General features: G+C 40.5%; 2 protein-coding genes across 2 annotated transcripts; both read right to left on the minus strand.

The window, feature by feature from the left end:
* Positions 1 to 28821: 28821 nt before the first annotated feature.
* On the minus strand, positions 28822 to 29860 carry LOC124541771. The gene is made up of 2 exons (XM_047119718.1): positions 29353 to 29860; positions 28822 to 29264 (listed from the first exon to the last, which is right to left on the minus strand). The coding sequence occupies exons 1-2, from the start codon at positions 29837 to 29839 to the stop codon at positions 28828 to 28830; spliced, it is 924 nt and encodes a 307-aa protein (XP_046975674.1). The 5' UTR covers positions 29840 to 29860; the 3' UTR covers positions 28822 to 28827.
* Positions 29861 to 59728: 29868 nt separating this feature from the next.
* Positions 59729 to 60767, minus strand: LOC124541770. Its single transcript, XM_047119717.1, has 2 exons — positions 60260 to 60767; positions 59729 to 60171 (listed from the first exon to the last, which is right to left on the minus strand). The coding sequence occupies exons 1-2, from the start codon at positions 60744 to 60746 to the stop codon at positions 59735 to 59737; spliced, it is 924 nt and encodes a 307-aa protein (XP_046975673.1). The 5' UTR covers positions 60747 to 60767; the 3' UTR covers positions 59729 to 59734.
* Between the last annotated feature and the right edge of the window lie 11322 nt (positions 60768 to 72089).

A 72089-nucleotide genomic window follows, 5' to 3' on the forward strand; every position in this document is an offset into this window, starting at 1 on the left:
TGATATTACAGGACTAAAAGACTCGGATCGGAGCTGAGTAGTGTAGTGCACTGCTCGGCTGCCAAACTGAGACTCCTAGAGTGTTTTTTTTTTATGTGTGTGTTGTATTGCTGTTGGCCCTACTGGCCTTCACAGCGTCACCGGATAGTGAGGCTATCGTCTGCGTCGTTCAGGACGTGCATAGGTCGCCTGAGTCTATTTGGAATATTACCTCTGCGAGAGGTGTATCGGCACGATTGAGCAATCAGCGGATTGCTGTGTTCTTTAGCTCTCTCAAAATACGCCGTCGATAGTATTTTGAGATGCTTCGCGATCGAATCGATGTCGAAGTCCTTATGGAGATCTACGTTTCGGATGTACCACGGCGAGTCCGTGGCAATGCGGAGAAATCTATTTTGGATGGTCTGCAATCTTTTGATTTGCGTCGCCTTGATATGTGCAAAGACGCCCTGTCTTGATAGGTCATGATATCCCTCGCGTAGGTCATGATAGGACGAATGCAGGCTTTGTATAGTGTCATCTTATTTCTAAGGGACATTTTATTCCGCCCGCATAACATCATATACAGTCTTCCTAGTACGAACGCTGCTTTGTTTCGGACTCTAGTTACGTGAGATTTGAAAGTTAGTCTACTGTCTAGGGTGACCCCCAGGTATTTCGCTTCCGGTTTCCACGGTATCGGTTTATTGAATAGTTTAATGTCTCCCGGTTGGCCCTGATTCCATTTTATGTAACTGGGGTTTCTACTAAAGTGTACTGCTAAACTTTTTTCCGGGTTAACTTCGATTCTCCATTTCTTAAACCAGTTGCCTAGTGCGTTGGCTGCGGATTGGAGTCTCTTTGTGATGACCTTAGTCGAGGTTGAGGTCGTATAAGAGTGCGGTGTCGTCCGCGAAGAGGGCTAGGTTGACCATTGGAGTGGCCTTCGGAATGTCGTTGGTGAATAGACAGTAAAGAATGGGAGATAGCGCGGAGCCCTGAGGGACTCCTGCCCTGATAGGGCGAGGTGAGGACAGGGTTCCTTCAACTCGGTAGCGGAAGGTGCGATTCGTCAAGTAGTCTCGTATGGTGAGCACGAGTCTGTCTGGCAGCCCTAGTAAGTGTAGTTTATATAATAAACCATTGTGCCAGACTTTGTCGAATGCTTTCGTTACGTCGAAGAATAGAGCCCCTGTGGATGTAGCTTTACTGTAGGCGAAGCCTTTTAATATGTCTTCCGTTAAGCGGTGGACCTGTTTGACGCACGAGTGTCCGGCTCTGAAGCCGAATTGCTCGTGTATCGTGATCTGTTTGGCCTGTACGATGGCCTTGATTCGTGCTAGTAGAATTCTCTCGTATATTTTTCCGAGAGTGCGCAATAGGCTGATGGGTCGGTAGCTCGTGGGCTGATTCCTAGGTTTCCCTGGTTTTGGGATCCCTATTTCTATGGCTTCTTTCCATTGGTCTGGAAAGGAGCAGCCTGCCAGAAGGGCATTGAATATTAGCACCAGGAGAGAAATGATTTGGTGCGGGAAGCTTTTAATCGCTTTATTGGTTATCCGGTCCGCACCGGGAGACTTTTTAACCTGAAGGGCTTTGACGATCGTTTCGATTTCGTCGACTGACGTCGGAGTCAGTGGCTCGTCCATCGGTGGCACGGAGCTTATGCGATTTACGGCCTCGTCCACCTTTAAGAGGTGGTCGAGGTCTACCGGGTGAATGCTCGGGGAGCATTGGCTTTCTAAGGCGTCGGCCAAGCACTCGGCCTTATCCAAGTCGTCTGTTGCGGGTGGAAGATTGGGTCGTTTAACGGAGGCATGGTCGTAGTGGCCATTGAGCCTTTAAGAGATCTCGGCATCGTACAAAACGCAGTGTGTGATGGCGTGATTTCTCCAAGGTACTCGCCGTCCGTGTAGTTACGGAATTCCTCGAAACGAGCTTTGACGTCCCTCTGAAGGGCCCAGAGTTTCCTCCGGTTTTCCTGCGATGGAAAAGCGTCGTGCGCTCGCGTGGCTGCGTTTTTCCGCGTGATTAGGTGTTTGAGGTCTACAGGGAGCTCATAACGCTCGTTAGGGCGTACTTGAACCTCCCTGGAGCATTCATCTATCATGTCGCGAACGTGAGTCGTGAGGTTCGTCGCGGCTGCTTACTCCGCCTCGGGCGGAGTCTCGGTCATTTCTTATGACGCGGTAGTTGGCCACGTTAGGGCTACGCGAGTTAGGTTTTAGGAACGTCTCCTGCACTAGCATGACGTTGACGGGATGGTTCCGTAGGAATTCTTGAACTAGATTGATCTGTTGGATAAGCCCGTTTGCGTTAAACGTGACTAACGCTAGCGAACACGGTTTAATCCTAGCGTTGGCCATTGAAAGGGTGTCGGAGTGCGCTGACCTGTGCGAACAGGTCCCAGTACTTAACGACTAAGTACGCGATGTCTCCTGGATTAGCTGCGTACTCTACCAGGAAACAGTCGATGCTGTCCATGTCTAGGCTGTTGCATATGGCGAAGAAGTCGCGGATGTTGTTCGCGTCCCTTTCCGCCGGGCGTGACTTAGTTGGCTGTCTAAGTGGGGCGTTTGCCGCGTTTGCCATTCGCGGTGTGACGTGTTGGTGGCGGGGCTGCCGCTACGGTCTTGCGGACCATGGGCAATGGTTTTTCCCACGCACCTTTACTAGTGGCCTGAGGGGCCCTGGGTTGGGTAGCCTGAAGGGCTGTCGCGTTTGCCTGAGGGGCCTGTGTCGGTGCCTGAGGGGCTTGCGTCGGCGCCTGCGGGGCTCGCGTCGGTGCCTTACGGGTTCGTGTCGGTCTAGGGGCGCGCCTACTGGTTCGCCGTTTTCCCTTTGGGTCACGTATTTGCGTAGCCCTGGGGCATCCGCGGTAAGTCCCTTGGTCCCGCAGTTGGCGCAACTTGGGGGGTCTTCGGGTCGGGCTGCTTGCGTTCGCAGTCCTCCGTGAGGTGCTCGCCTAGGCATTTTACGCAATTGGTGTAGCCGTAGCAGTGGCGTGCGGAGTGGCCGTAAGACTGGCATCGGTGGCATTGGCCAGGTATGCCTCGGCTGCGCGGAGGTTCCAACTTGAAGGCGGAGAGGTCGCAAATTGTTTGGGTGTTGAAAATCCTCTTTCCCTCGGGGGAGAGAGGCAGGATGGCTAGAACGAGATCGAATCGCTCTTTGGTCCTTGAGTTGTACATCCGGTGTACATTAATGATCGGGAGATTCGATTTCTCCAGACTGGCCTTGATGATTGCCTCAGGGATCTCCTTTGGCAGGCCTCTAATAACAACGCGCAAGTGACGTTCGAGCGCGTAGGTAAAGAAAGGAGTGTTTTCACTCCTTAGGAATTTGGTAACAGCGCGGTGTGTCGCTGAGTCCTTGACTTGGACTCTGATGCCCTGTTGCACGTTTTTTGCCTTCGTGTAATGAAGGCGACGTTCAACCAGGATTCCCGAGATCCTTGGCCATTGCGCCTTGTTCTGGATGACGATAGGCGGCGGTAGTTTTGTTTTGACTTCGGCCTCGTTGGCCTTCGGTGTCGCTGAAGGCGAGTTCGGGGGTGCGGGGCGCGCGGGTGATTTTTTATTTTTTAGCTCGGCCTCATTGGCCTTCGTTGTCGCTGAAGGCGATTTCGGGGCCGCGGGGCGTCTTGGGTTTCGTCGCGGGACGCTTAACAGGACGCCTGGGTGACGCCTCGGACGAGCTGTCCTTGGCCGGTCGTTTTTTCGGTGGAGGCGGGACTTGAGGAGCCCTAGCCTTCCGTTTAGCGGATTTGGAGAGGACAGGCTCGAACCCGTCGCTCTCCGCCTCCGAGGATACCACGTCGGAGTCGTCAGACTCCGAGGCGCGAGACCTGCCGCCATCGCTGTCGAGTTCGACCTCCATGGTCGAGCCGACAGGTGTCGTCAGGTAGGGCGACCGGCTTCTGCCGACTCCTGGCGTGGGCCCTACGTCGTTTTCGTCCTCTATGAGGGTAGCGATGTCGTTAAGACGTTCGATGGCGTCCGGGAGATGCATATGGAGCAGCTTTAGGAGCTGCTCCTTAGTTAATTTGTCGACAGGGTCCATCGTGGTGGCCCTGGTCGATACGCTTGCCTCCCTGCCGTGAAGGCAGGGAGGTGAGTGCCTACGGTGTGATCCCTATCGATATTTGCCCTTCGGTGGCAAATAATGTGTGCCTAGCCCAATGGGGTGTATACCTATTGCTTACAACAAGTGTACTTACAGGCGGATAGCGGCTTTGTAGAACTTAACACGGAACTTCGCGGTGCACTACACTTATTCCGGTCACGAACTGCACAAACACTGAGTCTAAGTCTTAACGCGAAATTAACCCTTACGCGCACAAGGGTCGGTCGGTCGGTGGCTCAGGTAGGCGAGCAGGTAAGGCGGCAGGTAGTCGGGTCAGACTACGGCTTCGTTGACGGGCGATAACTGAGTATCGGTCCTCCTGTGAGCAGACATCCGCGCGACACGGAGGTCAGAATTGTGTCAGTGATGAGTGTTGTGGTCAGTGATTTTTTTTTTTTTTTTTGTGTGTTGTGTATTGCTGTTGGCCCTACTGGCCTTCACAGCGTCACCTGACTTTCGGGCGAGAACTAATGTCCCCTGCCCTGAGGTTGAGCGCGGGGCTCTAAATTAAAACTAAATTAAAACTAAAGTTCGTCCTGAGGGTGTCTCCTATGAGATCGCACCTCGGCTCAGAACGAAATCGGTGGGGAGTGATTCTAGCACTGAGTGAATTTACTGACGTCTCGGCCGCCTCCGAGACGTCGCATAACTGGGTCCTCGTTTCCGCCGGCGGAAACGCTGTGGGTGTGTGGTGTGTAGTGTGTTATTCCCTACAAATGGTTTGTTTGCGATAGTGAGGCTATCGTCTGTGTCGTTCAGGACGTGCATAGGTCGCCTGAGTCTATTCGGAATATTACCTCTTCGAGAGGTGTATTGGCACGATTGAGCAATCAGCGGATTGCTGTGTTCTTTAGCTCTCTCAAAATACGCCGTCGATAGTATTTTGAGATGCTTCGCGATCGAATCGATGTCGAAGTCCTTATGGAGATCTACATTTCGGATGTACCACGGCGAGTCCGTGGCAATGCGGAGAAATCTATTTTGAACGGTCTGCAATCTTTTGATTTGCGTCGCCTTGATATGAGCAAAGACAGGGCTCGCGTAGGTCATGATAGGACGAATGCAGGCTTTGTATAGTGTCGTCTTATTTCTAAGGGACATTTTACTCCGCCCGCATAACATCATATACAGTCTTCCTAGTACGAACGCTGCTTTGTTTCGGACTCTAGTTACGTGAGATTTGAAAGTTAGTCTACTGTCTAGGGTGACCCCCAGGTATTTCGCTTCCGGTTTCCACGGTATCGGTTTATTGAATATTTTAATGTCTCCCGGTTGGCCCTGATTCCATTTTATGTAACTGGGGTTTCTACTAAAGTGTACTGCTACACTTTTTTCCGGATTAACTTCGATTCTCCATTTCCTAAACCAGTTGCCTAGTGCGTTGGCTGCGGATTGGAGTCTCTTTGTGATGACCTTAGTCGAGGTTGAGGTCGTATAGAGTGCGGTGTCGTCCGCGAAGAGGGCTAGGTTGACCATTGGAGTGGCCTTCGGAATGTCGTTGGTGAATAAACAGTAAAGAATGGGAGATAGCGCGGAGCCCTGAGGGACTCCTGCCCTGATAGGGCGAGGTGAGGACAGGGTTCTTTCAACTCGGTAGCGGAAGGTGCGATTCGTCAAGTAGTCTCGTATGGTGAGCACGAGTCTGTCTGGCAGCCCTAGTGAGTGTAGTTTATATAATAAACCATTGTGCCAGACTTTGTCGAATGCTTTCGCTACGTCGAAGAATAGAGCTCCTGTGGAGGTAGCTTTACTGTAGGCGAAGCCTTTTAATATGTCTTCCGTTAAGCGGTGGACCTGGTTGACGCACGAGTGTCCGGCTCTGAAGCCGAATTGCTCGTGTATCGTGATCTGTTTGGCCTGAACGATGGCCTTGATTCGCGCTAGTAGAATTCTCTCGTATATTTTTCCGAGAGTGCTCAATAGGCTGATGGGTCGGTAGCTCGTGGGCTGATTCCTAGGTTTCCCTGGTTTTGGGATCCCTATTACTATGGCTTCTTTCCATTGGTCTGGAAAGGAGCATCCTGCCAGAAGGGCATTAAATATTAGCACCAAGAGAGAAATGATTTGGTGCGGGAAGCTTTTAATCGCTTTATTAGTTATCCGGTCCGCACCGGGAGACTTTTTAACCTGAAGGGCTTTGACGATCGTTTCGATTTCGTCGACTGACGTCGGAGTCAGTGGCTCGTCCATCGGTGGCACGGAGCTTATGCGATTTACGGCCTCGTCCACCTTTAAGAGGTGGTCGGGGTCTACCGGGTGAATGCTCGGGGAGCATTGGCTTTCTAAGGCGTCGGCCAAGCACTCGGCCTTATCCAAGTCGTCTGTTGCGGGTGGAAGATTTGGTCGTATTAATGGAGGCATGGTCGTAGTGGCCATTGAGCCTTTGAGAGATCTCGGCATCGTCCAAAACGCAGTGTGTGATGGCGTGATTTCTCCAAGGTACTCGCCGTCCGTGTAGTTACGGAATTCCTCGAAACGCGCTTTGACGTCCCTCTGAAGGGCCCAGAGTTTTCTCCGGTTTTCCTGCGATGGAAAAGCGTCGTGCGCTCGCGTGGCTGCGTTTTTCCGCGTGATAAGGTGTTTGAGGTCTACAGGGAGCTCATAACGCTCGTTAGGGCGTACTTGAACCTCCCTGGAGCACTCATCTATCATGTCGCGTACGTGAGTCGTGAGGTTCGTCGCAGCTGCTTTCGCAACGTCGACGGAGTCAATACTGTCTGGGATGTCTTTTAAAAGTTGTGAGTCTACGGACTGGATCTGTTGTTTAAATTTATTCCAGTCGACAATCTTTTTGTAGGGATAATGAAGTGGGTCGTCGGGCCCTAGTTCGACAAGTACCGGACGGTGATCGGAATCTAACTCTGGTAGTGCCTCGATTGAGCGCAACTGTAAGGTTACGCCTTTCAAGATCGCTACGTCGAGTACGTCTGGCCTGTCTTTTCGGTTATCCGATCGAGGGAATCTGGTTGGTGTCATTGGTGCAATGACAGTGAAGTTACATGATTTGGGGTGAGCTAGTTGTTCTAGCTTCCTACCCCTCTGGTTTGTGTGGCGTGAGTGCCATTCAGGGCTCTTACTGTTAAGGTCGCCGGCCAGAATGACCGCGCTACCTGTTGCAAGGAGTGACCTAATGTCACTCTCTAATAGGTCCTTGGATGGACTTAGGTAAACTGATGCTAGTATGATGGGCTGATGGCCTGTCATACTTATTTGACAGATTGACGCTTCGACGTTGGTGAGCGGCGGGCTGTCGAGCGGCACGCAGTGCAGTGACTTTTTGTAATAGATGAGTGTGCCTCCGCCTCGGGCGGTGTCACGGTCATTTCTTATGATGCGGTAGTTGGCCACGTTAGGGCTACGCGAGTTTGGTTTTAGAAACGTCTCCTGCACTAGCATGACGTCGACGGGATGGTTTCGTAGGAATTCTCGAACTAGATCGATCTGTTGGATAAGCCCGTTTGCGTTAAACGTGACTAACGCTAGCGAACGCGGTTTAATCCTAGCGTTGGCCATTGGAAGGGTGTCGGAGTGCGCTGACCTGTGCGAACAGGTCCCAGTACTTAACGATTAAGTACGCGATGTTTCCTGGATTAGCTGCGTACTCTTCCAGGAAACAGTCGATGCCGTCCATGTCTAGGCTGTTGCATATGGCGAAGAAGTCGCGGACGTTGTTAGCGTCCCTTTCCGCCGGGCGTGACCTAGTTGGTTGTCTGATCGGGGCGTTTGCCGTTCGCGGCGCGGTGTGACGTGGTTGTGGCGGGGCTGCCGCTACGGTCTTGCGGACCATGGGCAACGGTTTATCCCACGCACCTTTACTGGTGGCCTGAGGGGCCCTGGGTTGGGTAGCCTGAGGGGCTGTCGCGTTTGCCTGAGGGGCCTGTGTCGGTGCCTGAGGGGCTCGCGTCGGTGCCTGAGGGGCTCGCGTCGGTGCCTGAGGGGCTCGCGTCGGTGCCTGAGGGGCTCGCGTCGGTGCCTTACGGGCTCGTGTCGGTCTAGGGGCGCGCCTACTGGTTCGCCGTTTTCCCTTTGGGTCGCGTATTTGCGGGGCCCTGGGGCATCCGCGGTAATTCGCGGGATGTCCCTTGGTCCCGCAGTTGGTGCAACTTGGGGGGTCTTCGGGGTCGGGCTGCTTGCGTTCGCAGTCCTCCGTCAGGTGCTCTCCTAAGCATTTGACGCACTTCGTGTAGCCGTAACAGTGGCGTGCGGAGTGGCCGTACGACTGGCATCGGTGGCATTGGCCAGGTATGCCTCGGCTGCGCGGAGGTTCCAACTTGAAGTCGGAGAGGTCGCAAATTGTCCTTATGTTGAAAATCCTCTTTCCCTCGGGGGAGAGAGGCAGGATGGCTAGAACGAGATCGAATCGCTCTTTGGTCCTAGGGTTGTACATCCGGTGTACATTAATGATGGGGAGATTCGATTTCTCCAGACTGGCCTTGATGATTGCCTCAGGGATCTCCTTTGGCAGGCCTCTAATAACAACGCGCAAGTGACGTTCGTCTTCGAGCGCGTAGGTAAAGAAAGGAGTGTTTTCACTCCTAAGAAATTTGGTAACAGCGCGGTGTGTCGCTGAGTCCTGGACTTGGACTCTGATGCCCTGTTGTACGTTTTTTGCCTTCGTGTAATGAAGGCGACGTTCTCCCAGGATTCCCGAGATCCTTGGCCATTGAGCCTTGTCCTGGATGACGATAGGCGGCGGCAGTTTCGTTTTGATTTCGGCCTCGTTGGCCTTCGGTGTCGCTGAAGGCGAGTTCGGGGGTGCGGGGCGCGCGGGTGACTTTTTGTTTTTTAGCTCGGCCTCGCTGGCCTTCGTTGTCGCTGAAGGCGATTTCGGGGCCGCGGGGCGCGTGGGTGGCGTCTTGGGTTTCGTCGCGGGACGCTTAACCGGACGCTTGGGTGACGCCTCGGACGAGCTCGAGCTGTCCTTGGCCGGGCGTTTTTTTGGTGGAGGCGGGACTTGAGGAGCCCTAGCCTTCCGTTTAGCGGATTTGGAGAGGACAGGCTCGAACCCGTCGCTCTCCGCCTCCGAGGATACCACGTCGGAGTCGTCAGACTCCGAGGCGCGAGACCTGCCGCCATCGCTGTCGAGTTCGACCTCCATGGTCGAGCCGACAGGTGTCGTCAGGTAGGGCGACCGGCTTCTGCCGACTCCTGGCGTGGGCCCTACATCATTTTCGTCCTCTATGAGGGTGGCAATGTCGTTGAGACGCTCGATGGCGTCCGGGAGATGCATATGGAGCAGCTTTAGGAGCTGCTCCTTAGTTAGTTTGTCGACAGGGTCCATCGTGGTGGCCCTGGACGAAACGTTTGCCTCCCTGCCGTGAAGGCAGGGAGGTGAGTGCCTACGGTGTGATCCCTATCGAAATTTGCCCTTCGGTGGCAAATAATGTGTGCCTAGCCCAATGGGGTGTATACCTATTGCTTACAACAAGTGTACTTACAGGCGGGTAGCGGCTTTGCGGAACTTAACACGGAACTTCGCGGTGCACTACACTTATTCCGGTCACGAACTGCACAAACACTGAGTCTAGTCTTTACGCGAATTAACCCTTACGCGCACAAGGGTCGGTCGGTCGGTGGCTCAGGTAGGCGAGCAGGTAAGGCGGCAGGTAGTCGGGTCCGACTACGGCTTCGTTGGCGGGCGATTGCTGGGTATCGGTCTTCCTGAAGGCAGACTACCGCGCGAGACGGAGGTCAGAACTGGAATGGGTTGTCTTGAGTGATGGTGACGGCCGGGTTTATATACCCGTTTTACAGTGCACGTGTGCGCGAGTGCGCATGACCCCACCCCTCTCTATGAAGCTCTTTATTGTTTCGACCAATAGCGTGTGACTATTGGCCGTCTCTTTCACACACAAATAATAATTTTCTTATGACTATAACCTATTGGCTAAACAATTATCTATTACTAAAATTTTAACAAATTGCTATATAAACTACTATATTTATTCTATTAACTATTACCAATTAATTCTATATAACATCGATGGGCTGTTGGACAAAGATAGTCCCGCACACGCATAGAACAATGACACGCTCAAATTCTGCACATGCTATTTCAATAGTCTGCTCAATAGAAAGGCTCACAGCAACCGTTCGTTCTTTCTCAATTTTAGATTTTTATTAACAAATATTAATAAGTCACCACGTATAGCTTTTTTTCTACTGAACAGACTAGCCATCTGGTGACCACTGAAGGTAAACATAAACTGATAATTTTTGAGCCAATGTTCTGTTATACATTATACTATATATATATCAACGTCATTGCTGTTTATAAATAACTCAATTTCTAAAAAATTTCCTAACATTCCTTGAATGTTTTGTTGCACCAGGTTTACAAGTTTACTATTTGTATATTTCTAAGTCATTCATTTGATAAATTATAACAGAATAAATTAGTATTAAGTAAATTAATAATTGAGCCAGAGACTACCTCTATTGTCTTAAAATTTATTTTAAATTATTTGGAACACTTTCCAAACTAATACTTGTTGATATTTTATTGCACGCTCAAAAGAAGCAGTGGTCTGGTCAACCAAACAATTGGTTGATTTTGTAAAAATATAATAATACAGCGGATTTGCTATTTGTCTTTTATAAAAACTTGATAGGTTATCCCTCTCATTGGTCAGAATACATTATTTAAAGTTCGTTAAATTATGAATGTCAATGAAATTTATTTTATAATTGTGATTATCAATTTTTACATAATTAGCATGCGACATTGTATGTATTCATATATCACAATATTCAATTTATGTCTAATAGTATTTTTCTGTAACAATTGCTTTATGTAAGGAAATGTAAATAGTATAATTTATGCAACATTAAAATTTTGAATCGTTAATAGTTAATTTTCCTCATTTTTCATTTGTATTTTTTTTAAATAATGCTCGAAAACTGTGTTACGGCTTTACTTTTTAATAAATGTTAGCTTTTTATTTATATCATCAATGGTAACATTTTCCTTGTAAAAACTAACCCGTACATAACTTGTATTAAGGGCTCAAATAAAAAACGTGCCAATTTTTATATATTTTATTTAATATTAGCGTTGTTTTTAAACTTATCTACCTAAAAGTGATCCACAATTATGTATACCTATATGTTGTTATGGTAAGAATAATTATTTGAAGATTAAAGATTTTCAGAGCCAAATATTTATTTTGTCTATTGTTAATAATATTATATAAATATAAATACATAGCAATTATTGAAACCACCGACGATATATCATTTCTACGCGTCTGTATTATATAATAACCCTTCTTTACTCCTGTATTTTTTAAAAATGATTTGAATTTATAAATCGGCAAAGTTAAAAATGTCTGTGGAATTAAAAATAGATATCTTGCTCCAAGAAAGTTTTATTGACTTTGAAAAGTTGGAAACTTGGCGTTATAAGCTTTTCCTTGCATCTTGTAAACATAATGATTGATTATCACTGATTTTATCAAAGTGCCCAATGTAACTATGAATACACCTAATATTGTTTTAAATATATTGTGACGCAACAATGAGTATTCCTACACTGTTAAAAACATTACGAAGAGAGTCTGTTGCTCCAAGATTACAAATAAACTTAATTTTAAATATTGCTATTTATTAACTTTGTTTTTTTGTTTATCATCGCCATATTGCGTAGGTGAATTGGTGGTAACTAAGAAACAATCTAAGTAGTTTTTAATGACTCTATATGAGCTTTAGACGCTATTAGTGCTTTTAATTAAATTTCATTCAAGCGTTATTTTATATGCGTTTCGAAGTCTACGAAAACTAGTTGTAGTATGAATATTGTCATTAAAATATGGCGACGTTTTCCATCTTTTCAGGCTGATGATGTTAAATTTGCAAGTCGCTTTTAAAACTCTTTCAACATTTCTAGACCAGCTTCCAAGCAGGAAGACAGCTCATTCATAAACATGAATTAAGATTTATTTGATACATTTTAGTTCTGGAAATCTTTAATAGATGTAACTGTTAAAATGGTTGGATGAAATAATAAACTTTCTTTGTTAAACATTTAGTTTTATTGATACCGTACACATTTTTTGTTTCTACACAAAACTAAAATGACAGAAAAGAAGAAAAAAAGGAGACGCGAAATTGTGGGAGATTTTTTTCAACTCTAAAATAGATGGCGGGAGGTGTATCATTTATAAGATTATAATTAACCTAATAACAACAGGACTATATGTTTAAAAACGAATGGAAAAATAAATAAAATTATATTACTCAGTGATGAAGGTCAGATGAATATGAAGTATGACATTGGCATAAGGTATGATTGATATTAAACATTTGTATGTATGTTTTTTAGAATATTACAATTGATTTTATTCTTGTTAGAAGTTAACAATAATGAAAAGACACGTGTTTTCATTATATTAATTTATTATGTAACTACATTAATTCGATTATCTATTTAAATTTTTATTTTACTTCTAAATCTCTAACCCTCATAAACCAATACAGAAGCTATTTTTAATTTGATAGGGAGGCCACACTTTCACTTCAATATAATTTTAAATAGGAGACGGTTTTTTGTGCTATTATTTTATACATACTTTGTAATCGCATAAATATGCATATGCATATATTGCATATGTTACGGCCAACGTGAATTTATCAGTATCTATCATCACTATCATAATTCACTCAATCACTATCATAATTTATTATTGAGCAAAGTGAATTTATCATTTTTACAAGCCATTATTAATAATGTGTCCACTGTATGTGTTCACAATAAGAGTCCACTGCATTCGTATTTTTTTCTTTTGTGGTTTCCGCAGAGGTTTTGGTTTGCCCAAGTAATAATTAGTCAAAAATATGTCTTTTCAGAAACATAATAATCCTTGATATAGAAAAAGCAATTAGTACGGAGCGTTTGTTGGTGTTTGAAAATAAAATATGTTTATTCTCCAATAATTTGAAAAAAATAAACAAAATCTCGCAGAGTTTTAAAAGTAGGTCATGTAGTCTCCTACTAAAATAAAGTAAAAGGATTAATGCAGTCTGTCTGCTTTGATCATAAAGACTCAGTCCCCATTGATATTTTTAACCAGGTTAAAATAATATTATCATACCACACATAAGATTTAAGTGAGTAAGGTTGAGAGGCTAATGGGAAAGGGATTTAGATTAGAAAGTCCACGAAATTCGTATTTTGGGAGGGTGGGGCAGGGGGGGAGAACCCCCCACTGTACCACTCCCCCCCTCGGAAACACATAGTTCTTGAGATATGATTTTTTTTTAATCTTGGATTTCTAACCTAAAAATGTATGAAAAATATATTATAGAGCCATTTGAACTATAGTACTTTGGTAAAAAAATTAGAAATCTGGCTTTCGAACGTCTCCAGCGCTGCGGGAAGTGTAGCCCCTTTGCCCTCGCGTAACAGTCTGCAGCCACTTCATACTTCTGCTTTCTGCTGCGGCTCGTATGGTGCCTGCAGTCTGTTACGGCGGGCGGGGGCTGCTCTCCCTCCGCGCCTCCGGACTTTTATATACACTCTAGGGGTAGGGCATACTAGTATCATGCAGGGTCGGGGTTGACTAATTCGGTTCTGTCACTAATTTGGATGATCTACATACCATTAAAATAAAAGTGTTATAAGTATAAATTTTTATTTATATATATTGTTGGAATAAACAAGCAACATCAGCGTCAAGTCATACAACTTCCCTATTTAAAAAAAAAGGCGGGAGATTAGTAGTTGACACATTGAGAATTGCAATTATAATTATTACGGTGTAATGTGATTATTGATGGTTATTTGTGTTGTAGACTAAATATTTTTCTTTTGTGGTAGATTGATTGTTATTATAAATTAAAGATAATTGTTTTAGAGGTTAACCTACTTCCTACTTCTGGTTCTAAAATCAGAAGTGGGATACGCCTGTGCCCACTTACAATAGTAACAAATAACCATCAATCTATTTTGCTATGTCTAATACGACATCGTTTTCGTTCTTATAATCATCGCTCCCGCGGTAGTGATCGTGATAGTTTGGTGAAAAAAGCGATAAGTGAAAACATAGCTAGGCTAAATGCGATTGAGGAAAACACAACGATTATCATGCAAACGCCTCCGCGATCCTCCTACGATGGTCGCTATGAATAAAAATAGCGCAAGTGGCAAGACCACTCAAGCGGTAGCTCAATGCATGGAAGGGTGAATGGTGCCCTGAAAGTTGCGTATCATTCGAGGGTGAGTTCAATCGTTTTTATTTTCAGCTATGAGTCTATGTGTAATGCAAACGATGGCGGACCATGAAAGTCTGAAGTCTGAAGTCAGGTGAAGCAGTAATATAAAGCGAAGGTATCTAGTAAGCCACCTGATTGAAAGTATGCCAAACGTTATCTCATCATGTCATAATATGAGTACTGCGTAAGCTGCCTCTGCTCGATGGATCTGTACCGTGGGTATCGCGTAATACTGCCCCTGCCCACAGGTAAAGTTAATTGGGCATCGCGTAATACTGCCTCTGCCCAAAGGTAAAGTTAATTGGGCATCGCGTAATACTGCCTCTGCCCACAGGTAAAGTTAATTGGGCATCGCGTAATACTGCCTCTGCCCAGGATATGCGTCTCTATCCAATAAGTTTTATGTTTGTACCACGTCTTTAATGAGCGTGATTGACGACATAGAAAATGGCTGATTGAATGAGGGCCGCATAAGTGTGATGAATAGAAAGATTATAAAGATGCGTGTCATGATGATAAGATCGTAGATGACGCTTATAGTCGGACCTTCTGCGAATCTCATCACTCATCAGCAATCTAGAGCCAGCGTGGGTGCCCGAGGACGGCGCACCGTCAGGAGAGGCCGTGTTGGAATAAACAAGCAACATCAGCATCAAGTCATACAACTTCCCTATTTAAAAAAAAAAGGCGGGAGATTTGTAGTTAACACATTGAGAATTGCAATTATAATTATTACGGTGTAATGTGATTATTGATGGTTATTTGTGTTGTAGACTAAATATTTTTCTTTTGTGGTAGATTGATTGTTATTATAAATTAAAGATAATTGTTTTAGAGGTTAACCTACTTCCTACTTCTGGTTCTAAAAATATATTTTATACATTTTAATAATTCTTCGAACGGATCTAAATGATTTATTTTAATTTTTCGCCTCCGTTTCCGCTCCTAGCGTTTCCGTAAAATTTCCTTTATAATTTTCATTGGCATATAATCTTTTCATTACTCTCCAGTGACTCTCTATTCTCTGTGTATGGTACGTCTGGTGCTACAAATTTATTGACGGGGTCACTATGGTTTACTTTTTTTATGTATATAGCCATGTTCAGGAAGGCAATCATAACCTTTCCAAAAATCAGTATGTATTGTGGTGCCTTCCTGAACATGTTTCTTGATTAGCCCCACTAACACATCGGCATTACGCTCGTTTCCGGGGCATACTTCTAAGCGAAGATCATCACTTCCGTCTGAATGAGGCCAATGAGGCCCAGAACCCAATGTCCTTCTACATTCCGTCCTCTGTTATATTTTCTACGTCCAAATTTGGACTCATCCACCTGGACAATTTTGCCTGGGCCTCCAATTTTCTGAAGACTTTCTTCATTTTCCAAATGATATACTACGATTGCTTCCCGGCAGTAGCTGTACCAGTCAGCAATCGTAGCTTGAGACACTACAGTTTCTCTCCAATGTTTCGTCTCCTTTCGTGCCAATTCGTAAGTATAGTTATCACTAAATAAATATGTGAGTTGAAATATCAAAGGTAGTGGCAACCTTGAGTTTTAGAACCATGTTCTCAATGCCCTACTGCACGATTTGGTTCGGCATTTGCTTTTTCGGCAAGAAAACTTGCCCACTTGACCATGACTCGTGGTTTCACTCAATTTCATTGGTTGCTTGTGGTATGTACACATTTTAGAAGTTGGCAGTAAGCCTCGCTGCTCAGCGAAAGCAATACATTGCTCATGAGTACCTGAAACAATATGAAAAAATTCCACTGTTATAAACCAAGTTCAAGTACTTTATAGTGAATATTTTGATGACGTTCATTAAGTTAATAAGATTATTACTTATGGCTTAAAAACTGTTTTATTTTATTTTTATTTATTTTAATTAAGGACCACTAGTAACTACTACATGTTTTTATGACAAATGTAAAACAATTAAGTGAAAATAGCTAACATGCGAAGCTTTTTAAAGTAGCCACAACAATTACAATATTTGTTTTAAAAATACATTAACACATAATTATAGCAACATGAGTAGAAAGATTAAAAAAAAATAAGTCAAAATTGATAAAAATTAAAATTAAAAACACAAATAGTTTAACTTTACTTTAACTGTGAATTTAGAAACACTTTATTTTAACTGTGAATTTAGATAAACGAAAGGTTAAAATGACTAACTTACCATGTGTTGAAAATATCATGTAAAGGTCAACTGCGAACGAATCTCCACTGGAACCAGAAGACGGCGGCTGCTCTGGCATATCCCGGGACGAACCAGGTGTTGGTTCGACGGCACAAACAGGTGTTGGTTCGGCGGAACGACTAGAGTCCAACGCACTACAGTCAACTCTTCGGGGGACGATGGCGTAGACAACGATGCTTAGGGCTTCGGTGAAGACATGGTAGTCATACAAATATCGACAGGAGTACAAAAAGATGCTCTAAACTGCGCGGCTATAAGATGACTGATGTTTGACACTTGTTTGTTCGTTTGGTATGAAACACAATGGCGCTCACCGATTGTCACCCATAAAAACGTCAAAATTGTTAGTAAATTATTGTATTATTAATTTCGATCAAACTATGTGATTCCGAAACCTAATATTTTGTGGAAATACTTAAATAAATATAATCTTTCGAACAATAAACATTTGAAACAGAAATTCGTGGCTTTCTAATCTAAATCTGAGCCGCCACTACTTTAAAGGTGCACTTTAGGCATTTCAAATAGACGGGCGCCAGTTCTTTTTTTTTTTAAATTTCGTTGTTCTGTATTTCAATCAGTTATTTGATCTTCGCATTCTTCATTTTTCCAACTCAAAAGCTTCAATTCCTGTTGTCCAGTCCACTACTTCTTTTAGATTCTGTATTTGCAGAAGGGAAGCTAATGCGCGGGACTGCAAATCGGTCTGGTATCTTTGTGCATTTCGTTATACCTCGGAGCTCCCACTATAAGAGGCAGGCATCGATTCTGCTGGATCTGGATCTTTCGCCTCTCATACACTGAGCAGAGTTCATACCAGCCCCGCCTGGTCATATGGCAGGGGCGACCTGACGTATGCACCGTAGATCCTCAGTTTGGTTCTCATTTATAGTCTGGAGGTGAGAAGAGTGTGCAACCCCAACGGAGCCACCACACCATGCCGTTTGTTGACAATGGAAACCTTACCTTAGGTTGAGTTGACGCAACGACCGATCGATGTGACACTCCCCGTAGCAAACTGAGTTCTACCACAACTTCCTGACCTCGGAGGGTAAGCTGACGCAGCGACCGATCGACGTGACACCCCGCGTAGCAAACTGAGTTCTACCACAACTTCCTGACCTCAGAGGGAGAGCTGATACAGCTACCGATCGATGTGATACTCTGCGTAGCAAACTGAGTTCTACCACAACTTTCTGACCTCAGAGGGACAGCTGATATAGGACCGATCGATGTGACACTCCACGTAGCAAACTGAGTTCTACCACAACTTCCTGACCTCGGAGGGTGAGCTGACGGAGCGACCAATCGATGGATGTGACACTCCACGTAGCAAACTGAGTTCAGTCACAACTTCCTGGCAACGGAGGGTGAGCTGACGAAGCGGTCTAGCAGCGCCGAATACCAGAGGCCGTCTTCCCGATGTTGGCGTGGTATCTCCGATCTTTCATGTTTTAGTTATGTTCCCGGGTTTTAAATATTGATGAGTATGCTGTCGAAATCTTCGGTACATTTCGTAGAGTCCGACAATTTGAGAACAATTTCCACCGGCCTGTCACTGTTAATGCTTCGTGTGATCATGTAATTGTATCCTTCAAATCTCATGTCCTTATATAACTGAATTGATTATTGTTGCAAGTTGAAAGAATTTATAAATTTTATGATTTTGGTTACGTCGCGATCGTTATTTTTATCTCCCATACTTTTTAATAGAAGCTATGATTTGTTTAGCAATTGTTCTTGCTCTGTAGTACTCCTATATGTTTTTTGAAGGGCTATGGTGAGTCAATGTTGTTTGAATTTAATAAATCAAAGAGGTTGTTCATGGTTTCAATAAAATGTATTGTACTATTAGCAGATTTTAGAGTAACCGACGATTCGTTATTATTTAAAGCAACTACTACAGATTTGCTAAAAACTTGTTTGGCAAACCGAACTTTTTGTTTTTGAAACTATTTGGATGTAATATGCGAATCTGCAAGACTAGGAAGCTGATCGTATGTCTTTTGTTTTGTCTTGTTCATACATATTTTATATATTCTCCCATCGAGCAATTTTGTTTTCAGATTCAAAATTACAATTTATTAAATTGTTACGAACGCATTTCATTAAGTGGAGCACATCAAAAATCAAAATCAAAATAAAATTTATTGAAGTAGGCTTTTGAATCGTCATTTTACAACGAAGAAGTAACTCAGTAGTTAATCTTTTTTAACATTTAAAAAAATACAAAGTCAGGTTCGTTAAATACAATTATTCAAATTAATATACCCAGCTTGGAAGTCTACAGGTATTAAGTCCACGCCTTTTTATTATCTATAAAATCGTGTATCGAATAATATGCTTTTTCTACCAATGTATTTTTTTACAAACGATTTGAATTTACGAAACGGCAAAGTTAAAAATGTCTGCGGGATTTTATTATAGAAACGGATACCTTGCCCCAAGAAGATGACAAGAAATGACTTTACGGAGTCGGAAACTTGGCGTTATCTATCCTTACTCCTAGTGCACATACAATGATTATCACTGATTTTATCAAAGTGATCAATGTTACTATGAATATGCATAACATTGTTGTAAATATATTGCGACGCAACAGTGAGTATTCCTATTTTGCTTAAAAACATCCCGAAGAGAGTCTCTAGCTCCAAAATTGTAAATAGACCGGATTGCTCTCTTTTGTAAAATAAGACAGATTCAATATCTGCAGCGTTACCCCAAAGTAATATGCCATATGACATAATACCGTGAAAATAATCAAAATAAACGGAACGAGTGATATCAATATCAGTTAGTTGTCCAACTTTTCTAACTGCGTATGCTGCGGAGCTGAGACTTCCTGTTAGGATTGATAAATGAAGACTGAAGTTTGGAATCCAATTCTATTCCTAAGAACACCGTATAATCAGCTACTTCACGACGGTTACCATTTAAAGATATATTATAATTTTGCCTTCTAACATTGGGTAGAGTAAAAGCTACACATTTTGTTTTTTGTGCATTCAAAACTAAATTATTTACCGTAAACCAAATGTGTATCTGTGATAATGCACCGTTCACATCGTCACAGTCAGTTTTTTTCCTCAACCTTAAAATCACAAATACCTTTAACATAGAAAGGAAGATCATTTACGAGGGGAGTTCAAGGTAATGTCGGTATAGGTATGAAGGAAGAAGCAGAAAATTTTGAATAAATTATATTTTTCCATATACTCCCCCAACATCTCAATACATTTATTTGTTCGTAAAAGTAACTTTTCAATTCCCTCTGAAAAATATTTTTCTTCATGGCCTGTAAAATGTTCGTTTATTGCTCCCTTCAACTCTTCATCGTCCGGAAAATGCTTTCCACGAAGGTATTTAAGATTAGGGAATAAATAATAATCACTAGGGGCCAGGTCCGGACTGTAGGGTGGATGATTGATTTCGTTCTTCATTGAGCAAATAAAAATATCCCGAAGGTGGCCCGGTACACGCAGACTATAATGTACTGTGGAAATTTCACGCAGGATAGTTCGATAGTACGTTCGATAGAGAGGGCCACAATATCTTTTCGAGGTTTACAAACGACACTATTCCTCAATCCGACTAATATTAATTAGCCACCACGAATAGCACGCCCTCTTACGAATGTACTTGACAGTTTAAAGTTTGAGATATTAAATGTCAATTTTTTTTATCCAATGCTCTGTGAAATAAAATACATGAATTTTATAACACTCCGAAAATAATTCTATTTCATGATCTTTGCCACCTATGCCTTGTATATTTCGATGTATAATATTTAAGTAAGAGGGCGCAGATGTTGTCATTTTATTTTAGTTTAAACTATTAATTTGAATATCTTTACTTTTGTCAGAGTTAATATAAATTAAATTATTAACAACATTACTTTAAAATAATTATTAATATTGTAGGCAATGAGGTCTTTTCGATTTCATTGCTAGGTACATAGTATCCTCTGTCAACTTAAATCTATGAATGAATTTATTAATGTCAAATAACATTAAATCATTACTACAATGTCCAGTCAAATTATATTGACATGTGTTTAAGTCATAAATATGTCAAGATATGTAGTATATTTTTGTTGTCATCAATCTCAAAACATGAGGTTCCTTTAGAAATTCCTAATGTTTCGAAAATGCTAAATTGATCCTAGCTCTGATACGAAGGCTCGTAGATTAAATCCAAGCCGTAGAAGACGTTTGGCAGTAACAATTGTCCATGGTTTTAATTGATCATCTATTTTACTACTGGCAAAGGTTTTTTTTCAATTTGATGTTATACCTCGAAGCATTGAGGTAAAAACATACCCTGCAACGGTTCCTGTTGTAAATATACTTCATATAAGCCTAATATTTAGTCTTCATTAGTGTTATAGAAGAAGTTTAATTTTAGACTCATCTCAGCCATACAAAGTACACATTCTATTTGAGATGGTGACATATACTTGATTGTAGTTGTTCAAACATCATTTGTTGATTGCATTAAGTTGCCATAGGAAGGTACATCATAGCAAAAGTTGATTTAGATGGTTTTAGATAAAGAATGATAGCCGAGTGGGTTTGCAATTATCTATATCTTTATCTTTATCAGTAATTGTTTTCAAATTATTGCTTGTTTTCTGAGTGTCATTTTTCGGGAAGTGTGATCAGTCAATCGTGCTGGTTGGGCAATTTTAAATGAAGAACCCGCCGATTCATGGTCTCTTTGAGCCAGTTTTGTTTTAAATGATTTTCTTTATTGTGTAGATCTACTTAAAATTTTGAATTTATCATCGTTCTGTTGGCTCTGGGCTATAAGTTGGTAGAAATAACGTTGGTATAGCTATTTTTCGAGTGTACATTCATTAATTCCATAGTGATATAGTTTCCTGACCAGAGTTTCTTGTTGAACACAATCAAAGCTTTGGATTTCTTATAAGTTCGAGGCGGTGGTCGAGCGACCCCTCGTAAATCCAAATTGTTTTCTTTGAAGCAGATTGTATCTATTGAAAATTGTATTAATTGATTCAGAATATTTATTTCAAATATTTTGCTGAGGGTAGATAGTATTGAGATTGGCCTAAAGTTGTTAGGATCTGAAGAACCACGAGATTTAAATATTGGAATGACTTTACGATGATGTTTCATCAGGTCAGGAAATACACCACGTTGAACACTATCATAGAATATTATTGCAAGATAAGGTGCAATCACATGAATAATTGACCTCACAGATCAGCAATTTCCTTAATGTCTAATGACTTAAATGTACAAATTATGTCATTGGTATTCACAGGGGTAAAATTAAATTTTGATTTGCATTCTCGTACATTTTCTTTCACCAATGACTCTGCAACAGCTGGAGAGGAAATAAGTAACTTAGCTGTAGAACCTGATATGTCAGCAAAACATTGTTCAAAAACTGAAGCAACTTCCGGTTCACTATTTATGACTTTATAATTTACTATATGTTACGTTCGATTTGGAGCGACTGCCATGTGTCGAATGTCGAATCGATGTCGAAGTCCTTATGTAAGTCGACGTTACGGATGTACCACGGCGAGTCCGTGGCAATACGGAGAAATCGCTTTTGTATGGTCTGCAATCTTTTGGTTTGCGTCGCCTTGATGTGTGCAAAGACAGGGCTCGCGTAGGTCATGAGAGGACGAATGCTGGCTTTGTATAGGGCGTCTTATATTTAAGGGACATTTTACTCCGCCCGCATAACATCATATGCAGTCTTCCTAGAACGAACGCTGCTTTGTTTCGGACTCCAGTTACGTGAGATTTGAAAGTTAATCTACTGTCTAGGGTGACCCCCAGGTATTTCGCTTCCGGTTTCCACGGTATCGGTTTATCGAATAATTTAATGTCTCCCGGTTGGCCCTGATTCCATTTTATGTAAATGGGGTTTCTACTAAAGTGTACACTTTTTGTACTGCTACACTTTTTCGAGGTTTCCTCGATTCTCCATTTCGTAAACCAGTTGGGTTGTGCGTTGGCTGCGGATTGGAGTCTCTTTGTGATGTTGACCTTAGTCGAGGTTGAGGTCGTATAGAGTGCGGTATCGTCCGCGAAGAGAGCTAGGTTGACCATTGGAGTGATCTTCGGTATGTCGTTGGTGAATAGACAGTAAAGTATGGGAGATAGCGCGGAGCCCTGAGGGACTCCTGCCCTGATGGGGCGAGGTGAGGACAGGGTTCCTTCAACTTGGTAGCGGAAGGTGCGATTCGTCAAGTAGTCTCGTATGGTGAGCACGAGTCTGTCTGGCAGCCCCAGTGAGTGTAGTTTATATAATAAACCATTGTGCCAGACTTTGTCGAATGCTTTCGCTACGTCGAAGAATAGAGCCCTTTTAATATGTCTTCCGTTAAGCGGTGAAGCCGAATTGCTCGTGTATCGTGATCTGTTTGGCCTGTACGATGGCCTTGATTCGGGCTAGTAGAATTCTCTCGTATATTTTGTCTTGGGTTTCAAACTCAAACTCAAATAACTTTATTCAATATAGAAGCATTACACTTTCTTATTGATGGTTAATTGAAACACTACCACCGGTTCGGAAAAGAAAATACCCTGACCTGAGAAGAACCGGCGAAAGAAACTCAGCGGGTTTTTTTTTTTTTTTATTTGTCTCATATATTATTTAAACAATTTAATATGAGATGAAATAGCCAGGAGGCGATCGTTTCATTCCCAAGGTGTGCTATCGATCATAAACTCATTAATTGTATAGTAACCTTTTGCACACAAGCGTTCCTTAATAATTTTCTTAAATTTGGCAACAGAGGCATTTTGAACGCTTTCTGGGATCCTGTTGTAAAACCGTATACATTGCCCCACAAAGGAGTTACTGACTCTATGTAGTCGAGTAACAGGAGTAACAAGTCTGTGTTTGTTCCTTGTATCAATGCTATGAGTATCACATTTTATCATGAAATCATTAATATTTTTTCGTACATACATAACATTGCAGAATATATATTGAGAAGCAACAGTCAATATCTTGATTTCTCTAAATTTATTCCTTAACGATTCTTTAGCTCCTAGGTTATAGATTGCGCAAATAGCCCTCTTCTGTAGCACAAATATAGTATGGATAGCGGCTGCATTGCCCCACAGCATAATACCGTATGACATTATACTGTGAAAGTAACTGAAATATACTAAGCGAGCCGTATTAACATCAGTACATAATCTAATCTTTTTGACCGCGAATGCCGCAGAACTCAGTCTACTCGCCAATCCGTTAATATGTGGGCCACATTGCAACTTGGCATCAACAGTAAGGCCAAGAAACTCAGCAGAATCAATTGGATCCATAGATTCCCCGTTAATGAGTACATCGGCTTTTACGTACTAAATTTCACAATTTTTGTTTTATTATTATTAAGCCTAAGATTGTTTACGCTAAACCAATGTACTATATCAGCTATAGCATTGTTTACGTCGTCGTACTGTACCTGTTTTCTATTAATTTTAAAAACTAAGGAGGTATCATCAGCAAACAATGCTATATCATGTTTGTTCCCAACAAGAAAGGGCAAGTCATTTATATATGTGAGAAACAGAAAAGGTCCAAGAATTGATCCCTGAGGGACCCCCATACCAACTGAGACCCCAGGAGACCTTTTTCCTTTAACGTCAACCCTCTGAATTGTTAAGATAAGAAGTCAGAAGGTCAAGCGCACATTCTCTAATTCCATAGTGATAAAGTTTTCTGACCAGAGTCTCATGTTGAACACAATCAAAGGCTTTGGATAAGTCACAGAAAACCCCTAAGGCATCCCGTGACTCCTCCCAGGCTTCATAGATATTCTTAATAAGCTCGATACCAGCGTCTGTTGTCGAGCGACCCCTCGTGAATCCAAATTGTTTACTATGAAGCAGATTATGTTTGTTAAAATGTTCTAATAATTAATTCAGAATTATTTTCTCAAATATTTTGCTCAGGGTAGGTAGAATCGAAATTGGCCTATAGTTATTGGGGTCTGAAGAACTGCCAGATTTAAATATTGGAATAACTTTACTATGTTTCAATAAAACTAATTATAACGGATGAATCGCGTATATTAATTATTTTTTTAAACGTCCCGACGTTTCGAGCACTTTGCAGTGTTCGTGGCCACGGGTAGACTAAGATGACATTTGTCTATTTGAAGAACAAAGGAAATATTATTAACAACTACCGCCAACGATTTCTCAATTGATATCTTGAGTAACGTTCCGGTTGCACGCAGAAGGCACTAACTGTATCTTTAGGTCTTGCAGTCTGTTGGATTTGGGATTTTAAATTTTTAATAAGTGGATCCCAGGTGTTAGATAGTCTCCAACCATCTTCTCTATTGAAGTTCGGATGTTTTTGAATTTCAATAGCCTCGCGTATCATTCTAGGAATGAATCTGTGTTCTCTAGCGAGGATCTGTGGTTTATCAAATCGGATAAAATGGTTAGGTTTATCCAGAGCATGTTTACAGACTGCAGACTTTGAAGAACGCCTATTTTTGACATCTCCTATATGTTCCTTGACCCTAGTACCGATACTTATCTTTGTTTGGCCTATGTAAGATAAACCACACTCACATTCGAGTTTATATACTCCTGCAGTTTGTAAAGGGATATTACTCTTGATAGGTCTCAAGAACTGGCTCACTTTCTTATGAGGCTTGTAAACGGTTTTAATCGAAGCTCGCTTCAAGATGTTGCCAATCCTGTCTGTAACTCCTTTCACATATGGTAGAAATGCAGGTTGTCGCTCAACTGTGGGTGGCTTGATACGGCTTCTGCGATGCTGGCGAGGCACGGGCAGCTTGTTCTGGTGGAGTGCAAGCTTGACCTGACGTAGCTCGTCCTCTAGGTGTTCAGCATCGCAGAGATGGTGCGCTCTCTGAAACAAAGATTTGCCAACGGTAGCTAACTGACTAGGGTGGTGGTGCGAGTCACCATTGAGGTATTTGTTGGTGTGTATGGGTTTCCTATAAACTGTGTGACTTAATGTATTATCAGGATTCTTGATAATAAGGATGTCAAGGAAAGCTAAAGAATTATTTGCCTCTGAATAACTATTTGCCTCTAAACTAATTTTAAAAAAATAATTAATATACGCGATTCATCCGTTATAATTAGTTTTATTTAAATGTGTAATAATCGCGAAAATTTAAGACAAAACTTTACTATGTTTCATCAGGTCAGGAAATATACCACGTTGGACACAACTATTAAATATTAAAGCAAGAAAAGGTGCAATTACATCAATAATCGAATTTATCACCTTTAGAGAAATACCCCATAAATCAGCCGTTTTCTTGATGTCTAGTGACTTAAAGGCGCGTATTATGTCATTGGGGTTTACAAGGGTAAAATTAAAGTTAGATTTACAAGCTCTTACATTTTCTTTCATCAATGACTCGGCAACATCTGGAGAAGAAATAAGTGACTTAGTTGTCAAAACTGGTATGTCAGCAAAAAATTTTTCAAAAACTGTAGCAACTTCCTTTTGACTATTTACTACTTTATTATTATAATTCAGGCTCAATTCGGAGTTGCAACTGCCAACTCTACCAGTTTCACAATTAATAATTTTCCAAGTCATTTTTATCTTGTTATGTGCATTCTTAATTTTATTTTTTATAGTTAAAGATTTTGCCAAAAAGCACACTTTTTTAAATAATTTGGAATAGTTACTTACATAATTTGCAAAAGTGGCACTATGATTGCACTTTCATTGTAAAGCTCATACATTCGTTGCCTACTTTTATGAATTCCAATCACTGAATTTTAAAAAGTTTTTTGTATTAACTGTTTTAGAAGTGAATATAGATTTAAAACTGTTTTTAATTAATTTAAATAGATTGTTATATAATACATTGGGATTATCATTGAAATGTATGTGAGGGAGATTAGCCATAATATTTCAGAAGTACTTATTTTTTTAACATGAAAATTAAATAAGGCTTGTTGTCCACAATGATCTGAACTTAGGTTATTAATAATAATTTTGTTTTGTGGAATATAGGTAGCAAATATGTTATCAATGCAAGTTGCTGTGGAATCTGTTATTCTAGTTGGTTCTAAGAACAGATTTACCAGATTATATGAACTTAACAAAGATCTGAATCTAACACTTGTGGTTGAATTATGCAATAAATTTATATTAAAATCTCCACAAACAATAATTTCTTTATTAGATCCAGATAATTTAGATCGAACATTGTCTAATATATTTTCAATCAATTCATATAATCCACTAGGGGGCCTGTATACGCATACAACAATGACACGCTCAAGCTCTGCACAGGCTATTTCTATAGTTTGCTCAATAGAAAGGCTCACAATATCTTTACGTTCTTTAAATTTTATATTTTTACATAGGATTATTAAAGAGCCACCACGTATAGCTTTATTTCTACTGAACAGACTAGCAATCTGGTGCCCACTAAAGTTAAACATAATTATATTATAATTTAGAAGCCAATGTTCAGTTAAACACAAAATATCAATGCCATTACAGGTCAAAAATAATTCAATTTCTAAGTCTTTCCCTAACATTCCTTGAATATTTTGGTGCACCAGATTTACAATTTTTTTGTTATTTACTTTCTTATTATTTTTATTGGCTTCTATAGTAACTACTTTTTCACAATTATAGTTAGAATTATTATCATTGCCAGAGACTACCTCTATTGTCTTAGAACTTAATTTAAATTACTTGGAACATGTTCCAAAATATATGGTCTTAAATTGTTATTATTATACTGCTCAATAGAAGCAGTTGTCTGGTCAACCAAACCATTGGTTGATTTTTTAATGATAAAATATGATAGCAAACTAGCTATCTGTCTCTTATAAAAATTAGATAGGTGACACCTATCACATGTCAATAAACAAGAATTATAATTAATTATGTTATTAATGTCAATTAGTTTTATTTTATTACATATATCATTTTTTGTTACATAATAAGTATTTGACATGATATGTAACATATTATTTAATTTAAATCTAATAGAATTTTCCTGTGGCACATCTTTAATATAAGGAAATGTGAACATTAATATTCTATCCACATTTAAATTTGATAATTTAGAATAATAATTTTCAAGAATTTTTTTGTTTACATTTCCCCTTCTCCCAACTAATATAATTAGTGTAGTATTGGGACAATGAGTACTATTTAAAATACTATTCATAATATGGGAATAACTTGCACCCGGCATACAATAATTTGATACTGATTGCCCCTTACACATGTCATTGAGCCAAACACCCATGTTTCTTCCCAATTCATCACTATAGATTTTAGTACATTTTTTGGTTCGAACATGATGTGTTATGTTGGGTATGGCGCTGTCATGAGCTGTACCCCTAGTACGAGTTTCAATACTTCTTGCGTTAATAACGTATCGTCTATTCGAAAACGTTTACGAAGTATTTGAATTCGATAGTATAAGTTTGACATTACTCGTTTGCGTTAAAACCATGATAGCCATCGAGCTACTCAAAAAAGACTACCACACAATTCATATTTCCATCTCACTTACACGCGCTGAAAAGAGTGAGAGAAAATATTTTGTCATTGTTATTGTATTTGACAATGTTTACATTACCATAAGAAATAGAACGGTGAATGCTTTAATTTTTAAGTGTTATAATAGCAGTGAAAAGAGATGAAATTACACTGAAACATTGTTTGAAAGATTAATTATATTATAAAATCCATCAAGAGGTACGTAAACATAAATTTATTATTACATTAAGTAAATAAAACGATACGTAATAATTGTAAGGACCGTAAGTTTATAATAAAGATTCTAAACGTTTAAAAAATATATAAACAGTGAATATTGTTATTAATATAGAGGAATTTGTGTTAAACTATAACTAACCTATAAATAGGTTGCGGTTTAGAAAACTTCTGCACTAGGAGGGTAATGTGGGGGGGAGGAGGGGGTTGGGACTATTCCCCCTATCCCCCTGTACCATTCCCATCATGCGAATTTGCTCCGTTCTTGAGATATTGGCAAAAACTAATCTCATAATTCTAACCTTAAAATTTTATCAACAATTTAGAAACTCAGTGGCCTTCGGCGCTACGGGATGTGCAGCACCCCCTTCGCGCCTTCGGATTCTTAAAAAACACTCTAGGGGTAAGACCGACAAGACTACATAGAGTCGGAGTAAAAATAGTCAGCTTTGAGTTAAGTTTCAATTAAAAGTTTAATATACAAGTGTAACCTTTCTATTTCTATTTTATTATATATTCCAGGTCAATTATATAAGGTACAAATAAAACAATTATCAATTAATTATGTTACATTTATTATTTGTATACATATTTTACAACATTTATAAGTGCAATAAAGGGATCTTCTTTTTGGTTTGTAATATCTCGTCTCCATAAATATTCCACTATAAGGTCTGCAAAATTGTCCCGATTATTATAATTATCTTTAGCAAAGAATCTTTTGACGACACGCCACTGTGCTTCTATTCTTTGTGTATGCGTGCCATCTGCGGCAACAAACGGATTTTCAGGATCACTATGATTAACTTTTTTATGAATATAATTATGATTTTGTAATCCGTCATATGCTCGCCAATAATCGGTATGGATGATGGTGCCTTCAGCGACATGCTTTTTTATTAGGGGCACCAAAACATCAGCAGACCTTATGTTCTCCGGACAGACCTCAAGCCTAAGGTCCTCACTTCCATCTTCTATCATGCCGAGGACCCAATGTCCCTCAATATGCCTGCCTGAAACAAAAAAAGAATATTTAAAATTGCTTGCCATAAATAATTTATGAATTTGTGATGTGTTTATTTTGTTATAGCTATAGCTTACCTTTGTTATACTTTCTTTTTCCAAATTTGCTTTCATCGATTTGGACTATTTTCCCTGGTCCACCAATTTTCCCCTTGAATGTTTGTTTCTCCAACTGGTATATTATTACTGCTTCTCTGCAATAATTATACCAGTCGCAGATTGTAGCTTTAGATAAGCAATGGTCATCGTCATTAAAATCTTCTTTAATGGCCATGGCATAACTCCATTTGTTAGAGTATGCATACATTAAATAAAAAACTTGTGTTAGTGATACTTTAATATTCTCAAACCATGTTCCTTTTGCTCGGCTGACGTTCTTTCCTCGGCATGGTCCTTTATAACAGACGAAAGATCCAACATTTCTATTTGATGAAAATATGACAGTCATAGGTTTTTTATGAACGCGGCACATCTTTGTTTGTGGTATCATGTTATTTTCTTCAGCGAAGCTAATAGCTTGTTCGGGAGTACCAAGCTTGCGCATCACCTTAGCTAAATTGTACATTTTTTTTACTTCCTCAACGTATAGACTACTTTTAACTGGCGGTTCTTCAGAAGAAAAATCGCGACTTGTCGACGGCTGTGAGTCAGTACACTGCGACATGGTATTTATTAAACACCACGTTCGTTCGTCCGGGATGATAGCAACAGTTAATCGCGTAGGCAAAAAATCGGTGTCCAGTATATATAAGCGAGTAAGTAGTCGTGTAGGCAAAGAATCGGAGTCCAAGATTAAAGCGAAAGTCGTCGAATTAAAAGAAATTAAACAAAATGGAGAACACATTCGCGCGAGTCAAAGAGAAACAACGGAATGAAATTCGAATTCTTACAGAACACTATCTTGACTTTTGACACATTAATTAAGCGTTTTGACATATGACAAGCACTGTTATGTTGCATCCTTGTCGAACTAGAGCAAAATATGTCACTTATCCTGCTCTTAAACTGTTATTACGATCTATTTGACGTATTTCGGCGTTTATAGGTTATGATAGTTTTCTTAATTTTCTCGAAAATGGTGCAGAATTTCGCAGGACGCGAGTGGTATTTTTGTAATCAGTGACAAATCCTCTAACATATAAAATAATTTGTTTCCCCAAAATCGTGCAGAAGTTTGCTAAACCCAACCCTATAAATATTGTTAATTGAATTCTCCTTACAATTTTACGTTGATATACTTATACATATTTAGAGCATCTATTAATAAGTAAAATTAGTTTGCGAACACTTTTATTCTATATTTAAATTATTGTTTTTATTTCCTGTTTATAAAGTTTAATTTAAAATGAAGTGACTTTCATCTCAATTCAAAGTTATGCTTAAATATTTTGTTATTTCGATATTATCCTAATTAAATACAAACTATTTCAATATATTACAATAATATGCATGTCTAATTGCCAATATGTATTATGGACCTTATTAATTATATTTCAATTAGGGTTCACTTAGATTTAAATAATTCCATGATCATGACTATCTTATATGTTTGTGAATGTATTAATAAAAATATTGTTTGTGATTACAGTTATAAAGAAGAAATACAAGCCTAGATAATACAAATACATCTGTGCTGCATTTTCCAGTGTGATGCTACATCTATCACTCTTAACTCCAAGACTCATTGTTAAAATAAAGTTTAATATATAGAAAACAAATATCTAATAATTACTACCATAATTTGTTTTTTATTTTTCCTAAAATATAATTATATGTATACTACATATATAAAGCTTTTTATTTACATTTAACAATAAAGAGTTCATAGTTTTAATTAACTGTTTTAATATACCCCATAATTGAGAAAGTATAAATAACAACATTCTATTTTATTAAGCTATGAGTGTTTTTGAAGTTGATTATTTGAGAGAAATCAAAACAATAGTTATTGATTTTCCAGTGTGACATTATGTCTATCACTCTTAACTCCAAGAATCATTGTGAAAATAAAGTTTAATATATTGAAAACAAATACCTAACAATTACTTTCTCTTAATTTGTTTTATTTTTTCTAAAATATAATTATATGCACTACATACATAAAGTTTCTGATTTACATTAAACAATAAAGAGTTAATAGTTTTAATTATCTGTTTTATACTACTATTGTTATTTATATTTTTACTTTTTGGAAAAGGATAAATAACATTCTATGTTTTTAAGCAATGAGTGTTTTTGACGTTGATTATTTATGAGAATTCAAAACAATAGTTATAAACATTTATTGAGTATAATAATAATGTATACATAATTTAATATAAACATATAATATACATACATAATAGTATAATAATGAACCTATAGATGTTTCTAATATAATAATGCATATTTTTTAAATCATTCTCAATTCAATTTCATTTTACAATATCGTAGAAAATAATAGATATTCAATAAAGAGACAAATCCACTTTTCAGTATATTTATTGTTTGAATTAAATGAAAAGGAAATTATATAGAGATGTAGATAACTGTTCAATGCATGGTCACTTGTTTCTTGGATATTGTCTGCACCAAATCATCATTAATAATAGTATAGCTGCTCCAAATAAAGGATTGATTCACTCATAGCCTGAAAAAAATATATATTTTTATTAATAATGATTACACTAAAGAATGACAGTTAATTATACTTTGCATGATCCCCATCATACCTTCAAAGCATTCTCAACTGCTACCAATATTGTTAGGAATAATAACAAAAATATGTTAAGTATTTTTGATGTTTTTGAAAATACTCATTTAAACAATATACATATTTCAATTATAACTTGTTTTACTATTTTGTTTAAGCGATGTTATGATATTATGATAATTGAATTATATTCTTTTACATTATTATCATTTATTTTCGATGTAATTAAATAATACATTAGCATGCCATTTAAAAATATATGTTATATTTAGACTCACCTTGCGTTTGTATCATATTTGTAAATATATTGAAAATAAGTTAATATTTATTACTCATTTCTTCTTCACATGTTAACGCATAAAAATATTAACATTTTCCAAGGCAATTCTCAAGAAAATATGTTAGTTTAAAATACGGCTAATTAAAGATAAATTTCACCGCAGAATTCAGTTTCGTTGCTTTTTAATGTTCTAAAAGACTACCGTAACAGTTGTAGCTAGTTTTCAAGCATTATATTGCCTCACATGTTTAGTAATTAATTTTCAAAAATAGGTTTCACTGACGCTCACCGAAATAAATTCAGTGAGTTCACACTCGATAAGAAAGTAACGAAAACGTCAATTTACATGCGTAAATCTGTCAAAAGTGTTACTCGTACTACCAAAATGTCGAAAACCGCGCGTTATTTCGACTTCGAAGTCGATAACGTTAGTAATAAAAACTCGTACTGCCGATTTTAGTTTCTCTGCGTTTACCTTTGGGGCGCTGATAGGATTTGTATGAAAAGAAAACCGAAAGTAAATTACATGAAGTTAACTGTCAAACTCGTACTAAGGCTACTGTTGACTGAGACAAGGACACTGCATCATTGAGCAGCCCCGAACTATCCCCAGAGACTGAACGGCCCTGACAATCACAAGTATAGTTTTTTATAAGAGAGTCAAAGCGCTCAGAATTGTATTTACTCAAGTCTAGAAGATTGTTCACGGCAGCAATATGACTAGATATTTCTTTTTGAGACATTTCATATTTTTTTGACATTATATCTAAAGAGTTATGTAAATATGTTATCTCAGCCTGAAGAGCATTCACATCAGCCTCATAACCTTGTCTCATTACTTTAACATTCTTAGAATATTCAATGATTTTTAGTCTGAGTGTGTTTCTTTCTTTATAATTTTTTTCATAATTTAAGCAATTATTTCTTGATTTTATTATATTTTGAGTTTTCTTAATATATTTAGTAATTTTAACATATTTCTTTAATTTATTTTTACCTAATACTAGACTGGAAGAGCCGGAGTCATCACCAGTCAAATCAATTGTTGTGATGTCATTGGTATTGGTGATTGGGGACACTAAATAGGCTGAATTTCCCACCAGTTCATCAAATAGACACTGGGTTTGAGAGGCCTTTAGGTTTAAGCTATTATCTTCCAATTCAGAAATATATAGTTGGGCCTTATGTAATTTAATTTTTAACTCATTGGTGAGCATGAGGGCTTGCTCATACTCATCTCTGCAATTATCAAACCCACTGACTATTTGTTGCAGATTATTTCTTTGTTCTTCCATATCTAAGTATTTCAAATGTAACTGAGAAAGCTCAGTTTTTAGATTATTGTTTCTATTAAGAATTTGCAAGAATTCTTGTTCGTTATCATCCCTTTCTTTTAGTAATAAATCACAGTGTGTCCTGGATGCCTTTAGTTCCTGGAGCGTCAGCTGGAGTTGTTCCTCCGCCTGACGTGCCTTGATACTACGAGTCATCATATTTGATTCAAAAAAATAGAAGTTGTATGAACAAATAATATAAAAGTAAGCAGTGTGATCAATCAGTTAATAATATTTAGTATGTAAAGATTTTAAAATGGGTTTCTAAGGTGAGTTAAAGGGATAATAAGAAGTCGAACAAGAAAACTTTTCAAAATTGAGTTCGTTACCTGCGTAATGTCAGCTGACGAACACTACACAAAAGAAACACTTCGCACAATTAACGCACGACACTCAGTTTATTGTTATATTTTATATATAACTGATTAATACATTGATAAGAATGTAAGATCAGAACTAATTACAATTAATTTAAAATATAAAATAATTTTAATTTATTGAGAGAAGTTTTTTTTATGACATTTAGTAAGTGTTGGCACAGGAAAAAAAAAATCGTTTCGTCGCGGGACGCTTGACGGGACGCTTGAGTGATGCTTCGGACGAGCTCGAGCTGTCCTTAGCAGGCCGTTTTTTAGGAGGAGGCGGGACTTGAAAAGCCCTGGCCTTCCTTTTGGCGGATTTGGAGAGGACCGGCTCGAACCCGTCGCTCTCCGCCTCCGAGGAAACCACGTCGGAGTCGTCAAACTCCGAGGCGCGAGACCTGCCGCCATCGCTGTCGAGTTCGATCTCCATGGTCGAACCGACAGGTGTCGTCAGGACCGGCTTCTGCCGACTTCTTGAGTGGGCCCTACAGTTTCCTTCTCTATCAAGAGTGCAATATCGTTCAGACTCTCGACGGCGTCTGGGAGGTGACCCGTGCGGAGTATTCCGTTGAATAGTCGCGTGATTGCGGCTATGCTACGCGGTGGTAGGTGGCGGAGGGCGGAGTTTGTGATTCCGTCGCTCCCCGAGGCCTTACGTGGATTCGCACGTTTTGTCATCCGTAGTACTTGTCCCGAGTGGACGTCTAGGTTCGCTCGAGTTAGTGAGGTTGCGGTTGAGACGGTGAAGTGTTTTCACGTCATATTCTGCAGCCTAGATGGTTCTCTCCCATGTTCGGGATCGGTGGTCGCTTATGGTCTCCATGGTCCGTTCGTTGAGGCGGTTGAGTTGTCGCTTTAGCGTGGGTTTGCTGCCACAGCTTGCTTCCTCTTCCGGGTTAGAAGCCTCCTTATGTGGCCAGGTAGTGCGTGGTATCGGTGTGATACTGCCTGTGTGTGCGTCGCTGCCTCGTAGGCATGTCGCAGGGTGTTCCTGACGTCTAAGGCTAGATCTTCTATCTCCTCAGCGTTGGTTGCTGGCGTCATCCTCGTGTTCTCTTCCAGATGTTCCCTGTATATTGTCCAGTCGGTGCACCGGCGAGGCGGTCATCTGGCTGCAGATAGGGTTGCTTGCAGCGTTAGGAGAACTGATAGATGGTCGGAGCCCATATCTTCCGGGTCGGTGGTTCCTCCTTCTTCCTCTTGTGCGGGGCCTTGTTTCCCTCGCCATGCTTCGATCTTTACTCCGGACATGCACAGTAACTCCGTTACTTCGTATATTGCCGGTGTCAGACCGGGGGTCTTCTTCAGTTGGGTGAAATAGATGCACCCAGGGCGGCCTTTCCGGGCTTGGATCTGTTTGATCGCTTCCGGTTCGAACCCAAGTTCTTGCAGGGCTTCTTCGACCTCTTCGGTCGTGGTGTTGTAAGGTAGGCCTCTGATGGCCACCTTCAGGCTTCTGTCCGCGGGTAGTGAGTATGAGAACCATGACACGTTCTCTTCTCTCTCGAGCGTTGTCAGGTACCGCTGTATGATGCGGTACTCTTCTTCCGTGGAGGGTGTGAATCTCACTCCTCGTTGGTATGGGCGTGCGCTCGGGGGTCGTCCGATTTTCGATTTGAGCACTCGGAAATGGTGTGCCCAGTTTGGGAGACTTTCCACCACAAGTGGTGGGTATCTTGGTTTCTTAACGGTTGGCTTATCTGCGCTTTCCGTTGTGGTTTTCTGATTTCTTCTTTCGTCCTCTTTTTCCTTGGGCGCCGCCTTTGTGCGGAACGCACTGGCGTAGTCCAATGCTCTTGGCTCCGGGCACCTCCTCTTCAGCTCCGTTGCGTCCTCCTCGGACGATGTGGAGTGGCTCCTCCTGAGCGCGTTGGGCTGCTCGTCGATCTCCATGCTATGCACAGAAACAGAGCAGGTGGGTTTGGGTTGCGTTGATCGCATACTTGACAGGGTTTCCGGCACTAGTTTTACTTGCACAACAACACTGCGTGTTGGCCATTCGGAGGTCGCGGTGGGCGGCACTGCGGTGCTCGCGCTCTCGCCCTCGCTGCTTGACTGCTGGCTACGGTAAAAGGTCCACCTGCAGGGACGGCGAGTGGTGGGGGTCGGTGACCGGTCGGACTACACGACGGAGAGACCGTGACCGGTCCCTCCTCTCGCTCGTCGTCGGCGACCTCGAGTGCGTCCGGCGAAATTCCTTTCTGAAATTAATCACATCATTATCCTCCTCTGAACCCATTACAGGTTCAGGATTGGGCTCTTCGTCAGTCGACCGGCTCATGCTGCGGATCCCGTTAAGGGGTCGTTAGCGAGCAGCGGCTAACTGTGTACTGAGCGAAAGCTCTGTACGATTGGCGTTCCGCCGCGAATTAACGCGGTTGTAATAGCAGCGCGCCAAGGCACACTGATATTACAGGAATAAAAGTCTCGGATCGGAGCTGAGTAGTGTAGTGCACTGCTCGGCTGCCAAACTGAGACTCCTTGAGTGATTTTTTTTTATGTGTGTTGTATTGCTGTTGGCCCTACTGGCCTTCACAGCGTCACCGGTCTTTCGGACGAGAACTAATGTCCCCTGCCCTGAGGTTGAGCGCGGGGCTCTAAATTAAACTAAATTACAACTAAAACTAAGGTTCGTCCTGAGGGTGTCTCCTATGAGATCGCACCTCGGCTCAGAACGAAATCGGTGGGGAGTGATTCTAACACTGAGTGAATTTACTTACGTCTCGGCCGCCTCCAAGACGTCGCATAACTGGGTCCTCGTTTCCGCCGGCGGAAACGCTGTGGGTGTGTGGTGTGTAGTGTGTTTTTCCCTACAAATGGTTTGTTTGCGATAGTGAGGCTATCGTCTGCGTCGTTCAGGACGTGCATAGGTCGCCTGAGTCTATTTGGAATATTACCTCTGCGAGAGGTGTATCGGCACGATTGAGCATTCAGCGGATTGCTGTGTTCTCTTTAGCTCTCTCAAAATACGCCGTCGATAGTATTTTGAGATGCTTCGCGATCGAATCGATGTCGAATTCCTTATGGAGATCTACGTTTCGGATGTACCACGGCGAGTCCGTGGCAATGCGGAGAAATCTATTTTAGATGGTCTGCAATCTTTTGATTTGCGTCGCCTTGATATGTGCAAAGACAGGGCTCGCGTAGGTCATGATAGGACGAATGCAGGCTTTGTATAGTGTCGTCTTATTTCTAAGGGACATTTTACTCCGCCCGCATAACATCATATACAGTCTTCCTAGTACGAACGCTGCTTTGTTTCGGTTGTTTAGTTGAGGTTGAGGTCGTATAGAGTGCGGTGTCGTCCGCGAAGAGGGCTAGGTTGACCATTGAAGTGGCCTTCGGAATGTCGTTGGTGAATAGACAGTAAAGAATGGGAGATAGCGCGGAGCCCTGAGGGACTCCGGCCCTGATAGGGCGAGGTGAGGACAGGGTTCCTTCAACTCGGTAGCGGAAGGTGCGATTCGTCAAGTAGTCTCGTATGGTGAGCACGAGTCTGTCTGGCAGCCCTAGTAAGTGTAGTTTATATAATAAACCATTGTGCCAGACTGTCGAATGCTTTCGTTACGTCGAAGAATAGAGCCCCTGTGGAGGTAGCTTTACTGTAGGCGAAGCCTTTTAATATGTCTTCCGTTAAGCGGTGGACCTGGTTAACGCACGAGTGTCCGGCTCTGAAGCCGAATTGCTCGTGTATCGTGATCTGTTTGGCCTGTACGATGGCCTTGACTCGTGCTGGTAGAATTCTCTCGTATATTTTTCCGAGAGTGCGCAATAGGCTGATGGGTCGGAAGCTCGTGGGCTGATTCCTAGGTTTCCCTGGTTTTGGGATCCCTATTACTATGGCTTCTTTCCATTGGTCTGGAAAGGAGCAGCCTGCCAGAAGGGCATTGAATATTAGCACCAGGAGAGAAATGATTTGGTGCTGGAAGCTTTTAATCGCTTTATTGGTTATCCGGTCCGCACCGGGAGACTTTTTAACCTGAAGGGCTTTGACGATCGTTTCGATTTCGTCGACTGACGTCGGAGTCAGTGGCTCGTCCATCGGTGGCACGGAGCTTATGCGATTTACGGCCTCGTCCACCTTTAAGAGGTGGTCGGGGTCTACCGGGTGAATGCTCGGGGAGCATTGGCTTTCTAAGGCGTCGGCCAAGCACTCGGCCTTATCCAAGTCGTCTGTTGCGGGTGGAAGATTGGGTCGTATTAACGGAGGCATGGTCGTAGTGGCCATTGAGCCTTTGAGAGATCTCGGCATCGTACAAAACGCAGTGTGTGATGGCGTGATTTCTCCAAGGTACTCGCCGTCCGTATAGTTACGGAATTCCTCGAAACGAGCTTTGACGTCCCTCTGAAGGGCCCAGAGTTTCCTCCGGTTTTCCTGTGATGGAAAAGCGTCGTGCGCTCGCGTGGCTGCGTTTTTCCGCGTGATAAGGTGTTTGAGGTCTACAGGGAGCTCATAACGCTCGTTAGGGCGTACTTGAACCTCCCTGGAGCACTCATCTATCATGTCGCGTACGTGAGTCGTGAGGTTCATCGCAGCTGCTTTCGCAACGTCGACGGAGTCAATACTGTCTGGGATGTCTTTTAAAAGTTGTGAGTCTACGGACTGGATCTGTTGTTTAAATTTATTCCAGTCGACAATCTTTTTGTATGGATAATGAAGTGGGTCGTCGGGCCCTAGTTCGACAAGTACCGGACGGTGATCGGAATCTAACTCTGGTAGTGTCTCGATTGAGCGCAACTGTAAGGTTTACGCCTTTCAAGATCGCTACGTCGAGTACGTCTGGCCTGTCTATTCGGTTATCCGATCGAGGGAATCTGGTTGGTGTCATTGGTGCAATGACAGTGAAGTTACATGATTTGGGGTGGGCTAGTTGTTCTAGCTTCCTACCCCTCTGGTTGGTATGGCGTGAGTGCCATTCAGGGCTCTTACTGTTAAGGTCGCCGGCCAGAATGACTGCGCTACCTGTTGCAAGGAGTGACCTAATGTCACTCTCTAATAGATCCTTGGATGGACTTAGGTAAACTGATGCTAGTATGATGGGCTGATGGCCTGTCATACTTATTTGACAGATTGACGCTTCGACGTTGGTGAGCGGCGGGCTGTCGAGCGGCACGCAGTGCAGTGACTTTTTGTAATAGATGAGCGTGCCTCCGCCTCGGGCGGAGTCACGGTCATTTCTTATGACGCGGTAGTTGGCCACGTTAGGGCTACGCGAGTTAGGTTTTAGGAACGTCTCCTGCACTAGCATGACGTCGACGGGATGGTTCCGTAGGAATTCTCGAACTAGATCGATCTGTTATGGTTCCGTAGGAATTCTCGAACTAGATCGATCTAGCGCGGAGGTTCCAACTTGAAGTCGGAGAGGTCGCAAATTGTACGTATGTTGAAAATCCTCTTTCCCTCGGGGGAGAGAGGCAGGATGGCTAGAACGAGATCGAATCGGTCTTTGGTCCTAGGGTTGTACATCCGGTGTACATTGATGATGGGGAGATTCGATTTCTCCAGACTGGCCTTGATGATTGCCTCAGGGATCTCCTTTGGCAGGCCTCTAATAACAACGCGCAAGTGACGTTCGTCTTCGAGCGCGTAGGTAAAGAAAGGAGTGTTTTCACTCCTTAGGAATTTGGTAACAGCCCGGTGTGTCGCTGAGTCCTGGACTTGGACTCTGATGCCTTGTTGCACGTTTTTTGCCTTCGTGTAATGAAGGCGACGTTCAACCAGGATTCCCGAGATCCTTGGCCATTGCGCCTTGTCCTGGATGACGATAGGCGGCGGTAGTTTTGTTTTGACTTCGGCCTCGTTGGCCTTCGGTGTCGCTGAAGGCGAGTTCGGGGGTGCGGGGCGCGCGGGTGATTTTTTATTTTTTAGCTCGGCCTCATTGGCCTTCGTTGTCGCTGAAGGCGATTTCGGGGCCGCGGGGCGTCTTGGGTTTCGTCGCGGGACGCTTAACCGGACGCTTGGGTGACGCCTCGGACGAGCTCGAGCTGTCCTTGGCCGGGCGTTTTTTTGGTGGAGGCGGGACTTGAGGAGCCCTAGCCTTCCGTTTAGCGGATTTGGAGAGGACAGGCTCGAACCCGTCGCTCTCCGCCTCCGAGGATACCACGTCGGAGTCGTCAGACTCCGAGGCGCGAGACCTGCCGCCATCGCTGTCGAGTTCGACCTCCATGGTCGAGCCGACAGGTGTCGTCAGGTAGGGCGACCGGCTTCTGCCGACTCCTGGCGTGGGCCCTACATCATTTTCGTCCTCTATGAGGGTGGCAATGTCGTTGAGACGCTCGATGGCGTCCGGGAGATGCATATGGAGCAGCTTTAGGAGCTGCTCCTTAGTTAGTTTGTCGACAGGGTCCATCGTGGTGGCCCTGGACGAAACGTTTGCCTCCCTGCCGTGAAGGCAGGGAGGTGAGTGCCTACGGTGTGATCCCTATCGAAATTTGCCCTTCGGTGGCAAATAATGTGTGCCTAGCCCAATGGGGTGTATACCTATTGCTTACAACAAGTGTACTTACAGGCGGGTAGCGGCTTTGCGGAACTTAACACGGAACTTCGCGGTGCACTACACTTATTCCGGTCACGAACTGCACAAACACTGAGTCTAGTCTTTACGCGAATTAACCCTTACGCGCACAAGGGTCGGTCGGTCGGTGGCTCAGGTAGGCGAGCAGGTAAGGCGGCAGGTAGTCGGGTCCGACTACGGCTTCGTTGGCGGGCGATTGCTGGGTATCGGTCTTCCTGAAGGCAGACTACCGCGCGAGACGGAGGTCAGAACTGGAATGGGTTGTCTTGAGTGATGGTGACGGCCGGGTTTATATACCCGTTTTACAGTGCACGTGTGCGCGAGTGCGCATGACCCCACCCCTCTCTATGAAGCTCTTTATTGTTTCGACCAATAGCGTGTGACTATTGGCCGTCTCTTTCACACACAAATAATAATTTTCTTATGACTATAACCTATTGGCTAAACAATTATCTATTACTAAAATTTTAACAAATTGCTATATAAACTACTATATTTATTCTATTAACTATTACCAATTAATTCTATATAACATCGATGGGCTGTTGGACAAAGATAGTCCCGCACACGCATAGAACAATGACACGCTCAAATTCTGCACATGCTATTTCAATAGTCTGCTCAATAGAAAGGCTCACAGCAACCGTTCGTTCTTTCTCAATTTTAGATTTTTATTAACAAATATTAATAAGTCACCACGTATAGCTTTTTTTCTACTGAACAGACTAGCCATCTGGTGACCACTGAAGGTAAACATAAACTGATAATTTTTGAGCCAATGTTCTGTTATACATTATACTATATATATATCAACGTCATTGCTGTTTATAAATAACTCAATTTCTAAAAAATTTCCTAACATTCCTTGAATGTTTTGTTGCACCAGGTTTACAAGTTTACTATTTGTATATTTCTAAGTCATTCATTTGATAAATTATAACAGAATAAATTAGTATTAAGTAAATTAATAATTGAGCCAGAGACTACCTCTATTGTCTTAAAATTTATTTTAAATTATTTGGAACACTTTCCAAACTAATACTTGTTGATATTTTATTGCACGCTCAAAAGAAGCAGTGGTCTGGTCAACCAAACAATTGGTTGATTTTGTAAAAATATAATAATACAGCGGATTTGCTATTTGTCTTTTATAAAAACTTGATAGGTTATCCCTCTCATTGGTCAGAATACATTATTTAAAGTTCGTTAAATTATGAATGTCAATGAAATTTATTTTATAATTGTGATTATCAATTTTTACATAATTAGCATGCGACATTGTATGTATTCATATATCACAATATTCAATTTATGTCTAATAGTATTTTTCTGTAACAATTGCTTTATGTAAGGAAATGTAAATAGTATAATTTATGCAACATTAAAATTTTGAATCGTTAATAGTTAATTTTCCTCATTTTTCATTTGTATTTTTTTTAAATAATGCTCGAAAACTGTGTTACGGCTTTACTTTTTAATAAATGTTAGCTTTTTATTTATATCATCAATGGTAACATTTTCCTTGTAAAAACTAACCCGTACATAACTTGTATTAAGGGCTCAAATAAAAAACGTGCCAATTTTTATATATTTTATTTAATATTAGCGTTGTTTTTAAACTTATCTACCTAAAAGTGATCCACAATTATGTATACCTATATGTTGTTATGGTAAGAATAATTATTTGAAGATTAAAGATTTTCAGAGCCAAATATTTATTTTGTCTATTGTTAATAATATTATATAAATATAAATACATAGCAATTATTGAAACCACCGACGATATATCATTTCTACGCGTCTGTATTATATAATAACCCTTCTTTACTCCTGTATTTTTTAAAAATGATTTGAATTTATAAATCGGCAAAGTTAAAAATGTCTGTGGAATTAAAAATAGATATCTTGCTCCAAGAAAGTTTTATTGACTTTGAAAAGTTGGAAACTTGGCGTTATAAGCTTTTCCTTGCATCTTGTAAACATAATGATTGATTATCACTGATTTTATCAAAGTGCCCAATGTAACTATGAATACACCTAATATTGTTTTAAATATATTGTGACGCAACAATGAGTATTCCTACACTGTTAAAAACATTACGAAGAGAGTCTGTTGCTCCAAGATTACAAATAAACTTAATTTTAAATATTGCTATTTATTAACTTTGTTTTTTTGTTTATCATCGCCATATTGCGTAGGTGAATTGGTGGTAACTAAGAAACAATCTAAGTAGTTTTTAATGACTCTATATGAGCTTTAGACGCTATTAGTGCTTTTAATTAAATTTCATTCAAGCGTTATTTTATATGCGTTTCGAAGTCTACGAAAACTAGTTGTAGTATGAATATTGTCATTAAAATATGGCGACGTTTTCCATCTTTTCAGGCTGATGATGTTAAATTTGCAAGTCGCTTTTAAAACTCTTTCAACATTTCTAGACCAGCTTCCAAGCAGGAAGACAGCTCATTCATAAACATGAATTAAGATTTATTTGATACATTTTAGTTCTGGAAATCTTTAATAGATGTAACTGTTAAAATGGTTGGATGAAATAATAAACTTTCTTTGTTAAACATTTAGTTTTATTGATACCGTACACATTTTTTGTTTCTACACAAAACTAAAATGACAGAAAAGAAGAAAAAAAGGAGACGCGAAATTGTGGGAGATTTTTTTCAACTCTAAAATAGATGGCGGGAGGTGTATCATTTATAAGATTATAATTAACCTAATAACAACAGGACTATATGTTTAAAAACGAATGGAAAAATAAATAAAATTATATTACTCAGTGATGAAGGTCAGATGAATATGAAGTATGACATTGGCATAAGGTATGATTGATATTAAACATTTGTATGTATGTTTTTTAGAATATTACAATTGATTTTATTCTTGTTAGAAGTTAACAATAATGAAAAGACACGTGTTTTCATTATATTAATTTATTATGTAACTACATTAATTCGATTATCTATTTAAATTTTTATTTTACTTCTAAATCTCTAACCCTCATAAACCAATACAGAAGCTATTTTTAATTTGATAGGGAGGCCACACTTTCACTTCAATATAATTTTAAATAGGAGACGGTTTTTTGTGCTATTATTTTATACATACTTTGTAATCGCATAAATATGCATATGCATATATTGCATATGTTACGGCCAACGTGAATTTATCAGTATCTATCATCACTATCATAATTCACTCAATCACTATCATAATTTATTATTGAGCAAAGTGAATTTATCATTTTTACAAGCCATTATTAATAATGTGTCCACTGTATGTGTTCACAATAAGAGTCCACTGCATTCGTATTTTTTTCTTTTGTGGTTTCCGCAGAGGTTTTGGTTTGCCCAAGTAATAATTAGTCAAAAATATGTCTTTTCAGAAACATAATAATCCTTGATATAGAAAAAGCAATTAGTACGGAGCGTTTGTTGGTGTTTGAAAATAAAATATGTTTATTCTCCAATAATTTGAAAAAAATAAACAAAATCTCGCAGAGTTTTAAAAGTAGGTCATGTAGTCTCCTACTAAAATAAAGTAAAAGGATTAATGCAGTCTGTCTGCTTTGATCATAAAGACTCAGTCCCCATTGATATTTTTAACCAGGTTAAAATAATATTATCATACCACACATAAGATTTAAGTGAGTAAGGTTGAGAGGCTAATGGGAAAGGGATTTAGATTAGAAAGTCCACGAAATTCGTATTTTGGGAGGGTGGGGCAGGGGGGGAGAACCCCCCACTGTACCACTCCCCCCCTCGGAAACACATAGTTCTTGAGATATGATTTTTTTTTAATCTTGGATTTCTAACCTAAAAATGTATGAAAAATATATTATAGAGCCATTTGAACTATAGTACTTTGGTAAAAAAATTAGAAATCTGGCTTTCGAACGTCTCCAGCGCTGCGGGAAGTGTAGCCCCTTTGCCCTCGCGTAACAGTCTGCAGCCACTTCATACTTCTGCTTTCTGCTGCGGCTCGTATGGTGCCTGCAGTCTGTTACGGCGGGCGGGGGCTGCTCTCCCTCCGCGCCTCCGGACTTTTATATACACTCTAGGGGTAGGGCATACTAGTATCATGCAGGGTCGGGGTTGACTAATTCGGTTCTGTCACTAATTTGGATGATCTACATACCATTAAAATAAAAGTGTTATAAGTATAAATTTTTATTTATATATATTGTTGGAATAAACAAGCAACATCAGCGTCAAGTCATACAACTTCCCTATTTAAAAAAAAAGGCGGGAGATTAGTAGTTGACACATTGAGAATTGCAATTATAATTATTACGGTGTAATGTGATTATTGATGGTTATTTGTGTTGTAGACTAAATATTTTTCTTTTGTGGTAGATTGATTGTTATTATAAATTAAAGATAATTGTTTTAGAGGTTAACCTACTTCCTACTTCTGGTTCTAAAATCAGAAGTGGGATACGCCTGTGCCCACTTACAATAGTAACAAATAACCATCAATCTATTTTGCTATGTCTAATACGACATCGTTTTCGTTCTTATAATCATCGCTCCCGCGGTAGTGATCGTGATAGTTTGGTGAAAAAAGCGATAAGTGAAAACATAGCTAGGCTAAATGCGATTGAGGAAAACACAACGATTATCATGCAAACGCCTCCGCGATCCTCCTACGATGGTCGCTATGAATAAAAATAGCGCAAGTGGCAAGACCACTCAAGCGGTAGCTCAATGCATGGAAGGGTGAATGGTGCCCTGAAAGTTGCGTATCATTCGAGGGTGAGTTCAATCGTTTTTATTTTCAGCTATGAGTCTATGTGTAATGCAAACGATGGCGGACCATGAAAGTCTGAAGTCTGAAGTCAGGTGAAGCAGTAATATAAAGCGAAGGTATCTAGTAAGCCACCTGATTGAAAGTATGCCAAACGTTATCTCATCATGTCATAATATGAGTACTGCGTAAGCTGCCTCTGCTCGATGGATCTGTACCGTGGGTATCGCGTAATACTGCCCCTGCCCACAGGTAAAGTTAATTGGGCATCGCGTAATACTGCCTCTGCCCAAAGGTAAAGTTAATTGGGCATCGCGTAATACTGCCTCTGCCCACAGGTAAAGTTAATTGGGCATCGCGTAATACTGCCTCTGCCCAGGATATGCGTCTCTATCCAATAAGTTTTATGTTTGTACCACGTCTTTAATGAGCGTGATTGACGACATAGAAAATGGCTGATTGAATGAGGGCCGCATAAGTGTGATGAATAGAAAGATTATAAAGATGCGTGTCATGATGATAAGATCGTAGATGACGCTTATAGTCGGACCTTCTGCGAATCTCATCACTCATCAGCAATCTAGAGCCAGCGTGGGTGCCCGAGGACGGCGCACCGTCAGGAGAGGCCGTGTTGGAATAAACAAGCAACATCAGCATCAAGTCATACAACTTCCCTATTTAAAAAAAAAAGGCGGGAGATTTGTAGTTAACACATTGAGAATTGCAATTATAATTATTACGGTGTAATGTGATTATTGATGGTTATTTGTGTTGTAGACTAAATATTTTTCTTTTGTGGTAGATTGATTGTTATTATAAATTAAAGATAATTGTTTTAGAGGTTAACCTACTTCCTACTTCTGGTTCTAAAAATATATTTTATACATTTTAATAATTCTTCGAACGGATCTAAATGATTTATTTTAATTTTTCGCCTCCGTTTCCGCTCCTAGCGTTTCCGTAAAATTTCCTTTATAATTTTCATTGGCATATAATCTTTTCATTACTCTCCAGTGACTCTCTATTCTCTGTGTATGGTACGTCTGGTGCTACAAATTTATTGACGGGGTCACTATGGTTTACTTTTTTTATGTATATAGCCATGTTCAGGAAGGCAATCATAACCTTTCCAAAAATCAGTATGTATTGTGGTGCCTTCCTGAACATGTTTCTTGATTAGCCCCACTAACACATCGGCATTACGCTCGTTTCCGGGGCATACTTCTAAGCGAAGATCATCACTTCCGTCTGAATGAGGCCAATGAGGCCCAGAACCCAATGTCCTTCTACATTCCGTCCTCTGTTATATTTTCTACGTCCAAATTTGGACTCATCCACCTGGACAATTTTGCCTGGGCCTCCAATTTTCTGAAGACTTTCTTCATTTTCCAAATGATATACTACGATTGCTTCCCGGCAGTAGCTGTACCAGTCAGCAATCGTAGCTTGAGACACTACAGTTTCTCTCCAATGTTTCGTCTCCTTTCGTGCCAATTCGTAAGTATAGTTATCACTAAATAAATATGTGAGTTGAAATATCAAAGGTAGTGGCAACCTTGAGTTTTAGAACCATGTTCTCAATGCCCTACTGCACGATTTGGTTCGGCATTTGCTTTTTCGGCAAGAAAACTTGCCCACTTGACCATGACTCGTGGTTTCACTCAATTTCATTGGTTGCTTGTGGTATGTACACATTTTAGAAGTTGGCAGTAAGCCTCGCTGCTCAGCGAAAGCAATACATTGCTCATGAGTACCTGAAACAATATGAAAAAATTCCACTGTTATAAACCAAGTTCAAGTACTTTATAGTGAATATTTTGATGACGTTCATTAAGTTAATAAGATTATTACTTATGGCTTAAAAACTGTTTTATTTTATTTTTATTTATTTTAATTAAGGACCACTAGTAACTACTACATGTTTTTATGACAAATGTAAAACAATTAAGTGAAAATAGCTAACATGCGAAGCTTTTTAAAGTAGCCACAACAATTACAATATTTGTTTTAAAAATACATTAACACATAATTATAGCAACATGAGTAGAAAGATTAAAAAAAAATAAGTCAAAATTGATAAAAATTAAAATTAAAAACACAAATAGTTTAACTTTACTTTAACTGTGAATTTAGAAACACTTTATTTTAACTGTGAATTTAGATAAACGAAAGGTTAAAATGACTAACTTACCATGTGTTGAAAATATCATGTAAAGGTCAACTGCGAACGAATCTCCACTGGAACCAGAAGACGGCGGCTGCTCTGGCATATCCCGGGACGAACCAGGTGTTGGTTCGACGGCACAAACAGGTGTTGGTTCGGCGGAACGACTAGAGTCCAACGCACTACAGTCAACTCTTCGGGGGACGATGGCGTAGACAACGATGCTTAGGGCTTCGGTGAAGACATGGTAGTCATACAAATATCGACAGGAGTACAAAAAGATGCTCTAAACTGCGCGGCTATAAGATGACTGATGTTTGACACTTGTTTGTTCGTTTGGTATGAAACACAATGGCGCTCACCGATTGTCACCCATAAAAACGTCAAAATTGTTAGTAAATTATTGTATTATTAATTTCGATCAAACTATGTGATTCCGAAACCTAATATTTTGTGGAAATACTTAAATAAATATAATCTTTCGAACAATAAACATTTGAAACAGAAATTCGTGGCTTTCTAATCTAAATCTGAGCCGCCACTACTTTAAAGGTGCACTTTAGGCATTTCAAATAGACGGGCGCCAGTTCTTTTTTTTTTTAAATTTGGTTGTTCTGTATTTCAATCAGTTATTTGATCTTCGCATTCTTCATTTTTCCAACTCAAAAGCTTCAATTCCTGTTGTCCAGTCCACTACTTCTTTTAGATTCTGTATTTGCAGAAGGGAAGCTAATGCGCGGGACTGCAAATCGGTCTGGTATCTTTGTGCATTTCGTTATACCTCGGAGCTCCCACTATAAGAGGCAGGCATCGATTCTGCTGGATCTGGATCTTTCGCCTCTCATACACTGAGCAGAGTTCATACCAGCCCCGCCTGGTCATATGGCAGGGGCGACCTGACGTATGCACCGTAGATCCTCAGTTTGGTTCTCATTTATAGTCTGGAGGTGAGAAGAGTGTGCAACCCCAACGGAGCCACCACACCATGCCGTTTGTTGACAATGGAAACCTTACCTTAGGTTGAGTTGACGCAACGACCGATCGATGTGACACTCCCCGTAGCAAACTGAGTTCTACCACAACTTCCTGACCTCGGAGGGTAAGCTGACGCAGCGACCGATCGACGTGACACCCCGCGTAGCAAACTGAGTTCTACCACAACTTCCTGACCTCAGAGGGAGAGCTGATACAGCTACCGATCGATGTGATACTCTGCGTAGCAAACTGAGTTCTACCACAACTTTCTGACCTCAGAGGGACAGCTGATATAGGACCGATCGATGTGACACTCCACGTAGCAAACTGAGTTCTACCACAACTTCCTGACCTCGGAGGGTGAGCTGACGGAGCGACCAATCGATGGATGTGACACTCCACGTAGCAAACTGAGTTCAGTCACAACTTCCTGGCAACGGAGGGTGAGCTGACGAAGCGGTCTAGCAGCGCCGAATACCAGAGGCCGTCTTCCCGATGTTGGCGTGGTATCTCCGATCTTTCATGTTTTAGTTATGTTCCCGGGTTTTAAATATTGATGAGTATGCTGTCGAAATCTTCGGTACATTTCGTAGAGTCCGACAATTTGAGAACAATTTCCACCGGCCTGTCACTGTTAATGCTTCGTGTGATCATGTAATTGTATCCTTCAAATCTCATGTCCTTATATAACTGAATTGATTATTGTTGCAAGTTGAAAGAATTTATAAATTTTATGATTTTGGTTACGTCGCGATCGTTATTTTTATCTCCCATACTTTTTAATAGAAGCTATGATTTGTTTAGCAATTGTTCTTGCTCTGTAGTACTCCTATATGTTTTTTGAAGGGCTATGGTGAGTCAATGTTGTTTGAATTTAATAAATCAAAGAGGTTGTTCATGGTTTCAATAAAATGTATTGTACTATTAGCAGATTTTAGAGTAACCGACGATTCGTTATTATTTAAAGCAACTACTACAGATTTGCTAAAAACTTGTTTGGCAAACCGAACTTTTTGTTTTTGAAACTATTTGGATGTAATATGCGAATCTGCAAGACTAGGAAGCTGATCGTATGTCTTTTGTTTTGTCTTGTTCATACATATTTTATATATTCTCCCATCGAGCAATTTTGTTTTCAGATTCAAAATTACAATTTATTAAATTGTTACGAACGCATTTCATTAAGTGGAGCACATCAAAAATCAAAATCAAAATAAAATTTATTGAAGTAGGCTTTTGAATCGTCATTTTACAACGAAGAAGTAACTCAGTAGTTAATCTTTTTTAACATTTAAAAAAATACAAAGTCAGGTTCGTTAAATACAATTATTCAAATTAATATACCCAGCTTGGAAGTCTACAGGTATTAAGTCCACGCCTTTTTATTATCTATAAAATCGTGTATCGAATAATATGCTTTTTCTACCAATGTATTTTTTTACAAACGATTTGAATTTACGAAACGGCAAAGTTAAAAATGTCTGCGGGATTTTATTATAGAAACGGATACCTTGCCCCAAGAAGATGACAAGAAATGACTTTACGGAGTCGGAAACTTGGCGTTATCTATCCTTACTCCTAGTGCACATACAATGATTATCACTGATTTTATCAAAGTGATCAATGTTACTATGAATATGCATAACATTGTTGTAAATATATTGCGACGCAACAGTGAGTATTCCTATTTTGCTTAAAAACATCCCGAAGAGAGTCTCTAGCTCCAAAATTGTAAATAGACCGGATTGCTCTCTTTTGTAAAATAAGACAGATTCAATATCTGCAGCGTTACCCCAAAGTAATATGCCATATGACATAATACCGTGAAAATAATCAAAATAAACGGAACGAGTGATATCAATATCAGTTAGTTGTCCAACTTTTCTAACTGCGTATGCTGCGGAGCTGAGACTTCCTGTTAGGATTGATAAATGAAGACTGAAGTTTGGAATCCAATTCTATTCCTAAGAACACCGTATAATCAGCTACTTCACGACGGTTACCATTTAAAGATATATTATAATTTTGCCTTCTAACATTGGGTAGAGTAAAAGCTACACATTTTGTTTTTTGTGCATTCAAAACTAAATTATTTACCGTAAACCAAATGTGTATCTGTGATAATGCACCGTTCACATCGTCACAGTCAGTTTTTTTCCTCAACCTTAAAATCACAAATACCTTTAACATAGAAAGGAAGATCATTTACGAGGGGAGTTCAAGGTAATGTCGGTATAGGTATGAAGGAAGAAGCAGAAAATTTTGAATAAATTATATTTTTCCATATACTCCCCCAACATCTCAATACATTTATTTGTTCGTAAAAGTAACTTTTCAATTCCCTCTGAAAAATATTTTTCTTCATGGCCTGTAAAATGTTCGTTTATTGCTCCCTTCAACTCTTCATCGTCCGGAAAATGCTTTCCACGAAGGTATTTAAGATTAGGGAATAAATAATAATCACTAGGGGCCAGGTCCGGACTGTAGGGTGGATGATTGATTTCGTTCTTCATTGAGCAAATAAAAATATCCCGAAGGTGGCCCGGTACACGCAGACTATAATGTACTGTGGAAATTTCACGCAGGATAGTTCGATAGTACGTTCGATAGAGAGGGCCACAATATCTTTTCGAGGTTTACAAACGACACTATTCCTCAATCCGACTAATATTAATTAGCCACCACGAATAGCACGCCCTCTTACGAATGTACTTGACAGTTTAAAGTTTGAGATATTAAATGTCAATTTTTTTTATCCAATGCTCTGTGAAATAAAATACATGAATTTTATAACACTCCGAAAATAATTCTATTTCATGATCTTTGCCACCTATGCCTTGTATATTTCGATGTATAATATTTAAGTAAGAGGGCGCAGATGTTGTCATTTTATTTTAGTTTAAACTATTAATTTGAATATCTTTACTTTTGTCAGAGTTAATATAAATTAAATTATTAACAACATTACTTTAAAATAATTATTAATATTGTAGGCAATGAGGTCTTTTCGATTTCATTGCTAGGTACATAGTATCCTCTGTCAACTTAAATCTATGAATGAATTTATTAATGTCAAATAACATTAAATCATTACTACAATGTCCAGTCAAATTATATTGACATGTGTTTAAGTCATAAATATGTCAAGATATGTAGTATATTTTTGTTGTCATCAATCTCAAAACATGAGGTTCCTTTAGAAATTCCTAATGTTTCGAAAATGCTAAATTGATCCTAGCTCTGATACGAAGGCTCGTAGATTAAATCCAAGCCGTAGAAGACGTTTGGCAGTAACAATTGTCCATGGTTTTAATTGATCATCTATTTTACTACTGGCAAAGGTTTTTTTTCAATTTGATGTTATACCTCGAAGCATTGAGGTAAAAACATACCCTGCAACGGTTCCTGTTGTAAATATACTTCATATAAGCCTAATATTTAGTCTTCATTAGTGTTATAGAAGAAGTTTAATTTTAGACTCATCTCAGCCATACAAAGTACACATTCTATTTGAGATGGTGACATATACTTGATTGTAGTTGTTCAAACATCATTTGTTGATTGCATTAAGTTGCCATAGGAAGGTACATCATAGCAAAAGTTGATTTAGATGGTTTTAGATAAAGAATGATAGCCGAGTGGGTTTGCAATTATCTATATCTTTATCTTTATCAGTAATTGTTTTCAAATTATTGCTTGTTTTCTGAGTGTCATTTTTCGGGAAGTGTGATCAGTCAATCGTGCTGGTTGGGCAATTTTAAATGAAGAACCCGCCGATTCATGGTCTCTTTGAGCCAGTTTTGTTTTAAATGATTTTCTTTATTGTGTAGATCTACTTAAAATTTTGAATTTATCATCGTTCTGTTGGCTCTGGGCTATAAGTTGGTAGAAATAACGTTGGTATAGCTATTTTTCGAGTGTACATTCATTAATTCCATAGTGATATAGTTTCCTGACCAGAGTTTCTTGTTGAACACAATCAAAGCTTTGGATTTCTTATAAGTTCGAGGCGGTGGTCGAGCGACCCCTCGTAAATCCAAATTGTTTTCTTTGAAGCAGATTGTATCTATTGAAAATTGTATTAATTGATTCAGAATATTTATTTCAAATATTTTGCTGAGGGTAGATAGTATTGAGATTGGCCTAAAGTTGTTAGGATCTGAAGAACCACGAGATTTAAATATTGGAATGACTTTACGATGATGTTTCATCAGGTCAGGAAATACACCACGTTGAACACTATCATAGAATATTATTGCAAGATAAGGTGCAATCACATGAATAATTGACCTCACAGATCAGCAATTTCCTTAATGTCTAATGACTTAAATGTACAAATTATGTCATTGGTATTCACAGGGGTAAAATTAAATTTTGATTTGCATTCTCGTACATTTTCTTTCACCAATGACTCTGCAACAGCTGGAGAGGAAATAAGTAACTTAGCTGTAGAACCTGATATGTCAGCAAAACATTGTTCAAAAACTGAAGCAACTTCCGGTTCACTATTTATGACTTTATAATTTACTATATGTTACGTTCGATTTGGAGCGACTGCCATGTGTCGAATGTCGAATCGATGTCGAAGTCCTTATGTAAGTCGACGTTACGGATGTACCACGGCGAGTCCGTGGCAATACGGAGAAATCGCTTTTGTATGGTCTGCAATCTTTTGGTTTGCGTCGCCTTGATGTGTGCAAAGACAGGGCTCGCGTAGGTCATGAGAGGACGAATGCTGGCTTTGTATAGGGCGTCTTATATTTAAGGGACATTTTACTCCGCCCGCATAACATCATATGCAGTCTTCCTAGAACGAACGCTGCTTTGTTTCGGACTCCAGTTACGTGAGATTTGAAAGTTAATCTACTGTCTAGGGTGACCCCCAGGTATTTCGCTTCCGGTTTCCACGGTATCGGTTTATCGAATAATTTAATGTCTCCCGGTTGGCCCTGATTCCATTTTATGTAAATGGGGTTTCTACTAAAGTGTACACTTTTTGTACTGCTACACTTTTTCGAGGTTTCCTCGATTCTCCATTTCGTAAACCAGTTGGGTTGTGCGTTGGCTGCGGATTGGAGTCTCTTTGTGATGTTGACCTTAGTCGAGGTTGAGGTCGTATAGAGTGCGGTATCGTCCGCGAAGAGAGCTAGGTTGACCATTGGAGTGATCTTCGGTATGTCGTTGGTGAATAGACAGTAAAGTATGGGAGATAGCGCGGAGCCCTGAGGGACTCCTGCCCTGATGGGGCGAGGTGAGGACAGGGTTCCTTCAACTTGGTAGCGGAAGGTGCGATTCGTCAAGTAGTCTCGTATGGTGAGCACGAGTCTGTCTGGCAGCCCCAGTGAGTGTAGTTTATATAATAAACCATTGTGCCAGACTTTGTCGAATGCTTTCGCTACGTCGAAGAATAGAGCCCTTTTAATATGTCTTCCGTTAAGCGGTGAAGCCGAATTGCTCGTGTATCGTGATCTGTTTGGCCTGTACGATGGCCTTGATTCGGGCTAGTAGAATTCTCTCGTATATTTTGTCTTGGGTTTCAAACTCAAACTCAAATAACTTTATTCAATATAGAAGCATTACACTTTCTTATTGATGGTTAATTGAAACACTACCACCGGTTCGGAAAAGAAAATACCCTGACCTGAGAAGAACCGGCGAAAGAAACTCAGCGGGTTTTTTTTTTTTTTTATTTGTCTCATATATTATTTAAACAATTTAATATGAGATGAAATAGCCAGGAGGCGATCGTTTCATTCCCAAGGTGTGCTATCGATCATAAACTCATTAATTGTATAGTAACCTTTTGCACACAAGCGTTCCTTAATAATTTTCTTAAATTTGGCAACAGAGGCATTTTGAACGCTTTCTGGGATCCTGTTGTAAAACCGTATACATTGCCCCACAAAGGAGTTACTGACTCTATGTAGTCGAGTAACAGGAGTAACAAGTCTGTGTTTGTTCCTTGTATCAATGCTATGAGTATCACATTTTATCATGAAATCATTAATATTTTTTCGTACATACATAACATTGCAGAATATATATTGAGAAGCAACAGTCAATATCTTGATTTCTCTAAATTTATTCCTTAACGATTCTTTAGCTCCTAGGTTATAGATTGCGCAAATAGCCCTCTTCTGTAGCACAAATATAGTATGGATAGCGGCTGCATTGCCCCACAGCATAATACCGTATGACATTATACTGTGAAAGTAACTGAAATATACTAAGCGAGCCGTATTAACATCAGTACATAATCTAATCTTTTTGACCGCGAATGCCGCAGAACTCAGTCTACTCGCCAATCCGTTAATATGTGGGCCACATTGCAACTTGGCATCAACAGTAAGGCCAAGAAACTCAGCAGAATCAATTGGATCCATAGATTCCCCGTTAATGAGTACATCGGCTTTTACGTACTAAATTTCACAATTTTTGTTTTATTATTATTAAGCCTAAGATTGTTTACGCTAAACCAATGTACTATATCAGCTATAGCATTGTTTACGTCGTCGTACTGTACCTGTTTTCTATTAATTTTAAAAACTAAGGAGGTATCATCAGCAAACAATGCTATATCATGTTTGTTCCCAACAAGAAAGGGCAAGTCATTTATATATGTGAGAAACAGAAAAGGTCCAAGAATTGATCCCTGAGGGACCCCCATACCAACTGAGACCCCAGGAGACCTTTTTCCTTTAACGTCAACCCTCTGAATTGTTAAGATAAGAAGTCAGAAGGTCAAGCGCACATTCTCTAATTCCATAGTGATAAAGTTTTCTGACCAGAGTCTCATGTTGAACACAATCAAAGGCTTTGGATAAGTCACAGAAAACCCCTAAGGCATCCCGTGACTCCTCCCAGGCTTCATAGATATTCTTAATAAGCTCGATACCAGCGTCTGTTGTCGAGCGACCCCTCGTGAATCCAAATTGTTTACTATGAAGCAGATTATGTTTGTTAAAATGTTCTAATAATTAATTCAGAATTATTTTCTCAAATATTTTGCTCAGGGTAGGTAGAATCGAAATTGGCCTATAGTTATTGGGGTCTGAAGAACTGCCAGATTTAAATATTGGAATAACTTTACTATGTTTCAATAAAACTAATTATAACGGATGAATCGCGTATATTAATTATTTTTTTAAACGTCCCGACGTTTCGAGCACTTTGCAGTGTTCGTGGCCACGGGTAGACTAAGATGACATTTGTCTATTTGAAGAACAAAGGAAATATTATTAACAACTACCGCCAACGATTTCTCAATTGATATCTTGAGTAACGTTCCGGTTGCACGCAGAAGGCACTAACTGTATCTTTAGGTCTTGCAGTCTGTTGGATTTGGGATTTTAAATTTTTAATAAGTGGATCCCAGGTGTTAGATAGTCTCCAACCATCTTCTCTATTGAAGTTCGGATGTTTTTGAATTTCAATAGCCTCGCGTATCATTCTAGGAATGAATCTGTGTTCTCTAGCGAGGATCTGTGGTTTATCAAATCGGATAAAATGGTTAGGTTTATCCAGAGCATGTTTACAGACTGCAGACTTTGAAGAACGCCTATTTTTGACATCTCCTATATGTTCCTTGACCCTAGTACCGATACTTATCTTTGTTTGGCCTATGTAAGATAAACCACACTCACATTCGAGTTTATATACTCCTGCAGTTTGTAAAGGGATATTACTCTTGATAGGTCTCAAGAACTGGCTCACTTTCTTATGAGGCTTGTAAACGGTTTTAATCGAAGCTCGCTTCAAGATGTTGCCAATCCTGTCTGTAACTCCTTTCACATATGGTAGAAATGCAGGTTGTCGCTCAACTGTGGGTGGCTTGATACGGCTTCTGCGATGCTGGCGAGGCACGGGCAGCTTGTTCTGGTGGAGTGCAAGCTTGACCTGACGTAGCTCGTCCTCTAGGTGTTCAGCATCGCAGAGATGGTGCGCTCTCTGAAACAAAGATTTGCCAACGGTAGCTAACTGACTAGGGTGGTGGTGCGAGTCACCATTGAGGTATTTGTTGGTGTGTATGGGTTTCCTATAAACTGTGTGACTTAATGTATTATCAGGATTCTTGATAATAAGGATGTCAAGGAAAGCTAAAGAATTATTTGCCTCTGAATAACTATTTGCCTCTAAACTAATTTTAAAAAAATAATTAATATACGCGATTCATCCGTTATAATTAGTTTTATTTAAATGTGTAATAATCGCGAAAATTTAAGACAAAACTTTACTATGTTTCATCAGGTCAGGAAATATACCACGTTGGACACAACTATTAAATATTAAAGCAAGAAAAGGTGCAATTACATCAATAATCGAATTTATCACCTTTAGAGAAATACCCCATAAATCAGCCGTTTTCTTGATGTCTAGTGACTTAAAGGCGCGTATTATGTCATTGGGGTTTACAAGGGTAAAATTAAAGTTAGATTTACAAGCTCTTACATTTTCTTTCATCAATGACTCGGCAACATCTGGAGAAGAAATAAGTGACTTAGTTGTCAAAACTGGTATGTCAGCAAAAAATTTTTCAAAAACTGTAGCAACTTCCTTTTGACTATTTACTACTTTATTATTATAATTCAGGCTCAATTCGGAGTTGCAACTGCCAACTCTACCAGTTTCACAATTAATAATTTTCCAAGTCATTTTTATCTTGTTATGTGCATTCTTAATTTTATTTTTTATAGTTAAAGATTTTGCCAAAAAGCACACTTTTTTAAATAATTTGGAATAGTTACTTACATAATTTGCAAAAGTGGCACTATGATTGCACTTTCATTGTAAAGCTCATACATTCGTTGCCTACTTTTATGAATTCCAATCACTGAATTTTAAAAAGTTTTTTGTATTAACTGTTTTAGAAGTGAATATAGATTTAAAACTGTTTTTAATTAATTTAAATAGATTGTTATATAATACATTGGGATTATCATTGAAATGTATGTGAGGGAGATTAGCCATAATATTTCAGAAGTACTTATTTTTTTAACATGAAAATTAAATAAGGCTTGTTGTCCACAATGATCTGAACTTAGGTTATTAATAATAATTTTGTTTTGTGGAATATAGGTAGCAAATATGTTATCAATGCAAGTTGCTGTGGAATCTGTTATTCTAGTTGGTTCTAAGAACAGATTTACCAGATTATATGAACTTAACAAAGATCTGAATCTAACACTTGTGGTTGAATTATGCAATAAATTTATATTAAAATCTCCACAAACAATAATTTCTTTATTAGATCCAGATAATTTAGATCGAACATTGTCTAATATATTTTCAATCAATTCATATAATCCACTAGGGGGCCTGTATACGCATACAACAATGACACGCTCAAGCTCTGCACAGGCTATTTCTATAGTTTGCTCAATAGAAAGGCTCACAATATCTTTACGTTCTTTAAATTTTATATTTTTACATAGGATTATTAAAGAGCCACCACGTATAGCTTTATTTCTACTGAACAGACTAGCAATCTGGTGCCCACTAAAGTTAAACATAATTATATTATAATTTAGAAGCCAATGTTCAGTTAAACACAAAATATCAATGCCATTACAGGTCAAAAATAATTCAATTTCTAAGTCTTTCCCTAACATTCCTTGAATATTTTGGTGCACCAGATTTACAATTTTTTTGTTATTTACTTTCTTATTATTTTTATTGGCTTCTATAGTAACTACTTTTTCACAATTATAGTTAGAATTATTATCATTGCCAGAGACTACCTCTATTGTCTTAGAACTTAATTTAAATTACTTGGAACATGTTCCAAAATATATGGTCTTAAATTGTTATTATTATACTGCTCAATAGAAGCAGTTGTCTGGTCAACCAAACCATTGGTTGATTTTTTAATGATAAAATATGATAGCAAACTAGCTATCTGTCTCTTATAAAAATTAGATAGGTGACACCTATCACATGTCAATAAACAAGAATTATAATTAATTATGTTATTAATGTCAATTAGTTTTATTTTATTACATATATCATTTTTTGTTACATAATAAGTATTTGACATGATATGTAACATATTATTTAATTTAAATCTAATAGAATTTTCCTGTGGCACATCTTTAATATAAGGAAATGTGAACATTAATATTCTATCCACATTTAAATTTGATAATTTAGAATAATAATTTTCAAGAATTTTTTTGTTTACATTTCCCCTTCTCCCAACTAATATAATTAGTGTAGTATTGGGACAATGAGTACTATTTAAAATACTATTCATAATATGGGAATAACTTGCACCCGGCATACAATAATTTGATACTGATTGCCCCTTACACATGTCATTGAGCCAAACACCCATGTTTCTTCCCAATTCATCACTATAGATTTTAGTACATTTTTTGGTTCGAACATGATGTGTTATGTTGGGTATGGCGCTGTCATGAGCTGTACCCCTAGTACGAGTTTCAATACTTCTTGCGTTAATAACGTATCGTCTATTCGAAAACGTTTACGAAGTATTTGAATTCGATAGTATAAGTTTGACATTACTCGTTTGCGTTAAAACCATGATAGCCATCGAGCTACTCAAAAAAGACTACCACACAATTCATATTTCCATCTCACTTACACGCGCTGAAAAGAGTGAGAGAAAATATTTTGTCATTGTTATTGTATTTGACAATGTTTACATTACCATAAGAAATAGAACGGTGAATGCTTTAATTTTTAAGTGTTATAATAGCAGTGAAAAGAGATGAAATTACACTGAAACATTGTTTGAAAGATTAATTATATTATAAAATCCATCAAGAGGTACGTAAACATAAATTTATTATTACATTAAGTAAATAAAACGATACGTAATAATTGTAAGGACCGTAAGTTTATAATAAAGATTCTAAACGTTTAAAAAATATATAAACAGTGAATATTGTTATTAATATAGAGGAATTTGTGTTAAACTATAACTAACCTATAAATAGGTTGCGGTTTAGAAAACTTCTGCACTAGGAGGGTAATGTGGGGGGGAGGAGGGGGTTGGGACTATTCCCCCTATCCCCCTGTACCATTCCCATCATGCGAATTTGCTCCGTTCTTGAGATATTGGCAAAAACTAATCTCATAATTCTAACCTTAAAATTTTATCAACAATTTAGAAACTCAGTGGCCTTCGGCGCTACGGGATGTGCAGCACCCCCTTCGCGCCTTCGGATTCTTAAAAAACACTCTAGGGGTAAGACCGACAAGACTACATAGAGTCGGAGTAAAAATAGTCAGCTTTGAGTTAAGTTTCAATTAAAAGTTTAATATACAAGTGTAACCTTTCTATTTCTATTTTATTATATATTCCAGGTCAATTATATAAGGTACAAATAAAACAATTATCAATTAATTATGTTACATTTATTATTTGTATACATATTTTACAACATTTATAAGTGCAATAAAGGGATCTTCTTTTTGGTTTGTAATATCTCGTCTCCATAAATATTCCACTATAAGGTCTGCAAAATTGTCCCGATTATTATAATTATCTTTAGCAAAGAATCTTTTGACGACACGCCACTGTGCTTCTATTCTTTGTGTATGCGTGCCATCTGCGGCAACAAACGGATTTTCAGGATCACTATGATTAACTTTTTTATGAATATAATTATGATTTTGTAATCCGTCATATGCTCGCCAATAATCGGTATGGATGATGGTGCCTTCAGCGACATGCTTTTTTATTAGGGGCACCAAAACATCAGCAGACCTTATGTTCTCCGGACAGACCTCAAGCCTAAGGTCCTCACTTCCATCTTCTATCATGCCGAGGACCCAATGTCCCTCAATATGCCTGCCTGAAACAAAAAAAGAATATTTAAAATTGCTTGCCATAAATAATTTATGAATTTGTGATGTGTTTATTTTGTTATAGCTATAGCTTACCTTTGTTATACTTTCTTTTTCCAAATTTGCTTTCATCGATTTGGACTATTTTCCCTGGTCCACCAATTTTCCCCTTGAATGTTTGTTTCTCCAACTGGTATATTATTACTGCTTCTCTGCAATAATTATACCAGTCGCAGATTGTAGCTTTAGATAAGCAATGGTCATCGTCATTAAAATCTTCTTTAATGGCCATGGCATAACTCCATTTGTTAGAGTATGCATACATTAAATAAAAAACTTGTGTTAGTGATACTTTAATATTCTCAAACCATGTTCCTTTTGCTCGGCTGACGTTCTTTCCTCGGCATGGTCCTTTATAACAGACGAAAGATCCAACATTTCTATTTGATGAAAATATGACAGTCATAGGTTTTTTATGAACGCGGCACATCTTTGTTTGTGGTATCATGTTATTTTCTTCAGCGAAGCTAATAGCTTGTTCGGGAGTACCAAGCTTGCGCATCACCTTAGCTAAATTGTACATTTTTTTTACTTCCTCAACGTATAGACTACTTTTAACTGGCGGTTCTTCAGAAGAAAAATCGCGACTTGTCGACGGCTGTGAGTCAGTACACTGCGACATGGTATTTATTAAACACCACGTTCGTTCGTCCGGGATGATAGCAACAGTTAATCGCGTAGGCAAAAAATCGGTGTCCAGTATATATAAGCGAGTAAGTAGTCGTGTAGGCAAAGAATCGGAGTCCAAGATTAAAGCGAAAGTCGTCGAATTAAAAGAAATTAAACAAAATGGAGAACACATTCGCGCGAGTCAAAGAGAAACAACGGAATGAAATTCGAATTCTTACAGAACACTATCTTGACTTTTGACACATTAATTAAGCGTTTTGACATATGACAAGCACTGTTATGTTGCATCCTTGTCGAACTAGAGCAAAATATGTCACTTATCCTGCTCTTAAACTGTTATTACGATCTATTTGACGTATTTCGGCGTTTATAGGTTATGATAGTTTTCTTAATTTTCTCGAAAATGGTGCAGAATTTCGCAGGACGCGAGTGGTATTTTTGTAATCAGTGACAAATCCTCTAACATATAAAATAATTTGTTTCCCCAAAATCGTGCAGAAGTTTGCTAAACCCAACCCTATAAATATTGTTAATTGAATTCTCCTTACAATTTTACGTTGATATACTTATACATATTTAGAGCATCTATTAATAAGTAAAATTAGTTTGCGAACACTTTTATTCTATATTTAAATTATTGTTTTTATTTCCTGTTTATAAAGTTTAATTTAAAATGAAGTGACTTTCATCTCAATTCAAAGTTATGCTTAAATATTTTGTTATTTCGATATTATCCTAATTAAATACAAACTATTTCAATATATTACAATAATATGCATGTCTAATTGCCAATATGTATTATGGACCTTATTAATTATATTTCAATTAGGGTTCACTTAGATTTAAATAATTCCATGATCATGACTATCTTATATGTTTGTGAATGTATTAATAAAAATATTGTTTGTGATTACAGTTATAAAGAAGAAATACAAGCCTAGATAATACAAATACATCTGTGCTGCATTTTCCAGTGTGATGCTACATCTATCACTCTTAACTCCAAGACTCATTGTTAAAATAAAGTTTAATATATAGAAAACAAATATCTAATAATTACTACCATAATTTGTTTTTTATTTTTCCTAAAATATAATTATATGTATACTACATATATAAAGCTTTTTATTTACATTTAACAATAAAGAGTTCATAGTTTTAATTAACTGTTTTAATATACCCCATAATTGAGAAAGTATAAATAACAACATTCTATTTTATTAAGCTATGAGTGTTTTTGAAGTTGATTATTTGAGAGAAATCAAAACAATAGTTATTGATTTTCCAGTGTGACATTATGTCTATCACTCTTAACTCCAAGAATCATTGTGAAAATAAAGTTTAATATATTGAAAACAAATACCTAACAATTACTTTCTCTTAATTTGTTTTATTTTTTCTAAAATATAATTATATGCACTACATACATAAAGTTTCTGATTTACATTAAACAATAAAGAGTTAATAGTTTTAATTATCTGTTTTATACTACTATTGTTATTTATATTTTTACTTTTTGGAAAAGGATAAATAACATTCTATGTTTTTAAGCAATGAGTGTTTTTGACGTTGATTATTTATGAGAATTCAAAACAATAGTTATAAACATTTATTGAGTATAATAATAATGTATACATAATTTAATATAAACATATAATATACATACATAATAGTATAATAATGAACCTATAGATGTTTCTAATATAATAATGCATATTTTTTAAATCATTCTCAATTCAATTTCATTTTACAATATCGTAGAAAATAATAGATATTCAATAAAGAGACAAATCCACTTTTCAGTATATTTATTGTTTGAATTAAATGAAAAGGAAATTATATAGAGATGTAGATAACTGTTCAATGCATGGTCACTTGTTTCTTGGATATTGTCTGCACCAAATCATCATTAATAATAGTATAGCTGCTCCAAATAAAGGATTGATTCACTCATAGCCTGAAAAAAATATATATTTTTATTAATAATGATTACACTAAAGAATGACAGTTAATTATACTTTGCATGATCCCCATCATACCTTCAAAGCATTCTCAACTGCTACCAATATTGTTAGGAATAATAACAAAAATATGTTAAGTATTTTTGATGTTTTTGAAAATACTCATTTAAACAATATACATATTTCAATTATAACTTGTTTTACTATTTTGTTTAAGCGATGTTATGATATTATGATAATTGAATTATATTCTTTTACATTATTATCATTTATTTTCGATGTAATTAAATAATACATTAGCATGCCATTTAAAAATATATGTTATATTTAGACTCACCTTGCGTTTGTATCATATTTGTAAATATATTGAAAATAAGTTAATATTTATTACTCATTTCTTCTTCACATGTTAACGCATAAAAATATTAACATTTTCCAAGGCAATTCTCAAGAAAATATGTTAGTTTAAAATACGGCTAATTAAAGATAAATTTCACCGCAGAATTCAGTTTCGTTGCTTTTTAATGTTCTAAAAGACTACCGTAACAGTTGTAGCTAGTTTTCAAGCATTATATTGCCTCACATGTTTAGTAATTAATTTTCAAAAATAGGTTTCACTGACGCTCACCGAAATAAATTCAGTGAGTTCACACTCGATAAGAAAGTAACGAAAACGTCAATTTACATGCGTAAATCTGTCAAAAGTGTTACTCGTACTACCAAAATGTCGAAAACCGCGCGTTATTTCGACTTCGAAGTCGATAACGTTAGTAATAAAAACTCGTACTGCCGATTTTAGTTTCTCTGCGTTTACCTTTGGGGCGCTGATAGGATTTGTATGAAAAGAAAACCGAAAGTAAATTACATGAAGTTAACTGTCAAACTCGTACTAAGGCTACTGTTGACTGAGACAAGGACACTGCATCATTGAGCAGCCCCGAACTATCCCCAGAGACTGAACGGCCCTGACAATCACAAGTATAGTTTTTTATAAGAGAGTCAAAGCGCTCAGAATTGTATTTACTCAAGTCTAGAAGATTGTTCACGGCAGCAATATGACTAGATATTTCTTTTTGAGACATTTCATATTTTTTTGACATTATATCTAAAGAGTTATGTAAATATGTTATCTCAGCCTGAAGAGCATTCACATCAGCCTCATAACCTTGTCTCATTACTTTAACATTCTTAGAATATTCAATGATTTTTAGTCTGAGTGTGTTTCTTTCTTTATAATTTTTTTCATAATTTAAGCAATTATTTCTTGATTTTATTATATTTTGAGTTTTCTTAATATATTTAGTAATTTTAACATATTTCTTTAATTTATTTTTACCTAATACTAGACTGGAAGAGCCGGAGTCATCACCAGTCAAATCAATTGTTGTGATGTCATTGGTATTGGTGATTGGGGACACTAAATAGGCTGAATTTCCCACCAGTTCATCAAATAGACACTGGGTTTGAGAGGCCTTTAGGTTTAAGCTATTATCTTCCAATTCAGAAATATATAGTTGGGCCTTATGTAATTTAATTTTTAACTCATTGGTGAGCATGAGGGCTTGCTCATACTCATCTCTGCAATTATCAAACCCACTGACTATTTGTTGCAGATTATTTCTTTGTTCTTCCATATCTAAGTATTTCAAATGTAACTGAGAAAGCTCAGTTTTTAGATTATTGTTTCTATTAAGAATTTGCAAGAATTCTTGTTCGTTATCATCCCTTTCTTTTAGTAATAAATCACAGTGTGTCCTGGATGCCTTTAGTTCCTGGAGCGTCAGCTGGAGTTGTTCCTCCGCCTGACGTGCCTTGATACTACGAGTCATCATATTTGATTCAAAAAAATAGAAGTTGTATGAACAAATAATATAAAAGTAAGCAGTGTGATCAATCAGTTAATAATATTTAGTATGTAAAGATTTTAAAATGGGTTTCTAAGGTGAGTTAAAGGGATAATAAGAAGTCGAACAAGAAAACTTTTCAAAATTGAGTTCGTTACCTGCGTAATGTCAGCTGACGAACACTACACAAAAGAAACACTTCGCACAATTAACGCACGACACTCAGTTTATTGTTATATTTTATATATAACTGATTAATACATTGATAAGAATGTAAGATCAGAACTAATTACAATTAATTTAAAATATAAAATAATTTTAATTTATTGAGAGAAGTTTTTTTTATGACATTTAGTAAGTGTTGGCACAGGAAAAAAAAAATCGTTTCGTCGCGGGACGCTTGACGGGACGCTTGAGTGATGCTTCGGACGAGCTCGAGCTGTCCTTAGCAGGCCGTTTTTTAGGAGGAGGCGGGACTTGAAAAGCCCTGGCCTTCCTTTTGGCGGATTTGGAGAGGACCGGCTCGAACCCGTCGCTCTCCGCCTCCGAGGAAACCACGTCGGAGTCGTCAAACTCCGAGGCGCGAGACCTGCCGCCATCGCTGTCGAGTTCGATCTCCATGGTCGAACCGACAGGTGTCGTCAGGACCGGCTTCTGCCGACTTCTTGAGTGGGCCCTACAGTTTCCTTCTCTATCAAGAGTGCAATATCGTTCAGACTCTCGACGGCGTCTGGGAGGTGACCCGTGCGGAGTATTCCGTTGAATAGTCGCGTGATTGCGGCTATGCTACGCGGTGGTAGGTGGCGGAGGGCGGAGTTTGTGATTCCGTCGCTCCCCGAGGCCTTACGTGGATTCGCACGTTTTGTCATCCGTAGTACTTGTCCCGAGTGGACGTCTAGGTTCGCTCGAGTTAGTGAGGTTGCGGTTGAGACGGTGAAGTGTTTTCACGTCATATTCTGCAGCCTAGATGGTTCTCTCCCATGTTCGGGATCGGTGGTCGCTTATGGTCTCCATGGTCCGTTCGTTGAGGCGGTTGAGTTGTCGCTTTAGCGTGGGTTTGCTGCCACAGCTTGCTTCCTCTTCCGGGTTAGAAGCCTCCTTATGTGGCCAGGTAGTGCGTGGTATCGGTGTGATACTGCCTGTGTGTGCGTCGCTGCCTCGTAGGCATGTCGCAGGGTGTTCCTGACGTCTAAGGCTAGATCTTCTATCTCCTCAGCGTTGGTTGCTGGCGTCATCCTCGTGTTCTCTTCCAGATGTTCCCTGTATATTGTCCAGTCGGTGCACCGGCGAGGCGGTCATCTGGCTGCAGATAGGGTTGCTTGCAGCGTTAGGAGAACTGATAGATGGTCGGAGCCCATATCTTCCGGGTCGGTGGTTCCTCCTTCTTCCTCTTGTGCGGGGCCTTGTTTCCCTCGCCATGCTTCGATCTTTACTCCGGACATGCACAGTAACTCCGTTACTTCGTATATTGCCGGTGTCAGACCGGGGGTCTTCTTCAGTTGGGTGAAATAGATGCACCCAGGGCGGCCTTTCCGGGCTTGGATCTGTTTGATCGCTTCCGGTTCGAACCCAAGTTCTTGCAGGGCTTCTTCGACCTCTTCGGTCGTGGTGTTGTAAGGTAGGCCTCTGATGGCCACCTTCAGGCTTCTGTCCGCGGGTAGTGAGTATGAGAACCATGACACGTTCTCTTCTCTCTCGAGCGTTGTCAGGTACCGCTGTATGATGCGGTACTCTTCTTCCGTGGAGGGTGTGAATCTCACTCCTCGTTGGTATGGGCGTGCGCTCGGGGGTCGTCCGATTTTCGATTTGAGCACTCGGAAATGGTGTGCCCAGTTTGGGAGACTTTCCACCACAAGTGGTGGGTATCTTGGTTTCTTAACGGTTGGCTTATCTGCGCTTTCCGTTGTGGTTTTCTGATTTCTTCTTTCGTCCTCTTTTTCCTTGGGCGCCGCCTTTGTGCGGAACGCACTGGCGTAGTCCAATGCTCTTGGCTCCGGGCACCTCCTCTTCAGCTCCGTTGCGTCCTCCTCGGACGATGTGGAGTGGCTCCTCCTGAGCGCGTTGGGCTGCTCGTCGATCTCCATGCTATGCACAGAAACAGAGCAGGTGGGTTTGGGTTGCGTTGATCGCATACTTGACAGGGTTTCCGGCACTAGTTTTACTTGCACAACAACACTGCGTGTTGGCCATTCGGAGGTCGCGGTGGGCGGCACTGCGGTGCTCGCGCTCTCGCCCTCGCTGCTTGACTGCTGGCTACGGTAAAAGGTCCACCTGCAGGGACGGCGAGTGGTGGGGGTCGGTGACCGGTCGGACTACACGACGGAGAGACCGTGACCGGTCCCTCCTCTCGCTCGTCGTCGGCGACCTCGAGTGCGTCCGGCGAAATTCCTTTCTGAAATTAATCACATCATTATCCTCCTCTGAACCCATTACAGGTTCAGGATTGGGCTCTTCGTCAGTCGACCGGCTCATGCTGCGGATCCCGTTAAGGGGTCGTTAGCGAGCAGCGGCTAACTGTGTACTGAGCGAAAGCTCTGTACGATTGGCGTTCCGCCGCGAATTAACGCGGTTGTAATAGCAGCGCGCCAAGGCACACTGATATTACAGGAATAAAAGTCTCGGATCGGAGCTGAGTAGTGTAGTGCACTGCTCGGCTGCCAAACTGAGACTTTTTTGAGCGATGCAACTTCGCCGTGGCTTCACTCATCCCTCTGGTGTTGAGGTATGGTGATGGCAGTTCCTAGGGCTATGCCCTATCTACTGCGGTGTGGTGTTCGCCGTCCGCTACTACGGACGGGTCGTTGGGGTCGGGTAATTCCGTGGAACTACCCTAGTGGCGTGTGCTGCAGACATCTCTTGGTCCTCCGTTCATTCTCAGAGCGATCAAGCGCACCGGATGAGACCCCGTATGGGGAGGTCCAGCGAACGACCTAGCTCTGTGAATGTCTGCGCACGACGGATGTCGTGGTGCAGAAGGAGGGTTCGGAGACATCTTGCAGCTACCAAAATGTGTGCGTATGCTCTCTCGTTGGAGTTTGAAGTTTGTCGATGCGGTAGAGGTGGCGGGTAAGTGGGTCGGCAAGTAGAGAAGAAGTGGCGTTCAGTGTTCTGAAGTGGAGTTCCGTTTTTGATGATTTTCGATTCGGCGAGTCCAGTCTGTGACCGCGTAGTCTCCCATGATCCGATCAAGCGCACCGGATGAGACCCCGTTCGGGGAGGTCCAGCGAACGACCAGCGGTCGTGGGAGGAAAACGTAGTCTAAACGCCTCGCTTGCGGTCGGGGCCGTCAGGATAAGTCCCGCTTGGGATTTCCTTTGGGTCGGCCGCGGCAAGACGCTATTGTACAGACCGGTTCGTCGGGTGCGGCTCTTTGTGGGAGCCGGGTGTGTTCGTCGTAACGTTGGCGTGTGGCTTCACTCATCCCTCTGGTGTCGAGGTATGGTGATGGCAGTTTCTAGGGCTATGCCCTAGCTTCTGCGGTGTGGTGTTTGCCGTCCGCTATTACGGACGGGTCGTTGGGGTCGGGGTTATTCCGAAGAAAGATCCTATCGGCATGTGCTGCAGACATCTCTTGGTCCTCCGTACATTTTCAGAGCGATCAAGCGCACCGGATGAGACCCTGTTATGGGAGATCCAGCGAACGACCTGCTCTGTGAATGTCTGCGCACGACAGATGTCGTGGTGCAGAAGGAGGGTTCGGAGACATCTTGTAGCTTCGTCGATGCGGTAGAGGCGGCGGGTAAGTGGGTCGGCAAGTAGAGAAGAAGTGGCGTTCAGTGTTCTGAAGTGGAGTTCCGTGTTTGATGATTTTCGATTCGGCGAATTCAGTCTGTGACCGCGTAGTCTCCCACGATCCGATCAAGCGCACCGGATGAGACCCCGTTCGGGGAGGTCCAGCGAACGACCAGCGGTCGTGGGTGGAAAACGCAGTCTAAACGCCTCGCTCGCGGTCGGGGCCGTCAGGGTGAGTCCCGTTTGGGATTTCCTTTGGGTCGGCCACGGCAAGACGCTAGTTGTACAGACCGGTTCGTCGGGTGCGGCTCTTTGTAGGAGCCGGGTGTGTTGGTGGATCTGGCGCTGGTTTGCGTCAGTGGTTTTCATTTCGATTTGGTTGTCCTGGCGTTGTTGGCGTCGTCTTTTTGAATGTGATCTGGTAGTGCTTCGTCCAGCTAGTGTGTAACTCCTGTCCGGTTCTGCAGAATTACTCGTGATTCGATCAAGCGCACCGGATGAGACCCCGTTCGGGGAGGTCCAGCGAGCGACCAGCGATCATGAGCTTTTCCACAGATTGGCGTCCTGGATGCAGCTGAGTCCAGTAGGGTGGGCCCCCGTGAGGGCTTACCTATGGTCCAGGGCATCGTTAGCGGACGTCGGTGTTTTCCGGGCTGGAGTTACGTGGTGTTTGCTGGGTCGACGTTCTGTCGAGGAGCTGGCGGGAGGCGACTTGGTGGTCGGCTCTCGCTGTGGGCATCATCGTTGATGAGCTCTCTCGGGTAAGCCCAGCCGTCAGGTGGCCGCGCATGCTGCGGTACCAGATCCTGGATGTGGATGTGGTCCGACTGGTCAGCACGCACGAACATCTTCGTGGCTAGGCGTCTGATGAATTCCTCGACAGATTCGATCTGGAGATCTCTAGCGATCGTAGCGTTCCGCACGTAGCGTGGTGCACTCGTGATGGCCCGCAGTGCGATAGACTGCTGCGCTTGCAGCTTCTTTCGCGTGGTGGGGCTAGTGAGTGCGTACCATGCGGGTGCGGCGTACGTGAGGCGTGATCTCACGTATTGCTTGTAGATCGCGAGCTTGATGCGCAGAGGGAGGCGCGATTTCAGCACTGGATATAGTTTGGCACGTGTTACGCGTACCATGTTGATCACATTCGTGACATGAGGTTTCATGTTCAGTCTTCGGTCGATGGTCACTCCAAGGTTCTTGACCTTGTCTGACCATGGGATCTCCTTCCGGAATAGCCGGAGGGGTGAAGGTAGGTTGGTTGCCCTACCTAAGACGATCGCCTGTGTCTTCTCAACGTTGACGGTTAGCCGCCATTTGGCTAGCCAGTCTGGTAGTTGATATAACATGAGCTGCATCAGTACAGCAGCTTGCTTCCTTCTGAATGTGGTGGTAATGTATGCCGCGTCATGAGCGTACAGGGCCAGGACGGCTCTGTCCATCAGTGGTATGTCGTCGGTGTAGCAGGAGTAGCATAACGGTGATAGGCAGCTTCCCTGTGGTACACCGGCTGAGATGCGTCGCTCTGTGGACAGAGCTCCTTCAACATCGACTTGGAAGCGGAACTCCAGGAATGACGCTATGTTGTGTACGATTCGCTTCGGCATGGATGGTCGAAGAGCCAGCTTGTATAGCAGCCCTTCATGCCATACTCGGTCGAAGGCTTTCTCCATATCGAGGAATACTGCCACTGGGAACTCCCTCTTGTTCAGTGCCACTGCGGCGTGGTGCAGTATTCTCACTATTTGGTGCGTGGTCGAATGTCCAGCTCCAAAGCCGAATTGTTCCGGCCGAGGCTCGATGTGTGGTCACAGGTGTTGCAGCAGCAATCTCTCGAACACTTTCGAGATAGTTGGCAGCAGTGTGATAGGCCTGTAGCTCTCCGGTAAGAGTGTGTTCTTACCGGGCTTCGGTATCATGACGAAACGGCCGTGCTTCCACGTAGATGGAAAGTGGCCCATGCGGAGTATTCCGTTGAATAGTCGCGTGATCGCGGCTATGCTGCGCGGTGGTAGGTGGCGGAGGGCGGAGTTGGTGATTCCGTCGCTCCCCGGGGCCTTACGTGGATTCACACGCCTTGTCATCCGTAGTACCTGTCCCGGTGTGATGACTATGGGGTCATCGGTGGGGGACAGTGGTTCTGCGAGATATTCTCGAACTTGTTCTTCGACTGCTGTGCTGTGTGCCGGGTAGCGAGCAGGGTTCGGTGTGAACTGCTGCTCTAGCGTGGCTGCGAAGATTTCAGCGCGATCCGCTGTCTGGTATCGCAGAGTTCCATCGTTCGCTCGGAGTGGACGTCTAGCTTCACTCGGCTTGGTGAGGTTGCGGTTGAGACGGTGAAGTGTCCTCACGTCATCTGCTGCAGCCTCGATGGTCCTCTCCCATGTTTGGGATCGGAGGTCGCTTACTGTCTCTGTGGTTCTTTCGTTGAGGCGGTTGAGTTGTCGCTTTAGCGTGGGGCAGCGGGTTTGTTGCCACAGCTTGCGTAGCTCTCTCTTCCTTGCTAGAAGCCTCCTTATATGGCCAGGTAGGGCGTGGTATCGGTTCGATACTGCCTGTGTGTGCGTCGCTGCCTCGTAAGCACGACGCAAGGTGTTCCTGACGTCTAAGGCGAGGTCTTCTATCTCCTCAGCGTTGGTTGCTGGCGTCATCTTCGTGTTCTCCTCCAGATGTTCCCTGTAGGTTGTCCAGTCGGTGCACTGGCGAGGTGGTCGTCTGACTGCAGCTAGGGTTGCGTGCAGTGTTAGGAGAACAGATTGATGGTCGGAGCCCATATCTTCCGCCAAGACTTCTTGCGAGAGCCTCTGTGAGAGTCCTCTGTGGACGGCTATGTCTAGCACGTCGGGAGATTGGCCTAAACAGAACGGGTAATGAGTCGGGGTCTCCGGACCGCTGACTGTGTACCCGTACTTTTCGGCGTCTTCGCAGAGTCGTTTGCCATCGGGGGTGTTGATGGTTGAGTTCCAAGAGGCGTGCTTGCAATTCAGATCGCCTGCGATGATTGTCGGAGTCGGAGAGTCCAACAATGATCGGATGTTTGCAGGATCCATTCTTGCGTGGGGAGCTTTGTAACAGGCGAAGAGGCGCAGGGCTGTCCCTCCAATGCACACTTCGACGCCCAGGGCGTACATCGTCCCTAGCGATGTAGGCTGGATAGGCGTGTGTACAATTCTCCTCTTGACAAGTACCGCTAGGCCTCTGTAGGCGACGTTGCTCACATCCGAGCGCTCGTCCTTGCGGTATGTGTGGTAGTTTGCAAACTTCAGTTGATCCGAGTCTGTGGCGTGGGTCTCTGATATGAGAGCCACGTCTATGTCCTGCTCATGCAGGAGGGTCTGAAGCAGCAGTTGCTTGCTTCTGAGTCCGTTGGCGTTCCAATGAATAACTCGGAGTTTGTTATTCATTGTAGTTGAGTAGGTTGGCGATGCCCTGTAGTATTACAGGTACTGGGTCACGGTCCTCTAGCAGGGCACTAAGTACTCCGTTAAGGATCGCGATGGTGGCCTTGATTACTCCTTTGCTGGCTGCTACCGATCGCGTGGGTATTGCGGCGGAGGCAGCTGGTTTGCGAGCCGGCGCTGGTGCCGGCGCTGGTGCTGGTGCGGGTGCAGGTGTAGGTGCAACTTTTGTGGTTGCACTGGGCGTTTCTTTAGGAGCAGGCTTGTTAGCCTTGCTCTTCTTTTTGGGGCGACGTTTCTTCTT

This window comes from Vanessa cardui, chromosome 28 (assembly GCF_905220365.1).
Source record: "Vanessa cardui chromosome 28, ilVanCard2.1, whole genome shotgun sequence".
NCBI lineage: Eukaryota > Metazoa > Arthropoda > Insecta > Lepidoptera > Nymphalidae > Vanessa > Vanessa cardui.

Coding starts and splice junctions, on each gene's coding strand:
- LOC124541770 (XM_047119717.1), bottom strand. CDS start 60,746: ATGTACAATTTAGCTAAGGTGATGCGCAAGCTTGGTACTCCCGAACAA. Junction 60,172..60,259: donor AAAAAGAAAGTATAACAAAG/GTAAGCTATAGC, acceptor TTTTTGTTTCAG/GCAGGCATATTGAGGGACAT.
- LOC124541771 (XM_047119718.1), bottom strand. CDS start 29,839: ATGTACAATTTAGCTAAGGTGATGCGCAAGCTTGGTACTCCCGAACAA. Junction 29,265..29,352: donor AAAAAGAAAGTATAACAAAG/GTAAGCTATAGC, acceptor TTTTTGTTTCAG/GCAGGCATATTGAGGGACAT.